General features: G+C 47.7%; 2 protein-coding genes across 2 annotated transcripts; one reads left to right on the top strand and one right to left on the bottom strand.

Moving 5' to 3' along the window:
- The first annotated feature begins 41533 nt into the window (after window positions 1-41533).
- On the top strand, window positions 41534-63318 carry LOC120698288 (eukaryotic translation initiation factor 2-alpha kinase 1-like). The gene is made up of 10 exons (XM_039981823.1): window positions 41534-41701; window positions 57701-57846; window positions 58304-58592; window positions 58677-58868; window positions 61134-61233; window positions 61350-61407; window positions 61502-61603; window positions 62263-62391; window positions 62496-62735; window positions 62901-63318. The coding sequence occupies exons 2-7, from the start codon at window positions 57830-57832 to the stop codon at window positions 61515-61517; spliced, it is 672 nt and encodes a 223-aa protein (XP_039837757.1). The 5' UTR covers window positions 41534-41701; window positions 57701-57829; the 3' UTR covers window positions 61518-61603; window positions 62263-62391; window positions 62496-62735; window positions 62901-63318.
- Window positions 63319-64257: 939 nt separating this feature from the next.
- Window positions 64258-66630, bottom strand: LOC120698287 (probable F-box protein At4g22165). The gene is made up of 2 exons (XM_039981822.1): window positions 66197-66630; window positions 64258-65661 (listed from the first exon to the last, which is right to left on the bottom strand). Exons 1-2 carry the CDS (start codon window positions 66276-66278, stop codon window positions 64454-64456), a joined length of 1290 nt encoding a protein of 429 aa, XP_039837756.1. The 5' UTR covers window positions 66279-66630; the 3' UTR covers window positions 64258-64453.
- Between the last annotated feature and the right edge of the window lie 5459 nt (window positions 66631-72089).

Here is a 72089-nt window from a genome sequence, read left to right as displayed (position 1 = left end):
TCATCAAACTCCACATCATACACTTCTTCAATAATACCATGAGTTTTATTATAAACCCGATAAGCCTTGCTACAAGATGAGTATCCAAGAAGAAATCCTTCATCACACTTGCTTTGGAACTTTGATAACCGAGTTCCTTTCCTTAGAATATAGCACTTGCAACCAAAGACTCGAAAATAAGAAATATTTGGCTTCCTTCCAACTAGCAGCTCATACGGTGTTTTGTCATGAACTCTATGACAATATAGCCTATTTGAAGCATGACAAGCGGTGTTAATTGGCTCAGCCCAAAAACTATCAGAAACATTGTACTCGGAGAGCATTGATCTTGCCATATCAAACAAGGTTCTATTCTTTCTCTCAACAAGACCATTTTGTTCTGGTGTGTACTTGGATGAGAACTCATGCTTGATCCCCTTGTCATCACACAACTCTTCAACTCTTGTGTTTCTAAATTCACTTCCATTATCACTTCTTACTTTCTTCACTTTGAGATCAAATTCATTTTCGGCCCTTGTCAAGAATTTCTTCAAAGTGTCATAAGTGTCGGCCTTATCATTTAGAAAGAATACCCAAGAGTATCTTGAGTAATCATCCACAATCACAAGACAATAACAATTTCCTCCAATGCTTCTATATGTAGTAGGAGCAAATAAATCCATATGCAATAATTCCAATGGTCTTGAGGTTGACATAGTACTTTTGGAGGGATGTGAATTTCCAACTTGCTTTTCGGCTTGACAAGCACTGCATAATTTATCCTTCTCAAACTTCACATTTTTCAACCCAACAACTAAATCATATTTCAAGAGCCGGTTGAGTTGTTTCATGCCAACATGCGCAAGTCTTTTATGCCATAACCAACCCATAGATGATATTGAGAATAGACATGTTGTCAACTTTGCATCATCGGAAGATAAATCCACAAGGTAAATAGTGTCATGTCTAAAGCCCTTGAAAATTTGATCTTTACCATCCAAACTAGTCACTTCTACACTATCACTAGTGAAAGAGCATTTGTACCCTTGATCACAAAGTTGAGTAACTGACAAAAGATAGAACTTAAGTGAATCAACTAGCAACACATTTGAGAGAGAGTGATCATTTGAGATAGCAATTTTAACAACTCCTTCAACTTTGCCTCGGCTATTATCTCCAAAGATTATGTCAGTATAGCCAACAACATTTTCTTCAAGAGAGGAGAACATACTTGGATCACCGGTCATATGTTGAGTGCATCCACAATCAAGCACCTAATGTCTTCCTCCGGCCTTGTAGTTCACCTTCACGAAAGTAGTTCTTGTTTGAACAAAGGTTGCCCTTTCCTTCTTGGGAATGTATCCAAAACTTTTTTTGTTCATTGAGAATTTTTGGTTTCCCCAACAATGATTGAATTTGGCCATTTGACCATAGCATTTTCTCAAATCATTGTTCAAGCAAGTGACCTCCTTCTTCTACAATTCATTCTTCACAATGAGTGACTCATCACAAGAGGGTCTATTACTTGAGCATGAAAAGTCACTTGAGCTACAAGATGGGTTAGTTGAACTAGAAGCATAACACTTATCATTGATTAAATCACAATTAACACCAATACTCAATGTTGCCTTATTTTCTTGAGCAAGCAAAGTGTTGTGAGCTTCCTCAAGCATCTCATGAGTTTATTTGAGATTCTCTTGAGAGGTATTTAGCTCTTCATAGGATGCTTGAAGTGAGGTGAATTTCAACTTCAAGTCCTTCAACTTTGCCTTTTCTCTGCTCATGAATTCATCAGCATCATTTAGCATTTCAACAAGATCATCATAAGTGAGTTCATCAAGTTCACCATCTTGTAATACCTTTTTACCACCTTTTGCCATAAGGCAATGTGATGTGGAGAAGAGTGAAGGAGCCTCCTTGATGGCGATTTTGGCAACACGTTTGGATGGCTTGTCATCATCATCATCATCATCGAAGCTTGCATCGGAATCCCACTCAACAAAATAGGCTTGACCATTTTTCTTCCGCTTGATGAATCTCTTCTTTTTCTAGTCATCATCTTTCTTGCCCTTCTTGTTCTTGTCATTTTTCTTGTTTGAACAATTGATAATGATGTGACCTTCTTCACCAAACTCAAAACACTTCTTGTTGACGAAGGCATTTTTCTTTGAATATTGACCGTTTTCTTCCATAGCTCTTCTTGCTCATGAATTTGTTGAATCTCTTTACAAAAAGAGCCATCTCTTCATCCGACTCATCCTCATTACAATCTTCATCATTTTCTCCTTTGGAGGATTGTGCCTTGAAAGCCACACTCTTCTTTTTCTCATCATTTGTCACTCTATGCACTTCATCTTGCGACTTCTTGAACATGTCATGAGTGAGCACTGCTCCCAAAACTTGTGTGGGAGTTGTGGTCTTCAAATTTGATCTCACTAGCAAAGTTACTATAGTATCATATCTCTCCGGAAGACCCTTGTGAGAGAAATCCTCATCCAGGACGTCAAACCCAAGACCCTTGAGATCATTCACAATGTCATTCAACTGGTTGAACATCTCGGGCACACTTTCTTCTTTCTTCATGGCAAATTCACTAAATTTTTCCTTGAACACATACAATTTTGCATCTTTCACACTTAAGGTATCCTCATGAATTTCCATAAGTTTCTTCAATATCTCATTAGCATTAGTGAGACCCTTGACTCGGTTGAACTCACTAGCATCAAGAGCACTAAACACCACATTCACGACTTGATCATTGAGTAAATCATTCTCTTCATCTAGAGGTGTCAATTTTTTCTCATTAAGAATGACATATATATCATTCACAATTCTCCATATTTTCCTACTCAAGGCCTTGAGATAAGATGTCATCCTAACTTTCCAATAATCATAATTGTTTCCATCAAAGTTAGGTAGCTTCCCAACATGAATTCCATTTTCACTAGTCATTATCCTTACTCCGGGATGATTAAATCCTTGTTAATGGAGTACTTAGCATTGATACCACTTGTAGGATCAAGGACACCGACTAGAGGGGGGTGAATAGTCGATTTTAAACTTCATACACAAACACTATAGAAATTTAATTAGTAAAACAAGTGAGCTTCTACTTCTAGCAAGACCTATCACTAGTTGGGTTTGCAACCTAGGATGACAAGAGATCATCCAAGCACTAGGAAAGTAAATTGCTCAAAATAAATTGCAAGAATTGAAATGAGCAAAGAAATAACAGAGCTTGAGACAAGAGTTTTTTCCGTGGTGTCGATGACTTGCCGGTCACCCCTAATCCACATTGAGGTGGATTCAAAGAATCAATAGTTCCTCTATCAAGACTTCCCTTGATCTTGAGCCGGCTTGAATCAATGAACCTCTCCAAACCTCGATTCTACTAGAGTTGCTCTTCGCCACTCCGACGAGGTGAGCACAACGACCTCTCACAACCAATTTCGGGGCTCCTCCACAATCTCCTTGAAGGGCTCCACGAAATCAACTCCTCCAAGCCGTCTAGGGAGCGGCAACTCCCAAGAGTAACAAGTCGATGATGCTTACTTGAAGATTCCCTAGTGTCACAAAGCTCAAACTCTTAATGCAATGCACTAGGATGCCCTCACACTCACAAGAATGCAATCCCTAAGCAAAGAGTGTGTGAGAGAGGGGGAAACTAGCTCTAGTATGTCAAGAAAGCTTTCCAAGAGGCCAAGAGAGCTCCCCCACGGCCGGATGTGTGATATATATAGAGTACCCCTCGGGATCTAGCCATTAGGTTCAAAACGCGTGAAAACAGGGATTTCGCGAACTGTCCGCCTTAGACAGACCGGACTGTCCGCCGGTCAAAGCTAATGGCTAGAAATGCAATCATTACATGTCAGAGTCAACCGTTACAGCTCATCGCAGACTGTCCGCGCCCTAGGGGCGGACCGTCCGCCGTTCAAAACTTCAGCCACTCAGAGAGACCATTGTTTCTGGAAAACTTTAAGAAGGGGGGGGGGACCGTCCGCTCTTTACTTCGTGTGGGCCACCAGAAACTCGAATTTCTATCCAGAAACCATATGTTAGGGGGTGGACCGTCCGCCCTTCATTTTGGAGCACAACACAGAAACTTGAAGTTTCTGTCCAGGAAAAAGATGTTAGTGGGCGGACCGTCCGCCCCTGAGGGCCAGACCGTCCGCCCTTATACATTTCAGCGCAACATAGAAACACCTGTTTCTGTCCAAGTACAGAGAAGGAGGGGTGGACTGTCCGCCCCACAGAAGTGGACTGTCTACCCCTAGCATTCAGCACACAAAAACAAGCCAAGTTACCATTTTCTCAAAGACGTTGTTAGCCCTCATGCATGCAACTAAAGTTTGAGCAAAATGGCACTAAAGAATAGTCAAGCAAGGGCACAACGACCCTTCTTTATAGTATGACTATTTATCCTATCAAACCGGTCATATATCATCCTTTAATCACCTTATGATCGGCAAAATATATAGAAAAGCCCTAACATATACCTTTGCCTTGAGTTTCTCCTTTGAATCGTTATCTCCAATTCTTTTCATGGCTCCCACTCATGTGCATATTCTCATGGACCAACCTTACATACAAATTCTCTCAAGAAATCATTACTCCATAAATGTTGTCATTAATTACCAAAACAAGACATGCCGCGTCATGGCGGGTCCAGCGTTGCGCGGAGCGGGCGTGCCGAGGCTCCATACCGTATCTTTGTCTAGTGGGCCTTGGGTGGGCTCCGACGCTCCATCGTGACTTTGGGCTCGGAGAGCTCGTCGCGCTCGATCTAGGCCTTGCACAAAACTAGTGGCCCAGAATGTGTGTGTCTTCGGCTTGGGCTCGTGATCCTCAAGCCCTCGCCAAAATTCAAATTTATCAACGGCGCGTCTTTCCCAACCGAGTGTGGATTTTATGAACACGGGTCAGATGCCCACGCAGCGATCCAACCGTTCGTCTGTGGTGTGCGTGGAGATGCGCGTGCGATGAAGTTTTCATTAACGCTAACCTTTCAAATATATTACCGCAAATGACATAGGGCGTACGGCGCGGCAGTGGGGCCTTATTTCAAAACTTCATTGTGCTTTTTCACCCACTACGGCTAGTGGCGGCACAGGATGGCATGCATGTGCATGCCCATCCACTTGGCGCTGGTAGTGGAATAATTCAAAAATGAATTTACGGATATTCCGCAAGCACATTGGACATATATGGAGTTTATTTTCAAACAAGGTACACATCTTGTTCTATTGACCAAAAATGAAGGTTGATGTCATTAGAAAAAAGGGGGCAAGGCATAAATTGCAAGAAGCTACAAACTGGCTTTAGAACATCAAGAGCAGTTGAGGCAACAGTGTGTGGTCCGCGTTTCTTATAGATGTTAGTCAGCATGGCAGCGTAAATCAACCAAGAGAAGCTGCATGAAGAGAACAAATATTCATAACTAAATGTTTATTGCTCAAAACATACAGGTATCAAGGTTTATTGCTCAAGTGCAAACTCATAACAAAATGTGAAATGAGCCAATAGGCAAATTACAGGCCCGTAGTACTGAGCACTTTTCGTTTACAAAGGGGGCAATGCGCTGGATGTGGAAGTCCTCTCATTTGTAGACGGTCAGCTATCCAGCAGCGATTGCGGACGGCTAGCCAAATGAAGGTTTTGCATTTCCCCGGTGCCCATGTTTTCCAAATCCGTTTCCAAGGCTCATAAGTGGTTGAACCAATGAAAAAAGCGCGATAGGCCGACCTGGTAGAAAAGTTGCCTGATGGTTCAAACCTCCATTGATGGACATCCATATTATCATTAAGAGCAAAGTTAGAGAGCATTTCCCACAGCTGTAGGTATTCAGCAAGACCATGCCAACCAAGAGCACCCCGAATGTCTGCTACCCAAGTCAACTCATGAAAGGCCTCGGCTATAGTTCTTTTGTTCCTCAATCTTGGAGGAACACTCTTGAAAACATTGGGTGCAAGATCCTGTAAGCGACAACCATGGATCCACCGGTCCGTCTAAAACAATGTGTTCTCACCATTACCAACTGAAGTTACCACTAAATTGCAAACATAGCAGAGGTGTTCATATGAATAGGGATCTTAAGACCAGCCCAAGAGCACTCTGGTTTAGTTTTTTCAATCCAAAGCCACCTCATTTGTAGGGCCCAACCCATAATTTCTAGATTGTGAATGCCCAGCCCTCCTAACTCAAGTGGTCGCATGACTTTCTCCCAGGCTACTAGACAACACCCACCATTTGCCTCATTCCTTCCTTGCCACAAGAATCCTCTTCTGATTTTATCAATTGCACGGATGAACCATTTCGGGACATTGAGGGCAACTAGTAAGTAAATTGGGATAGTAGTGAGGATGAACCGAACCAAAACTACTCGACCAGCAAGGCTCAAGAGAGGAGCTCTCCAACCTGGTAGTTTATTGGCAATTTTTTCAATCCAAGCTATAAGATGACCCCTACTTAGCTTCTTATCTGAGATAGGCAGTCCAAGATATGTAGCAGGGAAGGCTGATGTAGAGCACTGGTGAATTACTTACTATCTCCTCAATACTATCCTCACACTGGATAGGGATCACACAGCTTTTGTGCAGGTTGGTTTGCAGTCAAGATGCTTCACTAAAAAATTGAAGTAGAGATTTTGTCAACAGCAGATCCTCTTCCTCGGGGTGAATGAAAAGAGCCAGATCATCAGCATAGAGAGAAAGGCGTTGACCAGTGGTGTTGAGGGGCTGCAGCAGGCCATCCATCTCGGCCTGAGCAAATAAGCTATTTAAAACATCCATGACCAAAATGAATAGCATGGGGGATAGATGATCCCCTTGCCGGAGCCCCCGCTGATGGTAGATGAATTTACTCGGTTCACCATTCAAAATAACTTGAGTGGAAGCAGTCTTGAGTAGATTAGCGATAAGAGTACACCAAGAGATACCAAAGCCCAAATATGAGAGAACCTCCAGTAGAAAAGGACAAGCAACTGAGTCGAAAGCTTTGGATATGTCGAGTTTTAGGAAAAGACTTGAGATCTTGTGACGGTGTAATACCTTGATGGTTTACTGCACAAGCATGAAATTATCATGAATACATCTTCCTCTTATGAAAGCGCTTTGGTTGGTCGCGACCATGCTGTCAAGCAGAGGAGCCAGCCGATTAGCCATCAATTTTGTGACCAGTTTGGCGAAACTGTGTACTAAACTGATCGGCCGGTAGTCTTTGGCCTCCCAAGCTTCAGCTTTTTTAGGGATTAGAGTGAGGTACGCAGAATTCAGCAGCTCCAATTTCATTGCGTCACCTTGTTGGAGTGTAATCAAGGCGGCAATAAAATCTGTTTTGATGATCGGCCAACATGTCTTGTAGAATTTACCCGTGTAACCATCCGGTCCAGGAGCTCTGTCAGCAGAAAGGGATCTGATCGTTGCCCAGATTTCTTCTTCAGTGAATGGTGCATCAAGAGCTGAAAGATCAAGCCCCGCTCTATGGAAGGCTGACAGTTCTAAAGTTGCTGTTCTTGGGACAGCCGTGCCAAGTACAACATCAAAGTAATCAAAGAGGACCTGATGTTTTTATTCTTGTGATGTGACCACCCTTTCTCCATCCCTCAATTTCTAAATAAAATTCTTACATCTTCTAAAGCTAGCTTGCTTATGGAAGAAGGATGTGTTGGCATCTCCGTCCTTTAAATATCTCACTCGTGAACGAAGGCGGGCAATTGTTCGTTCCAGGGAGGCGAGGGAGAGGCAATGTTGTTTTAACTTCTTTCTTAGCCAATTCTCCTCAGAAGAGAGGTCCCTTATGTCCTGAGCCATTTCGAGGTGGTGTAGAATATGCCTAGCAAGTGCAAGCTTCTCTTTGACATTCCCTATTTGCTTTTGGCTCCAGGATTGCAGGGCTGTAGCAAGTCTTTTCAGCTTGATGGAGATGCGCTCGAGGGGGCAGCTGATAGGTACTGGTTCATCCCAAGAGAGCTATACAGTTCCATGAAGCCGGGGAGGCAAGGCCAGAAACTCTCGAAGTGGAACCTTTTTTGGCCCACAATCCCTTCTCTAAGTCCCAGGATCAAAGGGCAATGATCAGACATCTCAGTAGCAGTGCTTTGCAACAAGCTCTCCGGGTAAAGGTCCTCCCAATCATGGGTGCATAGGACCCTATCAAGCTTGACCAATTTCAAACTTCTTCTATGCTCTAATTTCAACCTTGCATTCAGCCTTGTGCTGCAACTAGTTCTTCTCCTCTTCTATTTTCTTAGAAACTTTAGAGGTAAGGATCATTCTACCAACTGCTTTCTCTGCTCCCTCTGCATCTCTGACCCTTCAAACAGATATGGTAACATCATTTCAAGATCTCCAAAATGGCACCACAAGAGGAAAGCGACACAAAGATAACACCGCCACCACCGCCTGAATCTACAAGTCGGTTCTTCGGTTTTCACCTGGAGAATTCCTAGAGGTCGCGGTCCTCACTGCAATGCCTTCAACAAGGAGCACGATGCAACATTGCAACGTTGTCGCCGGTACCAGTCGAAACTGGTTATGGCTTTCGCCTGAGAACCAGTGCAACCAGACAACCACCAGACGCTGCCATAACACGATGCGCTACCGAGCGCCGGTGCCAACATCAGCAAGGCGATGTGGAATGGTGAGAGCCACCGCGTCGTAGCCGCAGCATGCAGTATGGTAGGCCGCCTAGCAAACGGGAGAGGGGTGATCGACGTACCGTGCCGTGAGGCCTGGTGGTATCACCTCCACAGCACGCAGCCATGGAGCCCAGTTTCCAAATCCGGCAGAAAATCAGATCGAGCCGAGATCCAGCCACCCCCCAGCCAGATCGACGCGTCGCCGCCACCACTGCAACGGGGGAGGTAGGGTGGATCGGGTGAGGATGAGGGCCACCGCCCGCTAGGAGCCTGTTGGCACTCCTTAGCCTAAACGAATTACTCCACAAGCGTATTGAGACCGATGTAGCCTTCACCATTGAGTATACCTGGGATATCGAATTTAAAGAACGGTAAAGCTCCGACCAAATCTAGAACTACTCAACCGGACACACCAAAAGAGAAAAGGTAAGAGGGAAGAGGGCCTAACTCCAGATCATAGTCACAAAGATTCGGGGTCGATGGGGTTGAGGGACGGGTTTGAGGAACGACATACGGTCCTCGTGAGAGGTTTTTACAAGGCGGGAACGAAAATGACCCCGCGTTTCTGGGACGGGATCGGTGTTTCTGGGTCGAGAAACGGTACCCTCGACCCCGAATCCTATGACTATGCTCCAGATAACTTACTACTCTACCTAGCAACAAGCTAATTACTGACTCGATCTGTTTCAGCGGCCTCAGGGAAGGACTCAGACTGGGGTGAGAAGGGAGTCCAACGGCAGTCGGCACTACTACTATGAAAACACCCGAACGTGGCGGACTACGAGGGACGGACAGGGCTGTCACCACCTGCCGCCTGCCACAACGGTTCCGTGGGGTGGAACACAACCCGAGATAGCTAACCAAGCCTGGGCACTATGCCCACAACTATCGAGCTACTTGCTCCTACCGTGTACTTAGATAGAAAGCAACCTCAAATAAGTAGAACTAGCTACTTACGTAGATTCAGGATCCCGTAGATCAAAGAAAATAATTGAACAAGTAACTAAAGCAGAAAGTAAAGCTAGCGAGAAACTGAAGTTGAGGCGAGGAACTTACTCAAAGATATTTTCCTCCGAGGTGGATACAAAATATGGAGTAAGACCGAGAGAACTCGAGTCCGCTCCTTTAAGCTTGATTTGCACCAAAGCTCTCACCTCACTCTCTCCCTATTCTAATACAAAGAGAGCACAAGAGTGAACACTCTTCTCTAATGGATGGTGTGTGTTACAAGTGAGAGGTGGAGCTCTATTTATAGTGCTTCAAGGTCGGTTCATAGCTTGGCGTCAGTTGCAAGCAGGTAAGGCGGTTGTGCTTAACTTCCACACCAAAGGGGAGCACCAGAGACTAACAAGTGGGGCCGGCCGGCCTCCCCTAGGCCGGCCATCCTGGGAGTGGCTCCGATCCTGCACCGCCTTCTTGTGGACGCTCCTGATTCCCTCCTAAAGTCGGTGGCAGTTGCTTGGCTTCAACGCAGACAGTTAGGGGCCGGCCGGCCTCACCTAGGCCGGCCGGCCTGGCTCTGGCTCGTCTCGGCCGTCCATTGTTCTGTCTTGTTGGTCACGTGTTGTACATTCACTCTCAAGTCGGTTTGGGTCTTGGTTGAGTGGTTTGTCACCGAATGTGGACCCAAATGGACTTGGTATATGCCTTTCGGTCTTTACTCGTAGCACTTGTGTAGAGCACTTGATATTTGCTTGGTCTTGTGTTCAGGACCATCTCTGAGGAGTTGCACGATGAAATTGCATAGGGGCAGGCCGACCTGCCTGAGATTTCTCCCATTTTGGCTCAATTTCGTATGTTTCGTTCCTGAAATCACAAGTGCACCAACACTCGTGGAACTCATTAATGTTAGTGAAAATTGATATATTATGGTCCTGAGAGTATGAAATCTGAAGGAATATTGGCAGTAGAAATCACTGAAAACGACCGCCAATAGAGCCGCCTCGCTGTCATCACCGTAGACCCATCTCACCCGCTCGTATTCCAAGAAGACGCCATCGCCGCCACAGGTCACTGCGCCCACATGCAACATACACGGAACTTAGCCCCCGCCGCCGCCCCAGGAACCTTGATGTCTATGTCCGCTACAGCCACCGCTGTAGCAAGTGTCGCCGCAGCTTTGGGGTTCTTCTCCCTCACACAGCCGCAATGGAGCACTGCCGCCGCCGCATCCTTGGCCAACGCCGCCCATATCTAAGCGAATTCGAGGTCGCGAGGAAGATGAAAAGACTCCGCCGCTGCCATCCTAGCCTCGGTGTAGGCTTTTGGCCGTGAGCTCTCTGTTAGTGGCGAGGAGGACGCAGAGGAGGGGCGAAGTGCGTGTGGCGGTGACGTAGGCTCCGCCTGTGCCGCCCGAGAAGGGCAACACATGGGAGACGAAGCATCGCGGGTGTAGCAGGATCCTTTTCTGGCACGGTTAGAACACGACGGGTCGATGGGCCAGTCCAGCTGTGGGGAAGGAAGTGACGCGGATCGTCGGATTCAGATCGGATGGCTCTCAACTGTCGCCCGTGATTAGCGTGATTCTCAGGCAACTAATCATTGTCAATTTTTCATCTACCTTCTTTGTTCACATGTTTTTCTGGGTCACTTTGTTTGGTTCGAAATTAAGGTTAGTGTGCTAGCCGGTGCCTGTAGTGGCAAAGGCGCAGAGGGTTAGTTAAGGTGAACAGGATCACGGCCCACGGGGGTGGCGAAACCCCTGCAGCCTGCAGCCCACATTGTGGTGATGTCACTTTGTGTAGTTGTTGACGGAGGCGTCAGGCTGTGTAACCGGGAAGCCTACAGTTGGAGTACTAGGTTAGCCTTGACGGCGACTTACAAAACCACAAAGAGTAAGCTCTCCGTCTCCGATGCTAATGACGGACCAACCAACTACCCGCCCACACTGTGCGCGTACTGTAAACATAGCGCAAGGCACGTACAGTGGCTTGTCAGAGACTTCCTGCTTTTTAGACAGTGTGACCACCGAGCTCATCGTGATCTGTAGAGGCCAGAGGAGCCGCTAGTCGTATCAGATGGTCAGTCAGGGCTTCTCCAGCGGTGAATCGGTTCATGAGCTCCAGGCAAGTGCCATGTTTGGTTAGGTGTCACATCAAAATTTAACAAAAAGATTGAGCTCCCGGCAAGGGCCATGTAAGTCTACTTACAAAATCTTTTCAGAGATGAGTGTAATTTTTCGAGACGAATTTAATGAGCCAAGTTCCATCATAATTGGCTACAGTGATGCTACAGTGACCGCGCTCAATCATTCCCTAATCGTACGGTCAAATGACTCATTAGCTAGAGTAACTGCTATAGTACTATAGTTGTGGAGGTAATTTTATAATTAGACTTTATTTAATACCTCTAATTAGTGGTCAAAGCATGAATTTTTTTTCATGAAAACGTTTTCAAGCCAAACCAAACACAGCGAGCAGAAAATGAGCTGTATCTTCTCTCTCCAGTACAAGTCACTATCAGTGGCCCCACCATAAAAATAAAATATAGATTTCCTTTTTACATCCATCCATCAGTTCTCCTCACAAACAGACCACCATACTCCATACTGCAGGTTTCTTTTTCTATTCATCAGGATTCGACTCCCAAACATGAGTCGAATTCTTCTATCTCCTCCAAGAACCGGCTAGCTGCAGTGGTTATGAATCGATTCATCCCGTCCAGGTCGACTGAAGATTCGGTCACTGGAGAAGCCCTCAGTGCTGGGAGTTTGGATTTCGTTTGCCTCTCCGAAGAACCGAACGCTGGACGTCGGGCCCCAATACTATTTCTACAGGCAACCGGGAGCAGAGCATCTCTCGGTCGACCACTCGTCTGACGCGCGGCAGGCAGTGGGCCCGACGCCCACGTGATTACCTCCTCTCTCGCATTCCCTTCCGTGTTCCTCTCTCTTTCTTTTTCTGTCTGGATCTGAGCGTCTGTCTCTTTTTTCTTCTAGGGCCTCGTTCGGCTACGCGGATAAGCGCTGGCTGGTCTGCTCTGGCTGGCCCAGCGGTTTGGTGGTCAGGTCTAGCCGAACGGCTGGGGACAAGCCGCTCCGTCGGCCTTCGTTCCGATGGCTGGTATGAACGTACAAAAGTTCCAGCCGGCACAGTAGCTCCCAGCAGGAACAGTGCATCCAGCCAACACTCCAGCCCAGCCAGCGCTTTAAGTTCTAACTGAATGGGCTGTAGGACGCCAGCTTTGGCCGGCGAGCAGTGCGCAGGCGGAATGGTGGTGGCGGCTTGCAGTCCTAATGCTCGCCGGAGGCAGCTGTGCCAGGGTCCTCCCCCCTCCTCCGGCGCTCGCGGAGGATGGAGTCGGCGGCGGTATGGTGCTTCCCCATGTGCTCGCCGACGGCAGGGATGGGGGCTGCGGCGAGGAAGCTCGCGGGGCATGGGAGCGGCGGCGGCGAGGGCGAGGGCGCTCGCCAGGGCGCTCCGGCGGCGAGCTCCGCACAGGTAGTTTTTTTCTTTTTGTTTTTTGTTCAAAATTTTTTTACAATTTTTTCCCCCAAATTTCTTTAGTTTAGATTTGGATGGAAAAAAATTCTTCAAAATTTTCCAATTATTTTTCTCAAACTTTTCTGTTTCAAATGTTTTCTCATTATTTTTTCTCTCTTCATAATGTTTTTATTGAATATTTTTTCCAAACTTCTTTAGTTAGATTTGGAAGCAAAAGTTTTTCTTCAAATTTTTTCATCTATTCTGAAAATTTTCTGTTTCAAATTTCTCTCACCAAACTTTTTTCCTTTCTCTTTTGAAAATATTTTCTTCGAATGATTTCTATAAACACTTTTTTGTCACAAAACGACAAAAATTACCAAAAAGTGAAAAAAATATGCTGTCGGAAATCGACCATGAGGAACTCTCAGTACGGTCGCCCGTAAATTAGACTGCCCCACGTCGGGTGGTCGTTGGCTTCTCGGCGTGTTATGCTGGGGCCACGCGTGGTGAGAATTTCTATATAACATTGCGACGGAGTTTCGGAGCAGGCTAAGGTGTCCATGTCTCAAAAAATGTCGCCCCTTCGATGCTTATCGATCGGCGTTGGAGGCAGTCTGCTTGATCTGTGTGGCTGGCCTGCCGGTGCTTCTGCGCGTTTGACTTTCTGAGCATCGTTCACACCTTCCTTTCACGAGAGTACTGCTAGCCGCCCACTCCCAACGGTCATTTTCTCTCCCACACTCCCTTGGACCCTTTCTTGTCTCGGACTATGCCTTCCTGCCAGAGGAAAAAAAACACGCTTCGGCGTGCTGGTCTCCAGCTTGCTCTTCTCGTCGTCAAGGTACTCCAATCCTTCTTTTGCTCGCCCGGAGCTATGCCATGGTGCGGCCCGCCCGGACCTCGAGCGTGGTGGGGGTCCGCCCCGGGCGCTCGGCGCGCCGCCGACGCAAGGCCCTGCCAGGACCTCCGCCGCCCGCTATCGCCTCCACCGCGTCGCCACCCCGCCATGGCCCCCTACGCCGCAGCGCCCTGCCTATGGCACCCCGCCATGCCGCGCCGCCGTCGGTACGGTTCCTGGAGTCTATCCTCGCCGAGCGCGGCGAGATGCAGGCGCCGACGCTGCCCTTCCCCGGCTCCTCGCCGCGTCATCCCAGCCTCGCCGCGTCCGCCCCGCCGCATCCGCTCTGCCTCACCGCGTCGGGCCGCCGCGCCCGGCCACGCTGCGTTCGCGAGCAGGGAATAGGGTCGGAGAGAGCGGGGGAGCCCGATCCGCCGGCGTCTGCGCCCAATCCGAGCGGATCCACGCCGGAGAGGCCGGAGCTTGCCCGCGGAGGCGGTTGAGGCTGGAGCTTGCCAGCGGCGGCGCAGATCGGTCACCTAAGGCCGCCCCGGCGGCACGAGACAACGCAGAGCTCGGCCTCTCAAGGGCGGCCCGCCCCGGCTGTTGCTGCTAATGCAACCCCGCCCCGCACGTAGCCGCAGCTCAGAGGAGAGGGAGGCCGACTGGGCCTGTCGCGCCGCTGCCACGCCATAGAGAGGGTGGCCGCCGGACGTGCTGCCTCACCGCGCCGCAGATCCACACGAGCACCGCACCATGCTCCCGGCGCTGGAGCTCTGGCCGCCACGGACCCCCTGCTCCCCCACCGAGGCCCGCGTGCGCGGTGAGTTGGAGCTCCAGCGTCGCGGTCAGTGCGCGCGTGAGCTCCAGCTCCGCCCGGCAGCCGGCGCGAGCTGGATCGTGCGTTCCCTTCCGTAACACCCAGGAAAACCGCGGACGGTCCGCTAGGGAGTCGCGGACGGTCCGCCAGAGTAACACCCAGATATTTATCCTGGTTGTGGGACCTGCCTGTCATATCTTCTCTTCTCCTCCCCACGACAACCAGAGGCGAGCTCCGCTCGAGTGCTCGCGCCGCCGTCGCCCCCCTTCCGTCGATCTCCCTCCTCCGGCCACCATACTTTGATTCCTCGCGCGAGAACCTTCCCCGGCAACTCCTCCACATTCCCCAACCCCCAGCCCGGCTTCTCCCCGGCCGAAATCGCCCAACCACCGCCGGTCACCATTGGAGGCGCGTGAAGCTTAGCTCCACCATCGATCCGCTTCTCTGGTCGTCCTCCACCCGAACCGACCGCGGGAATGGATTCGTGGTGAGTCACTTGTGCCCCCTGGCCTCTTTCCCCCTCCCGTTGTGCGCCGCCGGCACCGGTGAACCGCCGTCGCCGCCGCCGCCGTGCTTACTGCCGTCTGTTGGGTGGTCTGCAAAAGTGAATCGCGGACGGTCCGCCTAGGAGGGCCGGACAGTCCGCCGGTCAGGTTAGAAGTTGTCCAGAGATGATGTTGTCTCTAGTGATTTCACAGAATTTTATTGCGGACGGTCCGCTAATTGGAGAGCGGACAGTCCGTCGTAGAGCTCGAATTTGTCCAGAGACGATGTTGTCTCTGGAGGGTTTCACAGGGTTGAACTGCGGACGGTCCAGAGACAACCTACTATTTTAACTTTATGACACCTATATATGTATCTATTACTTGTGCATTACGTTTAGGAATTGTTTGAAACCCTAGTTGCATGTTCCCTAGGTCATCCTGGACCTTATACTAGTATGGATAGGCCGGTAGTATTGCTATGCTTAATAGAGATCGATAGAAGTCGAGTGATTTTTCGGTCACTCGCGAGATATAGGATATTTAGAAGTCGAGTAATTTCCGGTTACTCGTGAGACTTCAGATGTATTTGTATTTCCGCATATGAGTATTGAATTTAATATGGAGTGAATGTAAATTTGAGACCGGGCGGGGAATGATGATGATATATAGGTATGGAAGCCGGACAGGGTTGCTGGGTGTCCTGGCCCCGTCCGTGTCGATTAAGGACCGATCGTTGTCGGCAGTGCTGATCGGGGATTGAACTGTACTAGCCGCATACCGGGAGTAGGAGGTAGTCGAAACCGGTAAGCCGAGTACTGTTTTGCTTCGAAAGTACAGGAACCTGCACCCAACTCCTAGGGTAGTCGAGTAGTCGCGTAGAATTGGGGATGCATATGTTTACTTTTGGTGGTCTCACGTTGAGCTTGGCTGACCATATGTCGTTGGGCTGGTTCCTGTAGTTCGAGGCGAGGAGGGGAAAGGTTGGTGCATGGGGTCTGACGGGGCTTTTGCGTGCCGTGTTGGTTAGGTCCACCATGCAAGGTTAAATCGAATCAATTCACCGTGTCTCGCGGATATGAGGGCCTCGATCTCTTTGTCGCCTCGTAGAAATGAATTAGAAATATTAGTGATAAATGATGGAATTAATTTGAATCATCATGGTAATTCTCCAACATGATTGTTTTAGATATGGCAACATTAGATAAGTGTTACTCTATAGAAAACATGTGGCTAAAACATTGAAATCAAGGATCCAACCATAGATTCTTTTTCTGCAAAACGACCTCACTAGCCAGAGAGCCGTGCATGTCTAGGTATGGGGCTATGTATACCCCTGGTCGAGTAAGCCTTGCTGAGTATTAGTATACTCAAGGTTTGTTGCCACAATTATTTCAGGACACTCGAACGTTGACTTCTGTTCCTGCTGCGTTAAGTTCATCCGTCAGGACGCAGAGGGATGGGAGGTTGTGGAGCCAGACGCTTAGATAGGGATCTCCTCGGGTACTCTTTTGGTAGTTGTAGGTCCTTTCCTCTACTCGAACCTTAAATTTCAGTTTTGTAAAGTTTATAAACTATGTATATATTCAATCTTAGGTTGTAAAACTTAGCTAGAGTTTTATGTATATGGTTGTATTTTCAAATGTACATCATGTTTGTACCATCTGCGCTCACCTTCGAGTGAGACTATCGGTGTTGTTTCGATCGGGACGTGGGTTGAGAAAGGATCGCCAAATTAAGCCATTAAGCTAATACGCCCGATGTGTTCAAATGACGGCCATTATGCTTAATTAGAGTTTTAATTTGGCGGTTCCGTCACAGCTGGTATCAGAGCTGAAACGCACCAAGGGTGGTACGGGCATGACTAATTTCAAAGTTTTTCAAAAGTATAAAAACTTTTATTAGAAAGAATTTAGGGCGGGCATGCATCTCATTTTATAGTATTGTTGAGATTTTTCCGTAGAAGTTGATGGGGGTGTGAGTTTAAGGTCTTAAGGACCTTTGTAGGTGACGTTCGGGGTGTAAGATGTTATAGGCGCGGCGCGAATGTGTTGTGAAAGCGTGTCGGTCGGACCGGAGAACACCGTCTGGCAGTTCAAATGTGTTGCGCGGACAGTCTGGTCATGACACGAGGACGGTTCGCTGGCCATTAAGGAAAAATTACACAGAACCATTTGAAACTGAGTTGGGTTGATATTTTGTGAAGCGGACGGTCCGCAGAAGTTCAGCGGACGGTCCTGTTAGCTGGATTTTTGTAAAGCGGACGGTCCACCCTTGTACCGCGGACGGTCCGCCATACATTTTTCGGCTGGGCCAGGACAGCCCGGTCAGACCGCTTGAGCTGAGCCGGGCGGACCGCCTGGCCCCGCCTGCAAGCGTCACATATAATTGTTTTGAAGCTGCATATTCTGCAATATGCTATGTATAGGAAGATTAGTTACTACCGAGATTGTTTTAATTAATTTGGATGATGGAACTAATCTTGTCATGGTTAAATGCAGAATGGCAGCACCCCCAAACCCTCTTGATTTGGTCCAGGCCATTGCAGCCATACTTACTGGGCGTGATGAGCAGACGGCGCTCCTCCGTCAGCTTGAGGAGCAGGGGGCAGCACCACGGCCAGGTCACTACCTGCCACTTGTTCCTGGGTACCAGGAGTTCCTTGGGACCCAGCCGCCGCTGTTTCACAAGGCAGACGAGCCGTTGGAGGCCGACAGCTGGCTTAAGACTATAGAGTCCAAGTTCACGTTGTACCCCTACAATGACAACGACAAGGCGTCATTTGCAGCACAGCAGCTCAGGGGTCCCGCACGCACGTGGTGGGACAACCACGTGTCCATGTTTCCTGCTGGCACTCGGTTTTCTTGGAATGAGTTCAAGGAAGCTTTTAAAGCACACCATATTCCTGCAGGGGTCATTCGCAGGAAGCTCACTGAGTTCCTGGCCCTAGAGCAGGGTAACAACAGTGTGATGCAATATGCCCAGATGTTCAACACCCTCTCTCAATATGCAGGGTATCATGTAGACACTGACGAGAAAAAACAGGCGTGCTTCAGGCAGGGGCTTAGCAGCAAGCTCCAGGATCGCCTAGCGATGTTTAAGTTCAATACTTCAGCGAGCTAGTCAATGGGGCGATCATGCAGGAGGATGCCCACCTGGCTCATAAGGCAGAGAAAAAGAGAAAAGCACCAGCAGCAGGATCTTCGAGCAGTGCCCCACAGCGGTTTCGCCTTGTCCAATCAGGCCCACAGAGAGCCCCCTTTCAGCACCAGCCACAGCAGCAGTGGGGTTATCGGCCACCCCAGTACACACAGCTCAGGGGACGGTCAGGCCTCCTGTACCTCAGCAGAGCGATCAGAAGGTCTGGGTGCAGCAGCCGGGGGTACGCCCCAATTTGTTTCCTTGTTACAACTGTGGGCAGCCGGGGTACTTTGCACGGAACTACCCGATGCTGCCAAAGCAGGGCCAGCGGTCCGGTCAGCAGAGCCAGAAGCAGAACGTGGCTCATTTCAAGCCGGGGCAAGTGCACTACACCACCCTGTTATCGCCATAAATTAACAGGGTTAATTTATGGGCCGAAATCAAGATGGGCCTAAAGCAAAAGATGAGGAAGGCTTGTAAATCGGCTTCTGCGTGAGCATCTGGGCCACATTGGCCGTGTATCTTTAAGATTAGAGATAGAGTCCAATCGGGACAAGATTAGTTTAGATTGTTTCCCAAGTCTCCGGACTATAAATATGTATCCTTTGTTATTCATGAAAAGAGCGTCATCACGACTCGCAAACAACAACTCTCGGCGCATCGCCACCCCTAATCCTAGGGTTCCATCCAAGTAAGTGCCATGCTGCCTTGATCGCTTCTTGCGATCAGGGCAGTATTGTTCTTGCTTTTACCTTGGTATTACTCGTACTGAAGCATTTTTGATGGCGAGTAGTACTAGTTATCATGATGTTCGTAGCATGGCTTTTAGCAGATCTGTTGTGCTTCGTTGCTTATCATCTGCGAATATCATGTTGTCTCTGTGCAGTCACGTTTCAATCTCTTGCTAGTTTTTATCGCATAGAATTAGTCGCATAGGGGCAACACCCTGCTTCTTTCATGTTTAGTAGATCTGATCTGTTATGGTTTGCTCTTATCTTAAGAGTTGGCATAATATCTGCTAGGTTAGGCCTTGCAAACGGATTGGATGATCCGGTGGCGTAGTAGATGCTTTATCTTAGCCTTGATAGGGATTGTTCCGGGAATCGGCTCTTGCTAGTTCTTAGGCCTCTGTTTTGGGTTGTGGTTTAGTTGTCTGTTATGTTCGCTAGGCCTAGTCACGTGTAGGATGTTCCGATCTAGCAGTGAAGCTGTTACTATCGTGGATTAGATCAATTAGATTTAACTGAAGCAGTTTTATAGTGATTTGCTCTATTTATCATATCTGGATACAATCAGATCCCATCTGACACCGGGACTCGATCGGCTCTTCAAAGCCGATGCAAGAGTCGTCCCGGGGAGCCGACCACGGCTCGGACTTATGTTTACACGTGTCTTTGTATGCAGGAAACTGTTCGGAGCACGTCTGCACCCTCCTGATCGGGAATAGGTCAGGTGGCACGCCCGGTTTTCATACATCCTCCGGGCGCGTGACGGAAATTGCGGGCCGTCGACGAGGGAGCAGTGCCTCTAGCGCCCTAGCAACCTCCCGGCTCTTCGTGTTGCCCGTCGTTGCTCGCCGGTGGGTTTCGGTCGACAACACATTCTGGCACGCCCAGTGGGACACTCGGCAACAACATCCACCGCAATGATGACTGGAGCTCAAGATCAAGAACCCGCTCCCAAGCCCGTCACATATGAAGAGCTTCCTCCTGAACACAAGAAGAAGTATGATGAGATCAAAGCTCTCCTGGAAGCCGATCTCATCGGCTGTTTTGAGAGGACTCGCAACCATGGCATCAAGTGGAAGGGGTTCTCACCAGAAGGCGCTCTGGACAATGTAGATCTGTCTGTACCATCTGAAGAATGCACCAGAGCCCTGCGTCAGGAGATGAACTACATTGTGGCCCATGCGCTTCATCGGCACTCTCAGAGCTTGATGAACGAACTCGAGCGCATGGCGCATCGCGTAATCCAGGAGATAATCAAGAACCAGTACTCTCCATCGGGGCCAATCCCGGGGTGTCACACAGAGGAAGCTGCACTGCATTCTAGGCCGCAACTGCCATTCTCATTTGCAGCTCCCAGACCACACAGCTCGCCGATCTACGTCATCCACAAGATCGGCGGTGATCCTGGAGAAGGCCAGTTCCTCACCGAGCCACCTAAGGAGATTCTGCACGGCTACACGTGCGCCTACATCCCTGACAGCGTCAGTCCAGCACGCTCGCTGCAGATGGTGAACCCAGGAGCTCCTGGAGCAGACGCAGAAAAACAAGCGTGGCTGGCAAAGTACGCTACTGGACCGAGTACTGAGCCATCGGCCCCAGGAGTTCTTAGTGTGGAGCAGGTCAGTGCAATACTCAGAGACCAGTTCGGCATCCTGCCCAAGAGGAAAGCGATCGGCTATTCCAAGCCGTATCCAAGCGACTATGACTTGATCCCACTGCCACCCAAGTATCGGTTTCCTGAGTTCACCAAGTTCAACGGATCAGAGGGAGCCAGCTCCATCGAGCATGTGAGCCGATACTTAACGCAGCTTGGGATGATCTCAGTGTCGGATCCATTGAGGGTCCGGTTCTTCGGCCAATCCCTTACAGGCCCAGCCTTTGGATGGTACGCGTCGCTAGCTCCGGATTCGATTCGGACTTGGAGGCAGCTTGAAGATCAATTCCATACCCAGTACCACTCGGAAGCTGCAGAAGCTGGAATTGCCGACCTCGCCCAAGTCAGGCAGAAGCGAGGAGAGACCGTGTCAGAGTACATACAGCGCTTCAGGGAGGTCAAGAACCGATGCTACTCGTCACACATCACAGAGAAAGAGGCAGTCGATCTGGCTGTCCTGGGACTTGCTAAGCCGATCAAGGATGCGGCTTTTCAGTTGGAGCTCACGTCTCTGGCGCACCTGGTGCAGAAGCTTACGGCATACGAGCATTATCATCCGGAGCTGTACCAGTACAAGTTCAAGCACCATGTAAACATGGCACAAGCTGAAGAATCTGACGACTCGGGTGAAGAGCAAGAAGTGGCTGTGGCAGAGTGGACTCGGGGGGCAAATCCTGTCCCATGCAAGTGGATCAAGCAGCAGGGGCTTGTGAAGGGCTTCGACTTCGACGTGACCAAAACAGAGTAGATATTCGACCTGCTCCTAAAAAAACAGCTAAAGCTCCCAGAAAATCACAAGCTGCCGACGGCACAAGAGTTGCAGGGAAGGCTATACTGCAAGTGGCACCACTCGTTTACTCATGCCACTGGTGAATGCAAGCAGCTGCGTCACCAGATCCAATCGGCTATCGAGCAAGGTCGATTAATCCTGGCTCAGCACACTATGAAGGTGGACACGAAGCCCTTCCCACAAGCTAACGTGGTGGAACTGTCAGACTTCAGGTCCAAGGGCCAGGACTTGGCATTCCAGATCAACATGGTGGGACCTATGCGCCGCTATGACAAACAGAGGAGAGAGGCCGCTTCTGGCAAGCGGCCGCAGAATGAACACGAGTTGGAACAGCAGCATGTGACTGAAGAGCGAGTACGTCACATCCGCAATCAGCTTCCAGCTTCTAATCGGCTTCTGGAGAAATACCAGTACCAGTACCAGCTACGCCGCCGATACGAATCGGAGGAAGACGAGTACGAGCACCGCTCAGGAAGGATATTGGGGAGGCGCCAGGCTATACGCGACCACTGGCATTGCCCGTTCTTCAGGTACTGTTGGAATTCCAGCATGAGCCGATTACCTACTATAGATGATTGCTTGGAGTGCAGGCCTCGAGGACACCAACAGGACAAAACATCGGTGTTCCGGCGTTTGGGGCCCAGAACACGTCAGGACGACCATGTGGGGCGCCCATCCGGAGGTGATTCAGAGCTAGAGGAAGAAGACAGGTACCATCGCCCATGGTGGTGTCCTGACGGGCTCAATCGGTCGCAGAAGCGCAGAGTACAGCGCTTGCGCAATTTGGAAGACGCAGAAGCAAAGTATCTTGACGTGCTGAGGAAAGCGCGTCCGGATCTCGCGGAGCAAGTTAGGCGACCGCAGAGGGAAGAGAGGCGCCCCCCGAGAATGGAGTGGCGCCCCAAGCAGACAAAAGCTGATGAGAAGCCATCGGCTGACGTGAACAAGGTGTTCGTGCTCCCGTCGGAGTTTCGAGCACCCCAACTGGAGGAATTGGCCATCGCGCAGCTGGATCTCGGCCCACGGCCAATCATTTTCAAGAAGCCCAAGGAGAAGAGCTACAAACACTTGAAGGGGTTATATCTCAAGGGCTTCATTGACGGCAAGCCTGTGAACAGGATGTTGGTCGACACTGGTGCTGCAGTTAACCTGATGCCATATTCTGTGCTGCGCCGATTGGGTCGTTCTTCTACCGATTTGATCAAGACCAATGTGATGCTTAACGACTTTAATGGACAGCCATCAGAGGCGATGGGGGTTCTTAATGTGGAACTGACAGTGGGCCGCAAGACTGTACCGACATCGTTCTTCATCGTTAACAGCAAGAGTACATACATGGTGCTGCTTGGAAGAGACTGGATTCATGCCAACTGTTGTATCCCTTCCACAATGCACCAGTACCTTGTCCAATGGGATGGTGATGAAGTAGAGGTGGTCCCTGCAGATGATTCCAGCGAGGTCTCGGTCGCAGATATGAACGCCTGGGATGCGGAAGGACAAGAGCCGATTTCCGGGATCGCCCTGGAAGACTGTGATCGGATTGAGGCGACAAAAAACGGACTGAGGCTGGTCTTATCCACTGGCCTCACAGAATAGATGCACCCTGGCTAGCCACGGGGTGTAATAAAAATAGAGAGGCCAATCCCGGCGATCGGCCCCGAAAAATAGAAAAATTCTATTTTTGGTCGGAATTGTTACATCATGTACACATGATGGCCTCCTCTAGCAGTTGGCTATCTATTGACTATTTGGCTCTGAGAAATAATAGAAGTATAGAAGTGGCCAGCCCGTGCAGTTGGCCAAATAATTTTTCTTGTCATCTCCCTGTGTTTGCTGCTGATATTGTGGATAGTGAAGACTCGCTTGCATTCGCGGCCGATTTTTTAGATGACGGCAAACTCGGATACGGATTCACATCAGCTGATGATTTGGAAGAGGTTGACATCGGTCCTGGGGATAAGCCACGGCCGACATTTATCAGCAGGAAGTTGGATCCGGCTTTGCGAGAGGAGATGATCACACTGCTAAAAGAATACCGGGATTGCTTTGCATGGGACTACACGGAGATGCCAGGACTGGATAGAAGCATAGTCGAGCATTGGCTCCCGCTCAAGAAAGGGTTTCGGCCGTTTCAGCAACGAGCACGTCAGATGAAGGCCGAAGTCCTAGAAGAAGTTAAGAAAGAGGTGGAGAAGATGCTGGATGCTGGGTTCATCAGGCCGTGCCGGTATGCAGAATGGATCTCCAGTGTGGTGCCGGTACAAAAGAAAGATGGCCGATGGCGTGTCTGCGTCGATTTTAGAGATCTCAACAGAGCAACTCCGAAGGATGAATACCCAGTGCCTGTTGCAGAGACGTTGATCAACGCTGCTGTTGGCCACAAAATGATGAGTTTTATGGATGGCTACGCCGGTTACAACCAGATCTTCATGGCCCCAGAGGACGTGAACAAGACTGCGTTCAGAGTACCAGGTGCAGTTGGCTTGTTCGAGTACTTGGTTATGACCTTCGGACTGAAAAATGCCGGCGCAACGTACCAACGTGCTATGAATTACATTTTTCATGATCTCATCGGCAAGCTGGTAGAGATTTATATTGATGACATTGTGGTCAAGTCCAAGTCAGCTGCGGGGCACTTAGAAGATCTGCGTCAAGTTATGGAGCGGACTCGAAGGTTTGAGCTCAAAATGAACTCAAAGAAGTGTGCCTTCGGTGTATCGGCCGGTCAATTTCTGGGATTCCTGGTGCATGAAAGGGGAATCGAGATCGGCCTAAAAAGTCAAGAAGCCGTGAAGATGATGAAGCCACCTACTACAAAGAAGGAGTTACAGAAACTCATCGGTAAAATTAACTTTGTTAGGCAATTTATTTCTAATCTGTCCGGACGCATTGAGCCGTTTATGGGTTTAGTAAAGATCAAATCCGATGATGAGTTTCGCTGGGGGGCAGAACAGCAGCAAGCTTTCGATGAAATCAAAGAATATTTGTCAAAGCCTCCAGTATTGGTTCCTCCTCAGCAAGATAGGCCGTTCTATGTGTACCTATCCGTCGGTGACACTTCCATTGCTTCGGTGCTAGTCCAGAAGCATGACGGCCAAAAGAGGGTGGTTTTCTATCTCAGCAGACGCATGTTAGACGCCGAGACCAGGTATCCTGAAATCGAGAAGCTTTGTCTTTGCTTATACTTTACATGGACAAAGCTTCGCCATATTTTGCTCTCGGCGGAAACAATTGTCATATGCAAATCGGATGTCATAAAACATATGCTGTCGGCCCCTGTCCTTAAAGGCCGGCTCGGAAAATGGATGTTTGCATTGTCAGAGTTTGATATCCGATACCAGCCTGCGAAAGCAGTCAAGGGACAAGCACTGGCAGATCTTGTTGCGGATAGGATCAGCATTGATATTGCTGCATTATTTATTCGTGCTTGGGCTATGTTCTTTGACGGATCGGCTTGTGATGATGGGTGCGGTGTGGGAATTCTGTTGGTGTCGCCTCGAGGGGCGACTTATTCCTTCTCCATCAGAATGACTGCCCCGTGCACCAATAATCTGGTGGAATATGAAGCCGTTCGCAAAGGGATGGAGTTGCTTCTCGAAGCCGGTGCAGAAGCGGTGGAAATTTTTGGAGATTCGAAGCTGGTGATTTCTCAGCTCACGGAGTAATATAGGTGTGAGAGCGAGGCTCTTTTCCCGATATGGATGCAGTGCCGTGAGTTGATGTCACGATTCAGGTACATCAATTTCCACTGGATACGCAGGACTCTGAATAATGAAGCCAATGATTTGGCACAGATGGCTTCTGGCTACAAGGAGACAGCCGATGGAGTCGAGGTGGAGGTTCAGTTTCTAGAACCCGGAGACTGGAGAGCCGATATCTTCAATTACTTGAAGGATTCGGCTTGGGGGGCACCCAGAAGGATAAGACTCAAGGCCATGAAGTATGTTCTGATAGGGGACGATATGTTCTACAGGACCTTGGAAGGACTATTACTTAAATGCCTGGGACCTTCAGAGTCAAATCGGCTCTTGCACGAGGTACATGAAGGAGCCTGCGGTACTCACCAATCGGCTCACAAGATGAAGTGGCTGATTAGGCGATCGGGTTATTACTGGCCCACTATGCTTGAAGATTGTTTCAAATATTACAAGGGATGTCAAGCGTGTCAGAGGTTTGGCAAAATTCAGATAGTGCCAGCATCAGTGATGAACCCTATCATCAAACCCTGGCCATTCAGAGGTTGGGGCATGGACATGATTGGACAGATCAACCCGTCGTCTAGCAAGGGTCACCAATGGGTCTTAGCTGCCACAGATTATTTCACAAAGTGGGTAGAGACAGTACCCATGAGGTCAGTGGCGTCAAGAGATGTGATCAGCTTTGTCAAAGAACACATCATTCACAGATTTGGGATCCCCCAGACCATTACGACCGATGGAGGATCGGTCTTTATATCGGAGGAGTTCAGAAAGTTTGCCGATGATATGGGGATTAAGCTGATCAGATCATCTCCATATTATGCCCAAGCTAATGGACAGGCTGAAGCATCCAACAAGAGTCTCATCAAGCTCATAAAAAGAAAGATCGATGAATATCCTAGGCGCTGGCATGAGGTGTTGTCAGAAGCTTTGTGGGCATATCGTATTTCGTGTCATGGGTCCACCAAGACGTCGCCGTACCATCTAGTCTACGGCCAGGATGCTGTGCTACCGTGGGAAATCACAGCCGGATCAAGGCGTGTTGAGTTTCAGAATGATCTATCTGCTGAACAGTATGCAGCCTTGATGAATGATAACGTGGAGGACCTAATGGAATTGAGACTTTGGTCGTTGGAAAAGATCAAAGAAAATAAGGCTAAAGTCGCCCGTGCATACAACAAGAAGGTCAAACCTAAGGATTTCCAGGTGGGAGACTTGGTTTGGGAGGCAGTATTGCCATTGGGAACTAAAGATAAAAAGTTTGGTAAATGGTCTCCAACTTGGCTTGGTCCGTACAAGGTTGATCAGGTTTTGCCTGGGAATGCGTACATGCTCGAGGAATTGGACGGCGTCAAGTTTCCTGTTGCTGTCAATGGACAGCATCTGAAGAAGTATTTCCCGAGCATGTGGAAAGACGAGTAAAAGAGGAGCCGATGAGATCCATCTGGCTGCAATGTAATAGGCCAACACGTTGAGTTGGCCGGTAAAAAAAATAATATAATAATAGGCCAACAAGTTGAGTTGGCCGATAAAGAAAGATAGCCGATGTATTACCATCGACTTGAGATGTTTTTAAACAAGTACAACTTTCAAGTTAACAGGCAGTACTAATTCTCTCTTGAGCCTATCTACTGGTTCAGGAATTCTTCTATGGCGTGGATGGCTTCAGTACGAACGGCATCTGCACGTGCTACAATCGCTTCGTCATCCTTGTCATTGCCTGAAACTATCTGCCGACTCAAGGTGCTGATCTCTGCAAACTCTGCTTGTATTTGCTTAGATATCTTCCGGGTTTCTTGTTTGGAGTTTGCAATGGAAGTTTCCTCGGCCTGGATGAGTTCCTTGGTAATGCGGACCTTTTCTTCGAGTTCCGCCAGTTCTTTTTTCAGGAGGTCGAGTCGATTCGTGTTGGCAGACACGTCAGCTTTGATATCTAGAGTTGCCTTCTTCTGGTTGAGAGCCTTGCATTTTTGGGTAATGTTGGCTTTCAGAGAAGCTTGAGAGCGACGTGCTTTCATCCTTTCTTGTGCTTTACTGACTTCTATCCGGAAGAATGGGAGGTTGCTGGCTGACCAGAGCTTGATTTGCAATGGCTCCGGGAGTTGGGATTCTATTTGCTCGAAGATGTTCTTTATTTTACTGGAATCATCAACCAGAGCAGTCATTGGGGCAGATAGAAGATCCTTGATAAGTTGAAGCTGATGTGTTAGGTTAGCCGATTGCTGTAGAGATGATGTTTCTGATCCAGGGACAGTTAGACCCATTGATGCAGGGTCAAAGGAAAGCAAACCTGAAATATCAAAACTCTATGGGCATATCTGGAATTAGTGCAAGATGCATTTATGGAGTTATCGGCTGGTTCAGAATTGGTTTTTTTGTAATGTTACCTGTTCTAAAGAAGAAGTGTTGGACGGTTCAGGAGCAATCGTCCTATCAAAGCTGGTGTTGACGTCAAGAGCATCTGCTGCATCAGCTTGTTCCTCGCTTGTATTCATCAGTGCATCAGGAGTTGCAGCTGTCTCGTGTTGATCCAGGGTTTTTACACTAGGGATTTCTTCAGCTGCATCCTGAACATAGAACTGCAGTCAACCAGAGTACACATGTATGAGATAAAGAAGAAGTTTCGGAGAAATAAGTTACCTGGTTGGTATTAGACTCTGATGGACTCGACGAAGCTGGTGCTAGTTTCTTGATCACTCGCCTCGTGATCGTCTTCCTTTTCTTGGTCAAGACTCGGGGGGCAACGCTTGCAGAAGTTTGTCTTCGCTTGGAAGCCGACTGAAGTAAGTCTGGCTGAACAGACATTATCACTTTCTTCATTGGTGGTGATCCTTTGCAGAAGAGTATATCAGGAGCAGTTGGAAGAAAGTGAAATGGCTCCCCAGTACTGGTCATGGGTTCTGGACCATCTTGTTGCTGCTGACAGGATGAGCAGGTTAAGCCAAGAGAAAGGAATAGAGGATTTAAAAGGATGAATGCATAAAATCAGTACCTCTTCCTCGGGGATTACGTATTCAGGATCAATTTGCTGTAGTTGAGGGCCTAGAGCTTTTCTGAAGACATGTGTTGTCCACATCTTCCACCAGGTATCAAAGCCGATTGATGAAGAAGTGAAGGACAGATCGGCTGGTATTGGAATGTGGAGGTCATCAAACATGTTGTAGCATCTCGAGCTAGTAAGACCGTCAGGCAGATCAGCTCTGCTCTCCACCATGTGGTGAATATGGAAGTGGGGAGGGACCTGTCCTAGGCCAAATTGCCGAGCTACTATGACTGGCTGGTAGGATTCATAGCCTGGCTTGATAATTCTGTTAGAAGTACTGATGCCAACGGGGAGAAAGCCAGGTCGAATCATCAAAGAATACAGATGCCGAGTGCTGTCGTCATCGGCAAAGTTATCTAGTCTGAAGGCAGTTGGGTTCTCAAAGGATTCAGATTCAGTAAACGGAAGGTAGAGAGGATTATCTAGTCCTTTGTAGAAGACTCTAAACCAGTTTGTTGCATCTGCTGAATTTAGTTTACTGCCAGGAAGACTGAATAAAGCTTGGCCATAGCTTGTACATCTAATTGGTTTGCCACTCTCATCAGGGAAAGAGTTCTTGATCAGGCCTTGGAAGTTGTGAATATGGTGCTGGAAGTACAGTTGTGCCCACAACTGAATAAACCACTAAGGGCCTCCAGTTCTCAGTTTCTTGTGGTTGAGCAAGTTAGATGTCATTAAATGGAGATATCTGTATGTTTCTCCGAGAAAAAGTTTGCCTAGGCCGGTGTGATTACCATGGGCCAGGTGATAGGCCAAGGGGAGATAGTTCTTAGTTGGAGCTAAGGAAGGGCCACAGAAGATGAAGTGTTCTAGCCAAAGATTTAAGAAGGCTGTGTGTTCCTTCTCAGTCACTGGACCTTTTGTCTTCATGTGCTGACTCATGTAAGTACCCCAATTTGTGCAGTTGACTTTGGAAGAAAGTTTAAAGGGGACTTCTGTCATTTTGTGAGCAGCAGGATTGGGGGAGCTAATGTCTAGTCTGGTGATCATGACAACATCTAGCAGAGTGGGAGTCATGGGTCCATGACCAAAAAGGAAACAATTCAGAGCATCAGACCAGAAATAGCCGATGGTTTTCAGAAGATTTTCATCTTTGTCAAGGGGTGACAGTGATAAGCTAAGTGCGTCGGCTATGTTCAAATCTTGCCACAAGGGCATGTGGGCTTTTGCTACTCTGTTATACCATGTTATCCAGCTTTCAGGTGGATTAGGCCAGGCTCTTAAGCAGTCGGCCCAGAGGTTCAAATCAATGTTTTGACTCACAAAAGGGATCCTATTTGCTTCACAAGAGATCAAATCTGTGGGGGTTTCATGGGTTTGTGGGCCAAGACAGAAAGATTTTGGATTGGAGGGATACGGCAGAAGGATGTCTGACACCTGAAGTTCAGAAATTCAGAAGTATGTGTATGGTGTCATATTTCAGAGTTTCAGTTTCAGAAGCTTAGTGAGCTGAAGAAAACTAAAAGATTAGGCCGAATATTACCTTCAGGCCGTGGATTGCCGCATCATTAGAGCTTGTTGTCTGAACTGCAGAATCCGCCATGGTCACAGATCTGTTGACTTAGGGTTTGATTGCTGGAGATTCTGGTTTGAATTCCGGCTGCCTGGAGAATTCTTTCTAGGATTTGTAGAGCTTGTTTTTCGAGTTACACTCGAATTTGAGAGTACGTCGAGTTCGGTTCAAGCTGGAAGCGATATTCTACTCTTGTGCGGGTTGCTTCTAGTTTGAATTTCGTCGGCTCTTGGATATTTATGGAAGCCTGATGCGTTGCCATCGGCTTTTTGAGAAATAAATGAAAACATGTGAAATTGGGGAAACTCGATTTCATTAAAAAGAGAAGTTTATTACAAGGAAAGCCGATTTTACAAAGGAATCAATCCTTCGGCTTTGAGGTCCTATTCCTACGATGCTACCTACATCTACCAGTCATAGGTGTCTGAGCACCTACGGCGCTTCAGGCTGCGCGACGGTGCGTCTCCACCATCGCCGTCGTCATCATCGCCGTCGTCGCCGCTGCTGCTGCCATCGTCCTCGGTGCTGTTGCTGCTTCTCCCGCCGCTGCTGCTGCTTCCTTCTTCGCTCCCCTCCAAGGGGGCCTTGAGGAATTGGTGGGCGTTTTCCCCTGCCGCCGTATCATCGCTGGAAGAAGAGCCGATCCCTTCGAAGGAGTCGGCTCCTTCCCAGGAGAAGGCGTCGTCTTCACTGCTCTCCAGTTTCTCTTGGAAAAGGGACTGGAGGTCTTCTTCTTCTTTGGTCATGGGCTCGTCCTCCTCGGAGGCGACCTCGAAGTCGAACTCCTCTGCATCCCAGTACAGAGGAGCCAGCGCCTCGTAGGCTGCTGTTGGGTCCCACTCGGGGGTCGGCTCTCGCCTCTTTGGGATAGAGTCGATAGAGGAGGCCGAGAGGGATGAAGAAGAAGGAGAAGATGAGGAGGAAGAAGAGGAGTCTCCAAAAGATTTGGAGCCGGAAGAAGAGGAGATGGCCATGGCTGGTGAAGGATTGGATTTTCTGCGTTATTGGCTTTGGGAGGAAGAAGGAGTTTGCTGTGGAGAAGAGCCGATTCGGGTGAGATTAAATAGTGAAAAGGTGGAAGACGGATCGGCAGTTTTCACGTTCTACGAGGAGCCAGTTGCAGAGACGTTGCGTCTTCCTTGGTGGTTGCAGTACGATTAATGAACATTAACAGGAAGATGAAGCGACGGATTGGTTTTGGAACTATCATTGCCAAAACCAGGGGGCATGTGTTATCGCCATAAATTAACAGGGTTAATTTATGGGCCGAAATCAAGATGGGCCTAAAGCAAAAGATGAGGAAGGCTTGTAAATCGGCTTCTGCGTGAGCGTCTGGGCCACATTGGCCGTGTATCTTTAAGATTAGAGATAGAGTCCAATCGGGACAAGATTAGTTTAGATTGTTTCCCAAGTCTCCGGACTATAAATATGTATCCTTTGTTATTCATGAAAAGAGCGTCATCACGACTCGCAAACAACAACTCTCGGCGCATCGCCACCCCTAATCCTAGGGTTCCATCCAAGTAAGTGCCATGCTGCCCTGATCGCTTCTTGCGATCAGGGCAGTATTGTTCTTACTTTTACCTTGGTATTACTCATACTGAAGCGTTTTTGATGGCGAGTAGTACTAGTTATCATGATGTTCGTAGCATGGCTTTTAGCAGATCTGTTGTGCTTCGTTGCTTATCATCTGCGAATATCATGTTGTCTCTATGCAGTCACGTTTCAATCTCTTGCTAGTTCTTATCGCATAGAATTAGTCGCATAGGGGCAACACCCTGCTTCTTTCATGTTTAGTAGATCTGATCTGTTATGGTTTGCTCTTATCTTAAGAGTTGGCATAATATCTGCTAGGTTAGGCCTTGCAAACGGATTGGATGATCCGGTGGCGTAGTAGATGCTTTATCTTAGCCTTGATAGGGATTGTTCCGGGAATCGGCTCTTGCTAGTTCTTAGGCCTCTGTTTTGGGTTGTGGTTTAGTTGTTTGTTATGTTCGCTAGGCCTAGTCACGTGTAGGATATTCCGATCTAGCAGTGAAGCTGTTACTATCGTGGATTAGATCAATTAGATTTAACTGAAGCAGTTTTATAGTGATTTGCTCTATTTATCATATCTGGATACAATCAGATCCCATCTGACACCGGGACTCGATCGGCTCTTCAAAGCCGATGCAAGAGTCGTCTCGGGGAGCCGACCACGGCTCGGACTTATGTTTACACGTGTCTTTGTATGCAGGAAACTGTTCGGAGCACGTCTGCACCCTCCTGATCGGGTATAGGTCAGGTGGCACGCCCGGTTTTCATACATCCTCCGGGCGCGTGACGGAAATTGCGGGCCGTCGACGAGGGAGCAGTGCCTCTAGCGCCCTAGCAACCTCCCGGCTCTTCGTGTTGCCCGTCGTTGCTCGCCGGTGGGTTTCGGTCGACAACACATTCTGGCACGCCCAGTGGGACACTCGGCAACAACATCCACCACAATGATGACTGGAGCTCAAGATCAAGAACCCGCTCCCAAGCCCGTCACATATGAAGAGCTTCCTCCTGAACACAAGAAGAAGTATGATGAGATCAAAGCTCTCCTGGAAGCCGATCTCATCGGCTGTTTTGAGAGAACTCGCAACCATGGCATCAAGTGGAAGGGGTTCTCACCAGAATGCGCTCTGGACAATGTAGATCTGTCTGTACCATCTGAAGAATGCACCAGAGCCCTGCGTCAGGAGATGAACTACATTGTGGCCCATGCGCTTCATCGGCACTCTCAGAGCTTGATGAACGAACTCGAGCGCATGGCGCATCGCGTAATCCAGGAGATAATCAAGAACCAGTACTCTCCATCAGGGCCAATCCTGGGGTGTCACACAGAGGAAGCTGCACTGCATTCTAGGCCGCAACTGCCATTCTCATTTGTAGCTCCCAGACCACACAGCTCGCCGATCTACGTCATCCACAAGATCGGCGGTGATCCTGGAGAAGGCCAGTTCCTCACCGAGCCACCTAAGGAGATTCCGCACGGCTACACGTGCGCCTACATCCCTGACAGCGTCAGTCCAGCACGCTCGGTGCAGATGGTGAACCCAGGAGCTCCTAGAGCAGACGCTGAAAAACAAGCGTGGCTGGCAAAGTACGCTACTAGACCGAGTACTGAGCCATCGGCCCCAGGAGTTCTTAGTGTGGAGCAGGTCAGTGCAATACTCAGAGACCAGTTCGGCATCCTGCCCAAGAGGAAAGCGATCGGCTATTCCAAGCCGTATCCAAGCGACTATGACTTGATCCCACTGCCACCCAAGTATCGGTTTCCTGAGTTCACCAAGTTCAACGGATCAGAGGGAGCCAGCTCCATCGAGCATGTGAGCCGATACTTAACGCAGCTTGGGATGATCTCAGTGTCGGATCCATTGAGGGTCCGGTTCTTCGGCCAATCCCTTACAGGCCCAGCCTTTGGATTGTACGCGTCGCTAGCTCCGGATTCGATTCGGACTTGGAGGCAGCTTGAAGATCAATTCCATACCCAGTACCACTCGGAAGCTGCAGAAGCTGGTATTGCCGACCTCGCCCAAGTCAGGCAGAAGCGAGGAGAGACCGTGTCAGAGTACATACAGCGCTTTAGGGAGGTCAAGAACCGATGCTACTCGTCACGCATCACAGAGAAAGAGGTAGTCGATCTGGCTGTCCTGGGACTTGCTAAGCCGATCAAGGATGCGGCTTTTCAGTTGGAGCTCACGTCTCTGGCGCACCTGGTGCAGAAGCTTATGGCATACGAGCATTATCATCCGGAGCTGTACCAGGACAAGTTCAAGCACCATGTAAACATGGCACAAGCTGAAGAATCTGACGACTCGGGTGAAGAGCAAGAAGTGGCTGTGGCAGAGTGGACTCGGGGGGCAAATCCTGTCCCATGCAAGTGGATCAAGCAGCAGGGGCTTGTGAAGGGCTTCGACTTCGACGTGACCAAAACAGAGTAGATATTCGACCTGCTCCTAAAAAAACAGCTGAAGCTCCCAGAAAATCACAAGCTGCCGACGGCACAAGAGTTGCAGGGAAGGCTATACTGCAAGTGGCACCACTCGTTTACTCATGCCACTGGTGAATGCAAGCAGCTGCGTCACCAGATCCAATCGGCTATCGAGCAAGGTCGATTAATCCTGGCTCAGCACACTATGAAGGTGGACACGAAGCCCTTCCCACAAGCTAACGTGGTGGAACTGTCAGACTTCAGGTCCAAGGGCCAGGACTTGGCATTCCAGATCAACATGGTGGGACCTATGCGCCGCTATGACAAACAGAGGAGAGAGGCCGCTTCTGGCAAGCGGCCGCAGAATGAACACGAGTTGGAACAGCAGCATGTGACTGAAGAGCGAGTACGTCACATCCGCAATCAGCTTCCAGCTTCTAATCGGCTTCTGGAGAAATACCAGTACCAGTACCAGCTACGCCGCCGATACGAATCGGAGGAAGACGAGTACGAGCACCGCTCAGGAAGGATATTGGGGAGGCGCCAGGCTATACGCGACCACTGGCATTGCCCATTCTTCAGGTACTGTTGGAATTCCGGCATGAGCCGATTACCTACTATAGATGATTGCTTGGAGTGCAGACCTCGAGGACACCAACAGGACAAAACATCGGTGTTCCGGCGTTTGGGGCCCAGAACACGTCAGGACGACCATGTGGGGCGCCCATCCGGAGGTGATTCAGAGCTAGAGGAAGAAGACAGGTACCATCGCCCATGGTGGTGTCCTGACGGGCTCAATCGGTCGCAGAAGCGCAGAGTACAGCGCTTGCGCAATCTGGAAGACGCAGAAGCAAAGTATCTTGACGTGCTGAGGAAAGCGCGTCCGGATCTCGCGGAGCAAGTTAGGCGACCGCAGAGGGAAGAGAGGCGCCCCCCCGAGAATGGAGTGGCGCCCCAAGCAGACAAAAGCCGATGAGAAGCCATCGGCTGACGTGAACAAGGTGTTCGTGCTCCCGTCGGAGTTTCGAGCACCCCAACTGGAGGAATTGGCCATCGCGCAGCTGGATCTCGGCCCACGGCCAATCATTTTCAAGAAGCCCAAGGAGAAGAGCTACAAACACTTGAAGGGGTTATATCTCAAGGGCTTCATTGACGGCAAGCCTGTGAACAGGATGTTGGTCGACACTGGTGCTGCAGTTAACCTGATGCCATATTCTGTGCTGCGCCGATTGGGTCGTTCTTCTACCGATTTGATCAAGACCAATGTGATGCTTAACGACTTTAATGGACAGCCATCAGAGGCGATGGGGGTTCTTAATGTGGAACTGACAGTGGGCCGCAAGACTGTACCGACATCGTTCTTCATCGTTAACAGCAAGAGTACATACATGGTGCTGCTTGGAAGAGACTGGATTCATGCCAACTGTTGTATTCCTTCCACAATGCACCAGTACCTCGTCCAATGGGATGGTGATGAAGTAGAGGTGGTCCCTGCAGATGATTCCAGCGAGGTCTCGGTCGCAGATATGAACGCCTGGGATGCGGAAGGACAAGAGCCGATTTCCGGGATCGCCCTGGAAGACTGTGATCGGATTGAGGCGACAAAAAATGGACTGAGGCTGGTCTTATCCACTGGCCTCACAGAATAGATGCACCCTGGCTAGCCACGGGGTGTAATAAAAATAGAGAGGCCAATCCCGGCGATCGGCCCCGAAAAATAGAAAAATTCTGTTTTTGGTCGGAATTGTTACATCATGTACACATGATGGCCTCCTCTAGCAGTTGGCTATCTATTGACTATTTGGCTCTGAGAAATAATAGAAGTATAGAAGCGGCCAGCCCGTGCAGTTGGCCAAATAATTTTTCTTGTCATCTCCCTGTGTTTGCTGCTGATATTGTGGATAGTGAAGACTCGCTTGCATTCGCGGCCGATTTTTTAGATGACGGCAAACTCGGATACGGATTCACATCAGCTGATGATTTGGAAGAGGTTGACATCGGTCCTGGGGATAAGCCACGGCCGACATTTATCAGCAGGAAGTTGGATCCGGCTTTGCGAGAGGAGATGATCACACTGCTAAAAGAATACCGGGATTGCTTTGCATGGGACTACACGGAGATGCCAGGACTGGATAGAAGCATAGTCGAGCATTGGCTCCCGCTCAAGAAAGGGTTTCGGCCGTTTCAGCAACGAGCATGTCAGATGAAGGCCGAAGTCCTAGAAGAAGTTAAGAAAGAGGTGGAGAAGATGCTGGATGCTGGGTTCATCAGGCCGTGCCGGTATGCAGAATGGATCTCCAGTGTGGTGCCGGTACAAAAGAAAGATGGCCGATGGCGTGTCTGCGTCGATTTTAGAGATCTCAACAGAGCAACTCCGAAGGATGAATACCCAGTGCCTGTTGCAGAGACGTTGATCAACGCTGCTGTTGGCCACAAAATGATGATCAGAGCATCTCCGTATCGTGCTCCAGCGCCTGCGGGAACACCAGATGTATGCCAAATTCAGCAAATGTGATTTCTGGCTCAAGGAAGTCCAGTTCTTGGGTCACATCATCTCAGATAAGGGGATTTCCGTTGATCCTAGCAAGATTCAAGATGTCTTGAATTGGAAGGCTCGTACCTTTGTTCCCGAGATACGGAGTTTCCTTGGGCTAGCATGTTACTACCGGCGGTTTGTACCGGACTTCTCCAAAATTGCTAGGCCCATGACGAAATTGCTTAAGAAAGCGGTGAAGTTTGTTTGGGACGACAAATGTGAACAAGCTTTCCAGACTTTGAGAAAGTTATTGACATCTGCCCCTATCCTCACTCAGCTAGATATTACCCGGCCTTTTGTTGTGTATTGTGATGCATCAGGTACGGGTCTTGGCTACATTCTCATCATTGTTTGTCTTCGCTGGGTATTATTCGGCCATTAATACTTGTCGTGATGCATCAGGTACGGGCCTAGGATGCGTCTTTATGCAGGATCAGCGAGTGATTGCTTATGCCTCCAGAGCACTCAGGCGACACAAAGAGAACTATGCCACTCACGATTTGGAGTTGGCAGCAATAGTGCATGCATTGAAGATCTGGCGCCATTATCTTCTAGGCAATTCTGTTCATATATACTCGGACCATAAGAGTTTGAAGTATATTTTTTCCCAGAGTGAGTTGAATTTATGCCAGAGACGGTGGTTAGAGTTGATCAAAGATTATGATCTGGAGATTCACTATCACCCGGGCAAGGCTAATTTTGTAGCCGATGCATTGAGTCGCAAAGCCAGTTGCAGTTGCATCTCAACCACGGCGGTGCATGAAACTTTGTGCCAAGAAATGGAAAAGATGAACTTGGCCATGGTGTTTGAGGGTACTCTTGCTAACCTTACCCTCACTCCAACGCTACGGGACTAAATTATTGCTGCTCAGAGAAATAATATTGGCATGGAAAAGATTAGGCAGAGGCTCAGAGAAAGTGACCTTCGTGTGGCATGTTTTCAGCTTGATGGCGAGGGTGTGTTATGGTTTAAGAACCAGCTAGTAGTACCTAAGGATTTGGAACTTCGGAAGCAGATTTTTGATGAGGCTCATCTCTCTAGGTACTCGATCCACCCGGGCAGTAATAAAATGTACCAAGACCTGAGGCAGCGTTTCTGGTGGACGAGAATGAAGCGGGAAGTGGCCAAATATGTGTCCGAGTGTGACACCTACAGGAGGGTTAAGGCAAGCCACTTGAGATCAGCCGGCCCTCTGCAGCCCTTGAGTATTCCATCCTGGAAGTGGGAGGACATTAGTATGGATTTCATTGTCAGTCTACCCAAAACTTCCAAGGGGTATGACTCGATATGGGTTATTGTGGATCGTCTCACCAAGTCGGCCCATTTTCTACCGGTAAAAACCACACATACGGCGAAGCAATACGCTCAGCTGTATATGGACCGTATTGTGAGTCTTCATGGGATTCCCAAAACAATTATTTCGGGCCGGGGTACTCAGTATATGGACCGTATTGTGAGCATTTTCATGCCGCCCTCGGCACTCAACTCCTTCGCAGTTCGGCTTATCATCCCCAGACTGATGGTCAGACAGAAAGGATAAATCAGATATTAGAGGACATGCTTAGAGCCTGTGTGCTCACGTAGAGCCTGTCTGCCGTTGGCCGAGTTTGCATATAACAATAGTTATCAAGAGAGCATCAGAATGGCTCCTTTCAAAGCCTTATATGGACGGAAATGCAGAACGCCATTGAATTGGTCAGAAGCTGGGGAGAGAACTTTCTTTGGGCCCGATATGGTAAATGAAGCAGAAGAGGAGGTTCGGGTTATTCAGGAAAATTTGAAGATTACCCAATCCCGACAAAAGATTTACGCAGACAAGAAACGTCAATCTGTCTTGTTCCAAGTGGGGGATCATGTCTACTTGCGGGTGTCTCCAATGAAAAGGGTTCAACAATTCGGGGTGAAGGGAAAGCTCGCACCTCGCTATGTTGGGCCATTCCTTATTATTGAGCAATGTGGGCCAGTGGCATACCGTCTGGAACTCTCTACCCATTTATCCGCGGTTCATAATATTTTCCATGTCTCCCAGCTCCGGAAATGACTTCGTGTTCCCACTAAGATTGTTGATATAGAAGATTTACAATTGGAGCCCGATCTGGTATATCCAGAGCACCCAGTAAAAATTGTTGATTGCAAGACCCGGGTCACTCAACATCAAACCAGCAACTTCTACAAGGTGCAATGGAGTAATCATTCCAAGCGAGAAGCCACTTGGGAAACGGAAGAATTTGTTCAATCCAAGTGTCCTGAGTTGCTACAAACTTATCGAGGTAACTAACCTTTCGCTCCCGTTTCAATTAGTAACTTCACTCTAAATTTCGGGACGAGATTTCTTTAAGGGGGTAGGGTTGTAACACCCAGGAAAACCGTGGACGGTCCGCTAGGGAGTCGCGGACGGTCCGCCAGAGTAACGCCCAGATATTTATCCTAGTTGTGGGACCCGCCTGTCATATCTTTTATTCTCCTCCCCACGACGACCAGAGGCGAGCTCCGCTCGAGCGCTCGCGCCGCCGTCGCCCCCCTTCCGTCGATCTCCCTCCTCCGGCCACCATACTTCGATTCCTCACGCGAGAACCTTCCCCGACAACTCCTCCACATTCCCCAACCCCCAGCCCGGCTTCTCCCCGCCCGGAATCGCCCAACCACCTCCGGTCACCATTGGAGGCATGTGAAGCTTTGCTCCACCGTCGATCCGCTTCTCCGGTCGTCCTCCGCACGAACCGACCGTGGGAATGGATTCGTGGTGAGTCACTTGTGCCCCCTGGCCTCTTTCCCCCTCCTGTTGTGCTCCGCCGGCGCCGGTGAACCGCCGTCGCCGCCGCCGCCGTGCTTACTGCCGCCTGTTGGGTGGTCTGCAAAAGTGAATCGCGGACGGTCCGCCTAGGAGGGCTGGACAGTCTACTGGTCAGGTTAGAAGTTGTCCAGAGACGATGTTGTCTCTAGTGTTTTCGTAGAATTTTATTGCGGACGGTCCACTACTTGGAGAGCGGACAGTCCGTCGTAGAGCTCGAATTTGTCCAGAGACGATGTTGTCTCTGGAGGGTTTCACAGGGTTGAACTGCGGATGGCCCGCTATTGGAGGGCGGACAGTCCGCCGTAGGGTCTAGGGTTTTGTCCATAGACGTTGCCGTCTCTGGTGGATTGGATGAGGGAACCGCGGACGGTCCGCCAAGGGGGGCCGGACGGTCCGCCAGTAGGATTAGAAACTTGTCCAGAGGCGTCGTTGCCTCTGGTGGTTTTGCGGAGTTGAAGTGCGGACAGTCCGCTATTTTGGAGTGGACAGTCCGCTATTTTGGAGTGGACAGTCCGCCGTATAGATTTGAAATTGTCCAGAGAGGCAGTTGGTTCTGGTGGGTCTGCGAAGCAAAACTGCGGACGGTCCGCCCTTTGGTTGCGGACAGTCCGCAGGACCTTTCAATTTGGGTATAGTGATTATATAGTTTGAGTTGCACTCAATCATTTCATATGCGTACGTGTAGCATCCGCAGCTGAGGACGCCGTATTTGAGGTGATTGCGGCACTGCAGGAGCAGCAGGAGCAAGCCCAGGAAGAAAGGCGTGAGAACCCGGCCCAAGGCCCGTCTGACCCTAGCACTGAGCAGCAGACGCAAGGCAAGCCCCGGTGCACAACCTACTATTTTAACTTTATGACACCTATATATGTATCTATTACTTGTGCATTACATTTAGGAATTGTTTGAAACCCTAGTTGCATGATCCCTAGGTCATCCTGGGCCTTATACTAGTATGGATAGGCCACCGGTAGCATTGCTATGCTTAATAGAGATCGATAGAAGTCTAGTGATTTTTCGGTCACACGCGAGATATAGGATATTTAGAAGTCGAGTAGTTTCCGGTTACACGCGAGACTTAAGATGTATTTGTATTTCCGCATATGAGTATTGAATTTGATATGGAGTGAATATAAATTTGAGACCGGGTGGGGAATGATGATGATATATAGGTATGGCAGCAGGACAGGGTTCCTGGGTTTTCTAGCCCCGTCCGTGTCGATTAAGGACCGGTCGTTGTCGGTAGTGCTGATTGGGGATTGAACTGTACTAGCCGCATACTAGGAGTAGGAGGTAGTCGAAACCGGTAAGCCGAGTACAGTTTTGCTTCGAAAGTACAGGAACCCGCACCCAACTCCTGGGTAGTCGAGTAGTCGCGGAGAATTGGTGATGCATATATTTACTTTTGGTAGTCTCACGTTGAGCTCGGCGGACCATATGTCGTTGGGCTGGTTTCTGTAGTTTGAGGCGAGGAGGGGAAATGTTGGTGCGTGGGGTCCGATGGGGCTTTTGCGTGCCGTGTTGGTTAGGTCCACCTTGCAAGGTTAAATCGAATCGATTCGCCGTGTCTCGCGGAGATGAGGGCCTCGATCTCTTTGTCGCCTCGTAGAAATGAATTAGAAATATTGGTGATAAATGATGGAATTACTTTGAATCATCATGGTAATGCTCCAACATGATTGTTTTAGATATGTCAACATTAGATAAGTGTTTCTCTATAGAAAACATGTGGCTAAAATATTGAAAGCAAGGATCCAACCATAGATTCTTTTTCTGCAAAACGACCTCACTAGCCAGAGAGCCGTGCATGTCTAGGTATGGGGCTATGTATACCCCTGGTCGAGTAAGCCTTGGTGAGTATTAGTATACTCAGGGTTTGTTGCAACAATTATTTCAGGACACTCGGACGTTGACTTATGTCCCTGCTGCATTAAGTTCATCCGTCGGGACGCAGAGGGATGGGAGGTTGTGGAGCCAGACGCTTAATTAGGGATCTCCTCGGGTACTCTTTTGGTAGTTGTAGGTCCTTTCCTCTACTTGAACCTTAAATTTCAGTTTTGTAAAGTTTATAAACTATGTATATATTCAATCTTAGGTTGTAAAACTTAGGTAGAGTTTTATGTATATGGTTGTATTTTCAAATGTACGTCATGTTTGTATCTTCTGCGCTCACCTTCAAATGAGACTATCGGTGTTTTTCGATCGGGATGTGTGTTGAGAAAGAATTGCTAAATTAAATCGTTAAGCTAATGCGACTGATATGTTCAAATGATGACGGTTAATTAGATTTTAAAATTGGCGGCACGTTCGCTCGCCGACTGCGCCGCCGACTCCGCCCGCTGACTTCCCTATCGGCGCCCTGCGCACCTTATCTGCCGCCCTCGTCCAGTCGCCATCCTCCGCGAGCACCGTGGGGCGCGTCACAGCGCCCCGGCGCTCGGGCCGGCGGCCTCCAGGCCATGCTTCCCCGGCACTCTAGGGAGAGCTGCACCTCCCCCCACATGCTAAGCGCAAGGAGATCGACCGGCGCAGGAGGACAAGGAGATCCTGCAGACCAAGGCCGACCGCGCCAAGCTCGATGGCGCATGTACGAGTGCATCCTCTCGCCTGCTGCTCAACCTCGTGTCCATTTTACTGGGAGTACCTTGGTCCAGTAGTGCTGCTCCACGCCAACAGGTATATCGATCACTAATCCCTTGATACTGTGGTTTTAGATAAATCTATTCTCTGATAAAATTTGTGGGCATACGTAATATTCTAAGCCTACACCTTTTTTTTTCTAAACATTCCCACCTATCTGTTGCATAGCGAATGGAAGAGCAGCCAATCCAAGCCTTTACTAGATCTATCTATGCAATTCTGAAGAAGCTGCATATCATGAAACATACTCTGAAGAAGCTGCATATCATGTGTTCGGTGGAATGCCTATGAGAGATGTTCAGGCCCTGCAATTGTTTTACAAACCTGCATTTCGTCGGCAAATGCAGCTGCAAGCTTTGCAGGAAACATGTATATTTTTTATTTCGGTTTGCAAATCTATACTTGGATTTCCGGGGAATTATTACTTGCTTAAATGTTCGTCTCTATCAGTAGATGATACCGGAGATGTATATTCTGTTGTTTAATTTCACTGACAGGAAAAACCATCTAAGTGGATGTTTGATCAGAACAGCAATGGAAAAGCTGTAAAAGCCATCAAAGTGGGGTATTTTAACATTCTACATCTTTGTATTCTACTCAAGCACTTCGGCAAATAAAGTCCTTTGTTGAGTTCGGTAACTTCCTATATCCAGACACGGCAGACACATCAGAGTCTAGATAGACCTTAATTGTGAAAAATAACATGTGCTCAGGTGCAAACCTCAATATTCCCCACTACCCACATGTACAATTATTGATTTCCAGTTTAAGATCATGATGCATGCACGACCTATTCGTCCTCACAAAACAAACAACTGCCAAATAGCTTTGGACTTACGGGGTTAGCGCCGGTAGCATAGCACAAAATTACGTATCTCCCTATATATGTCTAGCCGAATTCTAACCGTTCTTAACTTAACGTAATCGCGGTTAGTGTACCTGTAGAAGATGCATATATATATATATGAATATTCACGACTGGACACTTCGTGCCAGCATTCACGAACGGCCCCCATGTGTCCTACGCCACATGGGTAACGCATATGCAGTTGCCCACATATTCACCCATACATTGCCATTCACTATAGAAACGGCAGCCATACAATTTTCCGCCGTATGGCCAACGTTAACATACGCCACTGAGATAGTGTATTCACGAGTTCCTTTACTCCCAATATAATCGACTGATGGTCGATATATTGGCAGCAGCTCAAGTAGGCCACTGCTTGAGCACAGCGTTCGGTTCGCATCACCGACGGGAAGGTCAGTCTCCCTCAGCTGACTGAGTATACTTTACTCCCAATATAGGCAACTGATAGTTGGTATATTGGCAGCACCTCAAGTATGCCATTGCTTTAGGGCAACGTTCGGCTCGCATCACCGACGGGAAGGTCAGACTCCCTCAGCTGACTGAGGATCCTTACCTTCTTACCATAGCGTAGGTGCGTCGTTACAGAATTTAAGGGTTGATTGTGCACAAAAATAAGGTCTGACGGAAAGTAAAGTGCTGGAAGTCAGGTATATAATGACATAAGTTAGATAGCCACCTAGTAAATTCTCATAAATTCCCCTAGGGATTTACGAACTAGGCACCATCCTTAACGAACCAACGTATTTTGCAAATGCAATTTTTGTGGTCAAATTTTAATAAAATTCTTCGAAAACTCGTCACTTTCTCTAGTGCACGCTTTGTTCGGCTCTGATACCAGCTGTGGCAGAACCGCGCGACATAAACCGGCTTAAGTGCGCTAACCATCGTTGCAAAGGCAATTAGGTTTAACTCGCACAGCAGACGGAGTACATCGGAGGACTGTCGGGTAAATTCCCGATAAAACCACTTAAACCTGGATCGAACAAAGCAGCATAACTCACGCGAAGGCGAGTCCAGAGATTACAACACCTCACAATATATTACACCACAGAGTTTAACATAAAAGTAGAATTACAAACCAAGTTCCAAATTTAACAAAGTACTTTTCGTAGTGCCAAACATAAACGGAAAGACACTAGAGTTCTTTATTGCAGCGAAAATACTACACGATATCTAACGACGGTATGAGTGTCACGATGAAGCCCGATTCGTGACATCACTCGTTCTTATCATCGCTGGCCGGGGACGTATCCCACTCCACGGACCAACCAGGCGGGAGAGTGCAAGGCCAGGTCAGACTGGCAAACATGTCCTCCAAAGTATCTCCTGAAACAAAATTGAGCCACAAACAAGGCTGAGTATACTAATACCCAGCAAGGCTTACCCGACTAGGATATACTTAATCCTTTAACTATACATGCAAGGCTTTTGGCTTGGGGGGGTTTATTTTTGCTGAAAAGCCACAAAGAGTAAGTTGTTATTTCAGATTTTTGATTGCAAGTTCTAGTTTAATTAATCATTCTACATTAGCATCTATCCAATAGTATACATGGTGGAAAAACAATTATCTTTCATCATCCAACAATATTCATCATCATACATATTCCACTTATTACTCTATGTGACAGAAGAGTTAAGCAGTCTCAATAACCGGTGAGAAACGGACGATTCGAATCGAATTTGTTAAACTGGCCAGGCAGACCTAAACACACGTCACGTGGTCACTCCCAGAGTCACACGTGCAACTTTTCCCTTCAATTCCCGCTTCACGGAACAGGCCCACCGCCCTCGACTACAGAGCCCGGCCCTGCACCCGTCATTAGCTAGATGAGAACGACGTCAAGACGGTGGGGAGTATATTCCGGCTGCGGTTCAATCCAGTACTTAAGCTTACCGATTACCATATTCTCGGCATGTGATTAGTACGTTCAAACGCTTAACCACCACTACCACACACTGCGGCCTTATCACTTTTCACTAAACAGACGGGGCATCCCGAGTATCACGACCCCGCCCGTTAGACCTTATAGTTGTAGCAAGTAGTAAACAACCAACTCCTATAATTTCTCGCGAGTGACAGGAAATCACTCGACTTCTACCGAACCATTATTATAGCTAACTAATGACCTACACATACTAGTGTTCAATCATCGGTACCTAGGATCATGCAACTAAGGTTCCAGTCAACTCCTGTAACTTAAATGCACAAGTAGATAGGAACAATAATAAGTTGCATAATTTAAAATAGAGGGACATGCTCCGGGGCATGCCTTCTTGAACTGAGTTAGTTTCCGAGGCTTCTGGAGTCGGGTTCGGTTTCTCGACGGCGTCGGCGAAGTTCACTTGAGCTTCTCCGGGGCCTTCTTCCACTTCAGGCACCAGCTTGTACGTACCGTCGGCGAGAGTAGTCGTATCTATATGAGATGCACGTGGGTGAGTTGTTGTGATGAAAACAACTTATGCTTGCTTCACTAAAAAGTTGTAATTCAAACAAAACCCGAAGTTAATGAGTGAAACACTTCCATTCATATTTTACTGGGCAATCATTTATAGAGTAGTAACTCAACATATCTAACTACACAAGGCATCATGATCAACAGCACAAGAAAGCTATACTAACTTCCTAAACAAGTGGGAGTAGTTTCCTATAGCAACTAAATCATGGTTTGTTAATAAATCAACAACTCATCACACATACAATAGTAAATTCAACAAAAATTACATCAAACATAAGGTAATCAAAACTAGCTATCCTGCAAAATTCATACCAAAACTTGTAGCCAATTATCCAGAATAATTCATGTAATCAGACAACTCCTAGATCAATATTGAATTATACAGGTTTGACCAGAGTATAAAAGAAGCTCAAACTTTAACAGTAGGTCTACACAGGGATGAGTTATCTACTGTAATTTTTTAGGATTTATTATGCATAGAATTAATTAGAAGAAAATAAACAAAACAGACATCAGCTTAACAAGATTCATTTTTAGCTCCTGCTCTATTCATGAATTGGGGCTCAAACTTCATGGACAAGCTAAACTACTCAAAAAGAACACTCAGAAATATTTTCATGATTTATCATGAATATAATCTATTTACCATAATTAAAGTCTACTAAACAAGGATTAACTAAAAGAAATAGCTACCCATGAGAACTGACCACAAAATTTTTATAGAAACACTAGTGTCACATGAAAAAACCACCATAAAAATTTCAGAGCATAACAAGGCTTCGAAAAATAATTAAGAAAAAGAATAAACAACTAGCCTTTATGCACCTAGTAACATAAATCTAATTTTCCAGCAAAAAGTTTCAACCAACAACCAGCATATTATGATTCTACTGCATAGAGCTTTACACAAGGATTCCAGAACATCTGGATTTGCTAATTTACGAATTTTCTACGAATTTCTATTGAATTTCAAAGTTTACAGCTAGAAATTACAAAGAAGTCCTTAAAGCACTATTCATCTGAGTCACTGTCTATTCAAACAACCCCCTGGATTTTCTTGAATTTCAACCCGAGGTCCCTGGCTGGGGTTTGAAACAGGGTAGGCGGCGGCGGCCGGATTCCGGCGCTCGGGGTCGTCGGCGGCGAGGGTCCGGTGGAGGAAAAGCAAGAGGAGGACGAGCTCTACCTTGGGGTGGCTTTGGCTGGGGCTGGGATGGCCGGAGCAGGCGGTGCCGCGGAGAGGGGTGGCCGGTGGCGGACTGGGCCTGTGGCGGCGGCGTTCCGGCAGGCTTGGGCGTCGACGAGCGGGTCGGGGAGCACCAGTGGAGGGTGAGAGAGCTAGCTGCGGGGTCGGATGGGCACGAGGAAAGGCGGAGGAGTGAGCTCCGCGGGAGCCTAGGGGCGGTGGCGCTAATGGTGGTGGCGGCGGCTCTGGACGCCGCGGGGAGCTCGGTTCGGCGTTGGGAACAGGGAGGGGAGTAGAGGGGGAGGTAGAGGGCTCGTTTGCGAAGCAAAAGGAAGGGAGGAGAGCCAGCAGAGGGCGCAGGCGAGCGGAGAGTTGGCGCACGGCACGGCTCGGCGTGTTCGTCGCCGTGGCGCGTCGACGGCCGTCCTCGGCATGCGTGCAGGGAGATGACGCCGCGTGGAAAGGCCAAGAAGCTACGGGAGAGGCTAGGGACGGGGCACTGCGAGAGAGCGGCGCGTGGCCGGCGACCTTGACTCGGACGGCGACCACTGCGCGGCCAGCACAGAACAAAGGAGGGAGAGAGAGAGAATTGAGAGAGTAGAGAGAGAAAAAGAGATTAACTGATTCAAAATCAAATTTTTCTCAAAAATTCCTTTTGAAACATGAAAAACTCTGAATACGAAAGTTGTAGAGAATTTAAAAACCTACAACTTTTATTTCAGGAAAAAATTTAATCGAGCAATGGTTTAAAAGTTATTTTAAATTTTCGAAAACTACAAAACAAAACACTTATCATTTCATGTAATTTTTGTCCCTTTTATCCCTAGAGTTCAACTAGACTTTTACTAATCTTTTCATGGTGAACATGTCTATTCATTTTTCTTATGCCTAATTGCATTGGTGTGAAAGTTATTTGAAGTTTCTGACCTATGCACATATACACACATACATATATATACACATATGTTATTTTCCAAAAAGAAATGCATAATTTGACTTCCTCTTGTTTATTAATCAAGAAACCACATTTAATATTTCTTGCTTAGCATTTTAAAATTCTGAGATGTCACAGCCTACCCCCCTTAAAAAGAATCTCGTCCCAAGATTCGAGTAATTAGGCTAAGTGTGGAAGGTGTGTGTACCTTGGAGAGAAGCGAGAAAACCACGGTAATGTTCATTTAGATAGGTTTCAGTTTCCCAAGTGGCTTCATCTTCAGTGTGATGACTCCACTGGATTTTGTACATTTTAACTACTTTTCTTCTTGTTACCCTTTCTTTCCGATCCAGAACTTTGATAGGATATTCCACATAGGAAAGGTCCGGCTCAACCCGTATATCCTCTTGTTCGACAATCTCCGTGGGAACTCGGACACATTTCTTAAGCTGGGAAACATGGAAGATATCGTGTATGGTGGATAGTTGTGGAGGAAGTCTCATTCTATAGGCCACGGGTCCACAAGTTTCAAGGATTTCATAGGGACCAACATACCTAGGAGCTAATTTTCCTTTCACTCCAAATCTTTGTACACCCCTGGTTGGGGAAACCCGAAGGTATACATGATCTCCAACTTCGAATTGCAAGGGATCTCTTCTTTTGTCGAAATAGCTCTTTTGCCTAGATTGTGCCGCTTTAAGATTTGCTTGGATTACCCTCACTTTTTCTTCTGCCACAGTTACAAGATCAGGTCCGAATACAACTCGTTCTCCGACTTGCGACCAGCTCAAAGGAGTACGACACCTTCGACCATACAAGGCCTCAAATGGTGCCATTTTCAGACTCTCTTGATAACTATTGTTGTACGGGAATTTTGCTAGAGATAAACACTTATCCCAACTCTTGTCAAAGTGAATGACACAAGCCCTCAACATGTCTTCTAGGATTTGGTTTATTCTCTCTGTTTGTCCATCAGTTTGAGGATGATAAGCTGAGCTTCGAATCAGTTTGGTACCAAGAGAAGCTTGCAATTGTTCCCAAAAACATGTTGTGAATTGGGTACCACGATCAGAAATGATCGTTTTAGGTACGCCATGTAGGCAAACAATGCGATCGAGATAAATCTCGCCATATTTCTTGGCATTATAGGTGGTGTGCACTGGAATGAAGTGGGCCGTCTTTGTAAGTCTATCCACGATAACCCAAATGGAGTCGTGCTTCTGGGATGTGCTTGGCAATCCAACAATGAAATCCATACTTATGTCTTCCCATTTCCATGATGGGATAGACAAAGGTTGAAGAGGGCCGGCTACCTTCAAGTGGCTGGCTTTCACTCTCCAACAGGTATCACATTCAGAAACATATTTAGCAATTTCCCTTTTCATCCTAGTCCACCAGAAGTTTTGTCTAAGATCTTGATACATTTTGTTACTGCCTGGATGAATGGAGAACTTGGAAAGGTGTGCCTCATCGAGGATTTGCTTTCGGAGCTCATGATTCTTTGGAACGACTATGCGGCTTTCGAACCATAGAATTCCATTGTGGTCTTGGCGGAAACATTTATATTTTTCTTCCCCTTGGGAGAGCTTCTGCTTGATGATCTTAACACCTTCATCATGTAGTTGCGCCATGATAATTTGATCGTGAAGGGTTGGTTCAATGGAAATGTGGTTTAAAGTGCCTTGGGGAATCATTTCCAAATTTAGTCTTCTCATTTCAGAACTATGTGTCTGGTCATAAGATTCCACAGCTAGGCAATTACAATGACTTTTGCGGCTTAATGCATCTGCGACTACATTGGCCTTGCCCGGATGGTAGTGCACCTCGAGATCGTAGTCTTTGATTAATTCCAACCATCTTCTTTGTCTCATATTTAGATCGGCTTGGGTGAAGATATATTTGAGACTCTTATGGTCTGTGTAGATATTGCAATGAGTGCCCATAAGATAGTGTCTCCAAATCTTTAGAGCATGAATGACTGCTGCTAACTCGAGGTCATGAGTAGGATAGTTTTGCTCATGGGGCCGAAGAGATCGTGAAGCATAGGCAATGACTCTATTGTCTTGCATGAGCACACAACCAAGACCCGTACCCGACGCGTCACAATACACGTCAAAGGGTTTGGCATTATCAGGTTGAGCTAAGACTGGGGCCTTAGTCAGCAACTCCCTTAGAGTGTGGAAAGCTTTATCACATTTTTCATCCCAGACAAATTTTATTCCTTTCTTCAACAGTTCGGTCATAGGCTTAGCAATTTTTGAGAAGTCCGGAATGAATCGACGATAATATCCAGCTAGACCAAGAAAACTGCGAATTTGATGAACGGAATTAGGAGGTTTCCAGTCCATCACTTCTTGCACTTTACTAGGATCAACAGCTATGCCTTCACTAGATATAGTGTGACCCAAAAATTTCACCCTGTCTAACCAAAATTCACACTTGGAAAACTTAGCATATAACTGATGATCTCTAAGACGTTGAAGAACGATGCGCAAGTGTTTGGCATGGTCCTCCTCATTCTTGGAATAAACAAGGATGTCGTCAATGAAAACCACGACAAACTTGTCAAGCTCCGGCATGAACACCGAATTCATGAGGTACATGAAATATGCAGGTGCGTTTGTGAGGCCAAAGGACATAACCAAATATTCATATAGTCCATATCTTGTAGAGAAGGCGGTTTTAGGAATATCACAGGGTCGGATTTTGATCTGATGATATCCAGAGCAAAGATCCAACTTTGAAAACACCCTAGCTCCAGCCAATTGATCAAATAAAACATCAATGCGGGGAAGGGGATATTTATTTTTGATTGTCACCGCATTGAGAGGCCGGTAGTCCACACACAATCTCAAACTATCATCCTTTTTCTTCACAAATAAGGTCGGACAACCCCAAGGTGATGCACTAGGGCGAATGAAACCTTTGTCAAGAAGTTCTTGAAGTTGAATTTTTAATTCAGCCAATTCCTTAGGTGGCATTCTATAGGACCTCTTTGAAATAGGTGCAGTACCAGGCTGCAACTCAATAACAAACTCTATGTCCCTATCCGGTGGCATTCCCGGCAAGTCATCCGGAAAAACATCGGCAAACTCGCATAGCACTGGGATTTCTTCTAATCTGGATTCGCTCGTGGCATGTGCACAAGAATTGGAGCACTCTTGGGAGGGTAAATAAAGAGTAGTGGCTCCTTGGGTTGGAGAGTTTATTTCAACGGCTCGGGAAGGAATGTCTAGGATTACTCCATGTCGAGTCATCCAATCCATTCCCAAAATAACATCCAGGCCTTCCAGTCCTAAGATGACAAGATCGCTGTTGATGATTTTACTACCCAGCTTGATTGGCACAAGCCGTATCATTTGATTAGATGCAACTTTACCACCGGGTGTTGATATCATGTATGACCCCTTCGTATGACAGAAATCAAATCCCATTTTTGCACCAAATTTTGCACTAATGAAACTATGTGATGCACCGGAATCAAATAATATCACTACAGGCTTGTGATGGATAGAAAATATACCCGTCATTACTGGCGCTCCCTCAGGTAGTTCTGCAAGAGTGGTGAAGTTGACTCGCCCTTGCCTGACCTGAATAGTCTGCCTTCTTCCCTTGTTCTGGTTGTTCTGAGTAGAACCTTGACCCTGGTTTTGTTTCTTAGGCTACGGACACTCTCGGGCGAAATGAGTTGAACTCCCACAGTTGAAACAACGATTTTTATCGCCTGGACGGGCTGGTGGTGAGGCAAATGGCCTGGGACCAGTTAGCTGAGGAACAGGGGGTCGCATTACACCCTGCTGCTGTGGCGGCCTAAAACCCAACGCCCTAGTAGAGGGGCCTTCTGAGGGATGGTAGAAGAAACATTCTGCACAAAATGATACCTCGGTGACTGAGCACTCGAGGGTCCAGGTGGAGCCTTCCGCTTCTTCTCAGCACGATGAGCCACAATGCAATCCTCTTGGGTAATTGCCAGATTAACCAACTCATTGTATGTATCGATTTTAATGGGGTTCAGACGTTCCTTGAGTTTGGTATTAAGTCCTCTGCGAAAGCGGTCACGCTTCTTAACATCTGTGTCAGCATGATAGCCCGCGTACTGACAGAGACCATTAAAAGCTTGGGCATATTGAATAACCGTACGAGTCCCTTGAGTGAGAGCCAGGAACTCATTCAGTTTCCTTTCCATAAGACCCTCTGGAATATGGTGGTCCCTAAATGCATTTTTGAATTCGTTCCAAGTAACAACGTGATCGACCGGAAGCATGCCATGATAGTTGTCCCACCAAAGACGAGCAGAACCGCGAAGCTGTTGTGCGGCAAAAAGAGTCTTATTTTCCTCCGAACATGGCACCGGAAGTAGTGCAAACTTGGACTCGATTGTGCGAATCCAAGCATCCGCATCCAGTGGTTCTTTTGTCTTATTGAACAGAGGAGGCTGGGTTGCAAAGAAATCCTGATAACCAGTAGCTTGAGGTTGATGGGCGTGGTGTCCACCTCGCTGCTGCCCTTGGACAAGTTGGCGAAGCAACTCAGTCTGGACGGACAGGATTTCCGCAAAGCCTGGTGGTGGGGGTGGCGGCTGCTGCGATCCGCTACCACTCGCGTTCACGAAACCCTCCGGATTGCCACGCGTCGATCCCACCATCTGGAACATGCAAAAACTCTTTTGTGAGCAAGTGATATACAATGCCCCAAAGTACAAAAGAGTAAGTGCAGATAAATGAAACTTGCATGAATTATATAACAACATGGACAAAAGGTTGTTCGTTTCAAGAACAACTTTTGACAGCAAAGGGGTATTTTAACATTCTACATCTTTGTATTCTACTCAAGCACTTCGGCAAATAAAGTCCTTTGCTGAGTTCGGTAACTTCCTATATCCAGACACGGCAGACACATCAGAGTCTAGATAGACCTTAATTGTGAAAAATAACATGTGCTCAGGTGCAAACCTCAATATTCCCCACTACCCACATGTACAATTATTGATTTCCAGTTTAAGATCATGATGCATGCACGACCTATTCGTCCTCACAAAACAAACAACTGCCAAATAGCTTTGGACTTACGGGGTTAGCGCCGGTAGCATAGCACAAAATTACGTATCTCCCTATATATGTCTAGCCGAATTCTAACCGTTCTTAACTTAACGTAATCGCGGTTAGTGTACCTGTAGAAGATGCATATATATATATATGAATATTCACGACTGGACACTTCGTGCCAGCATTCACGAACGGCCCCCATGTGTCCTACGCCACATGGGTAACGCATATGCAGTTGCCCACATATTCACCCATACATTGCCATTCACTATAGAAACGGCAGCCATACAATTTTCCGCCGTATGGCCAACATTAACATACGCCACTGAGATAGTGTATTCACGAGTTCCTTTACTCCCAATATAATCGACTGATGGTCGATATATTGGCAGCAGCTCAAGTAGGCCACTGCTTGAGCACAGCGTTCGGTTCGCATCACCGACGGGAAGGTCAGTCTCCCTCAGCTGACTGAGTATACTTTACTCCCAATATAGGCAACTGATAGTTGGTATATTGGCAGCACCTCAAGTATGCCATTGCTTTAGGGCAACGTTCGGCTCGCATCACCGACGGGAAGGTCAGACTCCCTCAGCTGACTGAGGATCCTTACCTTCTTACCATAGCGTAGGTGCGTCGTTACAGAATTTAAGGGTTGATTGTGCACAAAAATAAGGTCTGACGGAAAGTAAAGTGCTGGAAGTCAGGTATATAATGACATAAGTTAGATAGCCACCTAGTAAATTCTCATAAATTCCCCTAGGGCTTTACGAACTAGGCATCATCCTTAACGAACCAACGTATTTTGCAAATGCAATTTTTGTGGTCAAATTTTAATAAAATTCTTCGAAAACTCGTCACTTTCTCTAGTGCACGCTTTGTTCGGCTTTGATACAAGCTGTGGCAGAACAGCGCGACATAAACCGGCTTAAGTGCGCTAACCATCGTTGCAAAGGCAATTAGGTTTAACTTGCACAGCAGACGGAGTACATCGGAGGACTGTCGGGTAAATTCCCGATAAAACCACTTAAACCTGGATCGAACAAAGTAGCATAACTCACGTGAAGGCGAGTCCAGAGATTACAACACCTCACAATATATTACACCACAGAGTTTAACATAAAAGTAGAATTACAAACCAAGTTCCAAATTTAACAAAGTACTTTTCGTAGTGCCAAACATAAAGGGAAAGACACCAGAGTTCTTTATTGCAGCGAAAATACTACACGATATCTAACGACGGTATGAGTGTCACGATGAAGCCCGATTCGTGACATCACTCGTTCTTATCATCGCTGGCCGGGGACGTATCCCATTCCACGGACGAACCAGGCGGGAGAGTGCAAGGCCAGGTCAGACTGGCAAACATGTCCTCCAAAGTATCTCCTGAAACAAAATTGAGCCACAAGCAAGGCTGAGTATACTAATACTCAGCAAGGCTTACCCGACTAGGATATACTTAATGCTTTAACTATACATGCAAGGCTTTTGGCTTGAGGGGGTTTATTTTTATTGAAAAGCAACAAAGAGTAAGTCCTTATTTCAGATTTTCGCTTGTAAGTTCTAGTTTAATTAACCATTCTACATTAGCATCTATCCAATAGCATACATGGTGGAAAAACAATTATCTTTCATCATCCAATAATATTCATCATCATACATATTCCACTTATTACTCTATGTGACAGAAGGGTTAAGCAGTCTCAATAACCGGTGAGAAACGGACGATTCGAATCGAATTTGTTAACCTGGCCAGGCAGACCTAAACACACGTCACGTGGTTACTCCCAGAGTCACACGTGCAACTTTTCCCTTCAATTCCCGCTTCACGGAACAGGCCCACCGCCCTCGACTACAGAGCCCGGCCCTGCACCCGTCATTAGCTAGATGAGAACGACGTCAAGACGGTGGGGAGTATATTCCGGCTGCGGTTCAATCCAGTACTTAAGCTTACTGATTACCATATTCTCGGCATGTGATTAGTACGTTCAAACGCTTAACCACCACTACCACACACTGCGGCCTTATCACTTTTCACTAAACAGATGGGGCATCCCGAGTATCACGACCCCGCCCGTTAGACCTTATAGTTGTAGCAAGTAGTAAACAACCAACTCCTATAATTTCTCGCGAGTGACAGGAAATCACTCGACTTCTACCGAACCATTAGCATAGCTAACTAACGACCTACACATACTAGTGTTCAATCATCGGTACCTAGGATCATGCAACTAAGGTTCCAGTCAACTCCTGTAACTTAAATGCACAAGTAGATAGGAACAATAATAATTTGCATAATTTAAAATAGAGGGACATGCTCCGGGGCTTGCCTTCTTGAACCGAGTTAGTTTCCGAGGCTTCTGGAGTCGGGTTCGGTTTCTCGACGGCGTCGGCGAAGTTCACTTGAGCTTCTCCAGGACCTTCTTCCGCTTCAGGCACCAGCTCGTACGTACCGTCGGCGAGAGTAGTCGTATCTATATGAGATGCACATGGGTGAGTTGTTGTGATGAAAACAATTTATGCTTGCTTCACTAAAAAGTTGTAATTCAAACAAAACCCGAAGTTAATGAGTGAAACACTTCCATTCATATTTTACTGGGCAATCGTTTATAGAGTAGTAACTCAACATATCTAACTACACAAGGCATCATGATCAACAGCACAAGAAAGTTATACTAACTTCCTATACAAGTGGGAGTAGTTTTCTATAGCAATTAAATCATGGTTTGTTAATAAATCAACAACTCATCACACATAAAATATTAAATTCAACAAAAATTACATCAAACAGAAGGTAAACAAAACTAGCTATCCTGCAAAATTCATCCCAAAACTTGTAGCCAATTATCCAGAACAGTTCATGTAATCAGACAACTCCTAGAACAAGAATGAATTATACAGGTTAGACCAGAGTATAAAAGAAGCTCAAACTTTAACAGTAGGTCTACACAGGGATGAGTTATCTAATTTAATTTTTTTTTGGATTTATTATGCACATAATTAATTAGAAGAAAATAAACAAAACAGACATCAGCTTAACAAGATTCATTTTTAGCTCCTGCTCTAATCATGAATTGGGGCTCAAACTTCATGGATAGGCTAAACTATTCATAAAGAACACGCAGAAATATTTTCATGATTTATCATGAATAGAAACTATTTACCATAATTAAAGTCTACTAAACAAGGATTAAATAAAAGAAATAGCTACCCATGAGAACTGACCACGAAATTTTTATAGAAACACTAGTGTCACATGAAAAAACCACCATAAAAATTTCAGAGCATAACAAGGCTTCAAGAAATAATTAAGAAAAAGAATAAACAACTAGCCTTTATGCACCTAGTAACATAAATCTAATTTTCCAGCAAAAAGTTTCAACCAACAACCAGCATATTATGATTCTACTGCATAGAGCTTTACACAAGGATTCCAGAACATCTAGATTTGCTAATTTACGAATTTTCTACGAATTTCTATTGAATTTCAATGTTTACAGCTAGAAATTACAAAGAAGTCCTTAAAGCACTATTCATCTGAGTCACAGTCTATTCAAACAATCCCCTGGATTTTCTTGAATTTCAACCCGAGGTCCTTGGCTGGGGTTTGAAACAGGGGAGGCGCGCGGCGGCCGGATTCCGGCGCTCGGGGTCGTCCGCGGTGAGGGCCCGGTGGGGGAAAAGCAAGAGGAGGACGAGCTCTACCTCGGGGTGGCTTTGGCTAGGGCTGGGATGGCCGGAGCGGGCGGCGCCGCGGAGAGGGGCGGCCGGCGGCGGACTGGGCCTGCGGCGGCGGCGTTCCGGCGGGCTTGGGTGTCGGCGAGCGGGTCGGGGAGCACCAGTGAAGGGTGAGGGAGCTAGCTGCGGGGTCGAATGGGCGCGAGGAAAGGCGGAGGAGTGAGCTCCGCGGGAGCCTAGGGGGCGGCGGCGCTAATGGCGGCGGCGGCGGCTCTGGACGCCGCGGGGAGCTCGGTTCGGCGCTGGGAACAGGGAGGGGAGTAGAGGGGGAGGTAGAGGGCTCGTTTGCGAAGCAAAAGGAAGGGAGGAGAGCCAGCAGAGGGCGCAGGCGAGCGGAGAGTTGGCGCACGGCATGGCTCGGCGTGTTCGTCGCCGTGGCGCGTCGACGGCCGTCCTCGGCGTGCGTGCAGGGAGATGACGCCGCGTGGAGAGGCCAAGAAGCTACGGGAGAGGCTAGGGACGGGGCGCGGCGAGAGAGCGGCGCGTGGCCGGCGACCTTGACTCGGACGGCGACCACTGCGCGGCCAGCACAGAACAGAGGAGGGAGAGAGAGAAGAGAGAGAAAAAGAGATTAACTGATTCAAAATCAAATTTTTCTCAAAAATTCCTTTTGAAACATGAAAAACACTGAATACGAAAGTTGTAGAGAATTTAAAAACCTACAACTTTTATTTCAGGAAAAAGTTTAATCGAGCAATGGTTTAAAAGTTATTTTAAATTTTCGAAAACTACAAAACAAAACACTTATCATTTCATGTAATTTTTGTCACTTTTATCCCTAGAGTTCAACTAGACTTTTACTAATCTTTTCATGGTGAACATGTCTATTCATTTTTCTTATGCCTAATTGCATTGGTGTGAAAGTTATTTGAAGTTTCTGACCTATGCACATATACACACATACATATATATACACATATGTTATTTTCCAAAAAGAAATGCATAATTTGACTTTCTCTTGTTTATTAATCAAGAAACCACATTTAATATTTCTTGTTTAGCATTTTAAAATTATGAGATGTCACAGGTACCAGAGGCGAAGCCGTGCAAGTGGCTGAGGGGCGTAAGGTGGACGAGGCCACGTGCTGGAACGCGTCGCGGCGCGACACGGGCGCCGCGCCCACGGCGTCAGTTGTAGCGACGCGGAGTTATCGGTTGCTTAGATTCGGTTTGTTAGGATTCAATTAAAAGGTTGTTACGATTCTTGTATAAAACTATACTATCATGGATTGAGAAGGCAGCCAGAGTTGAGATCTATCTCTCTCGCTCCTAGCGAGCGTGCGCTCCCTCCCTCTTCCGTTCGATGCCGGCCGCTAGGACGGCGTCGCGTCCTCGCCAGCGGCGCGAGCCCAAGCCACATCCACCCACCAGCCATAGCTACAACCTCCGATCCATCGGCAGCCACAACATGGGGAGGGCACTGTCCCCGGCAGAGCTCATGGGAAACCTCCCCGGTGGCGCGGTAGAGCGTCGTGAAGGTGGCGTGCTCGAGGGGCGCCGTGGGGAACAGCTTCGCGGTGGCGCAGAGGAGGGGCGCCAGCGGCGCAAGGGTTTGAGCAGCGGAAAAGTAGGGTTTGAGGCCTAGGGTTAGAACCCAAACTCGTATATATTGGGTAATGGAATGATTGTATTGTATTGAGGCCTAGGCCGGTATATATTGGGGTACATGACTTGGAGGGCAAGCCTCCTACGGTATGGTAGAGTCCAGATATAATCCTAACCTATCTATTATAGAGATATCCCAAATATACTCTAATAGTGTTAACTGTTAAAGATTGCTAAAGTATTATGTTGACACATTTATTTAGGCGTGGACTGCTAAGGACTATTATGTAAGTGAACTGGATGAAGATGGAGACAAATATCAAGAAGCAAGCTGGGAACAGTCAGATGATTCTGAATCTGATCTACAGGAACCATTACATGTGATTATCCAAATGGAAAACTGCATAAGGTAGAGTGGTTTACATACGCATCTATTTGTCTAAGGGTCAGGAGTTATATTGATTTTCTTAAGAATTTAAATAGTTTACTCTACATCATTTGTTTAATGTTTGTCCAAATTAGTTATTCACAAGCGGATGCACTTGGCTGTATACTCATACCTACATGAAGATTGTTGTTTTCATACAAGTAGTGCTGCTAAGACCTTTTGCAAAAATAGCTACACAGTTCTCCAATTGGTGCAGTGCTCTACAACCTTTACTAACGAGAATATCAGATACTACTACCTCCATTTGTTAACTAGTCAACATCAAATAAAATGACATGGAGGTAGTATAACATTTTCATATTCCCTATGTGTTTTTTAATTCATCTTGATCTTAGATTCTTGAAAATACCATTGGCTATGTAGAACATGTATTTTTCTTCCTGAATGAATGACATAGCATATTAAACTTTATTTGCAGGACTGTTGAGGATATTTCATCTATCGGTAAATGTGAAATAAATATGGAAAAAGCATGGACACTCTTTGAGAAAATAACTGAAGCTGTTGAATGTATACACCAAAAGGGTGTTATACATCGGGACTTGAAGCTTGGCAACATATTTATTGGAAAAGGTGAAGTAAAGATTGGTGATTTTGGACATAGTTGTTGGGCAGATAGTTACACTGATGGCAAAGAAGGGACACCAGACCGTGGTACCCATATATATGCTGCGCCAGAACTTTATTTGGGACAGGTTACATACAAGGTATATTCATTTTGACTTACAGGCAATCTGTTGAAACTACGACAATGTTTTCTCACATGCAACTAATAGCTGTCATTAATTTAGGTGGATGTTTATAGCCTTGGTATCATATATCTGGAAATATTTCATCCTTTTGGAAGTGGTTCGGAGAGAGCTAAGGTTTTGTGCAACGTGAAACTGGGTACATATCCAGACAATTGGATGGGTGAAACAGCGCTACTTGAAAAAATGACTGACTTATGCCACTCAAATCGTGCATCGGCGAATGATGTATTGGTAACTACTCTAATCTGAACCTTATTTCAGTATTTAGTTGCTTTCGCAGCATTGCAGCCAAATGCGACATAAATCAAATCATTTTTTTAGTTGAAGCTAGAGAAGTGCATTAAATATTACCTTTTTATCAACAAATAAAAGAAACTACTCCCCCTATTCCAAAATGTAGATCACTGTTGACTTTTTTTTTTACAACTTTGAATGTTTGTTTTATTCAAAAAAATTTATGTTAGTATTATTTATTTTGTTGTGACTTTTTTGTCATCAGAGGTATTTAAGGATAACTCATATTTGTATTTATTTGCACTAATTTTTTCAATAGGAAGGATGGTCAAAGTTAAATTCAATAAGTTAACAGTGTTACAGGTGGAGTACAAGAATTAACCAGAAACCTACTGAAGCAAAAAATAATAAATAATAAAGCTCTCTCTCTCTCTCTCTCCAAATATTGGGCGGCCAATATCAGTTGCAAATTCTGTTCTCACATTTGGTTATTATCCACAATCCCTGCTCAAACCTTTCCCTATTTGGCATCAGCCATAAGATCCGGTTATCATTATGATAGAAAACAACAAAAGATGTAAGCATCCATTACGTGATGGTGCGCCAATAATCAACCAGGATTTGGCAGCACATGCCCCCTGCTTTTGAAGCATTCGTGTTTAGCTGCTCTTTACATCAGAATTTTGAGAAACCGATTTTGGGTTTGCCATTTTCTTTTTTTGTTTACTATCTATAGTTACCTGATCCAAATTTTCCCTCTTTGATCTTAGACATAGCATCCGTTCGTAGAAAAAATATAACCAGGACTTATAAGGGAATAAAAATTGTAAAACTTGATGGCTCCTGTCGTGAGTCTTTGTTGTAGAACACAAACACATTGAGCTGTAGGCCTCATGATTGATTTTCTGTAATTCATTGAATGTATAAGCAGCCTATCAAATTACGCAGGGGGTTTAGAATTTTTTTTTTCAGGAGTACATCGGCGAAAGACGGAACTTCTGATGGTCTGCACAGGAATCATCCAGCTAATGCAAGCATCCTGAGCAATGGCAATTCTTATTCCTTGGAAGGTGTAAAAATAAAAAGCTTAAACAAGTGGTTGACTGGCCAAATAATGATGCTCTTGTTATTTATGTGATGTGTCGGCTAAGAATGCCCCCCCCCCCCCCCCCCCCCCCGGAAAATGGATCATTATGTTTTTCTAACGCAGAAGGACGAGTTGCTCAGCTTCCTCTCAAGGAGTTTTTGTGTTGCCCCCCCCCCCCCCCCCCCCCCCCCTCATTTTGGCCATGATCCTGTTGGTGTCGTCTTTTCATTTTGGCTGTTAAATCGTGCCCTCCGAATATAACAATATTGAGCTTTGAGTTATTAAACAAAAGGAAATGGATGCCCTACCGCAAATCTATACTATAAAGATCGAAAATAATTGAAATTTTTTTCACCCAAATTGGGTCCACAGTACCCCTCACACCGGACCCGCCTGTAAGGATCGAGAGAGGTGAGAGGGGGTGGAGACCTATAGAAACAGCATGTTGTGGGATGTTTTTGCCAAAAACTAAATTATTTTGTCACCGGACGGCTCGCTTACCTGCCTCGCATACCGCCTGCATACCCGTTCGTTTCGTCAGCCGGTCAACGCGCGCTTCTCCTTTTCAGATTCCTCTGCTCCATGTTTTTGCCTTCTCCCCTCACGCTCGCCGTGCGCACGCCACTGATGCCGTGCGCGCGACACCGCCTCCTCGGTCGCCGCGCACTACCGCCACCTCCCCTCCTCCCGCTCAGACAGGAGGATTCCTCAATGTTCTACGAGCGCCGCACGACGCTGCTTGGAGGGTGGAGGCCGGCGCTGACGACCTCCTCGCCGGTGACCCCAATATCTCCACGTTGCGCCGGCTCCTCTACCGGCTTAGAGCCCTCTCGTGCTCCGTTGACCTGTGTAGGACCGGGGAGGAGGGGAGCGGGGTGATTGGGTCCTGCGCGCGCGGTGCCGCACCGCAGGTGCGGATCGCGGTGGGGGTTCACGCGGGTGGCCGTCGCCGTCGCCGGGGAGATCCATTCGTGGAAATCTCGTGGCGTGGGAGGAGATCGAGGCTGAAGAGGAGAGAATGTGAACCACCGCCCGATGGCGGCAGCGCACTACCGCTCCCACCCTCGCCGTTTATCTGATCTCTTGCTTATGCTTTATTGTTTTGACATTTCATATGAAGCATCTTGCTTGTTATATTTGAATGTCCAGTGACCTTTATGCCCCCTTACCTGCAGACTAAACCATTGTGCCAGAACCTGTACCGGAATTCATTCACTTATCACTGCCTTCAAGAGGACAAAACTCTGCAGTTTGATGATGAAATCCAGTTTCTAGGTATACATGCTACTCTCTCGCTGTCCCTCACTACCTCTTGAGATCATAGGACATAGGTTAATCTGTTTCTCAGTAAGACAATTGACAACTAATTGGTACGTTCATTTGGATTTCAGAACAATGTGAGAGGGAGAATGCACGTGTCCTTGTGCATTACATGACAGGGGAAAATAGGTGTGTACATATAGATAGATTTTCATTGGAGCTATTAACTTCCATACCAGTGGCACTGATTTGACTAATTTTATCAAAACACTTTACTAGGTAGGCAGCATTTGTTATAGCCTTCTTGATGAAATCAAGGGGATGGAGACTGGCACAATCTTTTCAGTGGGTGAAAGAACGGAGACCAAAGTGCAACTATCTGATGGTAACTTCATAATTTATGCATGCCTTTTCTGATATGTTTGTTCTCCGAAACTTCTGAAAGGGAGAGAGAGAGAGAGATTGATATGCGAGTTGGGTCTGTACTTACTTACAGTTAGTTACATGTCTGCATCTTTGGTCTATAGCAGGGGCTAGAGGAGTTTCTTATCTCCTCGCCCTGGTGCCTAGTGACAGTTAGTGGTTGGTCCTGGTCTGGTCTTTCTTTTTCTTATTTGAGAGGTAGCTGGTTTATTTGTTCCTGGGGGGTTACAACCCCTTTATTTCTGTAACACCAGGGGTTCTAGCCCCATCACTTTTTCTTCTTAATATGATGATGCGCAGTTCTCCTGTGCATTCGAGAGAAAAAAAAGTTACATGTCTGCATGCATGTGTTTGTGAATTACAGAGTAAGATCAGGCCACCTCTCACATGCACACCCGTGGGCATATCAATGCAATAGAGGACATAACCATTTTTTGGAACATAGAGTTTATCTTATGAGTTTGATCTGACGTTATTGCTATTATTGCACTGGATGACACAGTGGGGTTTCTAGCCTGACTGGAAATATCAATTTATGGTGGCATAAAACATTTTTATGGTAAATTATAAATGTGGTGAAGTTATTGTTCTTATCTGGTATCCTTTTCTGGTGTCTGCTAGATAATTAACCATTATCAGCCCAATCTTCTCTACATGATCCAAATTAATTAGAAAGGCAAGTTGGCTAAGCCAGAGTTGGAGGCATGGTTCCAAACTGTCAATTTGAGCAAAGAAAATGGCAAAGTGATTGTAAGTAATAGTATTTTACTTTCAGTTTTTTTTACATGAGTTCTGCCTTGTGCAGGGTGGTGTTCTACTGTTCTTACAAAATTTTTTATATTCCATCACTATAGGGGAACTGATACATTCAATACCATCTGGAACAGCTTGAGGGGATCAATCAATAATGTGAAGCTGGTAGCAGTAAGTTGCTCTCTTGATTTTCTGATGCACAATCATTCAAAATTAAAGCATTGGAGCAGCAGTCAGATCATGGAGGAGGAGGAGCCAAATCAGGGAAAGGGGTTCTAAAGTCAGCTGCTAGAGCAATAACCCTTGTCGGCCCAATGCTCTATTCATGTCCCAAATTAGATGTAAGCAATCAACACATCTATAGTCTTCAAAAATACATGTTGAGTGGCAAAGCATTTTTAAAAAAAAAACAGCATATCATTCCTTTGTTTAGTTATGTAACTCCACTTGTGCAAAATAAAAGTTTTGAGATGATATATAAGAATTCACAATCGGTCCCTTTTCAGGAGTAGGAGCCAACAAAAGTATTTCAAAGCTGAGCTGTGAAGTGCTGAAGTAATCAGAAGAGGAAGCAAGAAGCAACAATGGGAGGACAAGCACCAGTCCAGGCGTCAGCCGCAACCGAGCACGACAGCGCGGTCGATCCAAGTTGTTGTTCATAATCCTCCTCCTCCTGCTGCCCCAGAGTGCCGAGGAAGGCAAGGTTGCTGATGATGCAGCTACCTGTAAACAAAAACATTATCTTCTGATTCTTTCTTTTGTTTTTTTATTTGTGAGGTACACTTTAATGGCGTGGTGAGATTAATAGCTTGTGCTGGCAAGCTGATAGCTTGCCAGCAGGTTGTGCATCGCTGGATTATGTTAAACAGAATTTTCTTGGAATATCAAGCTGTCATTATAAATGATGCAAACAACTTGCATTTGCAATGAAAGCAAGTATACACAAAAATTGGAGAACTCACGAATTTTATTTCAATGATACGCAATAGAGATGTGTATCCTTTTTTTCATTAACAAGAATAATTGTTAATTACATGAATCTATAAAGCTCTAGACTCTAGCTAGGAAACTTAGAACAACCAGAATGCTAATTACAGGGCCGTGGTTTACTGACGAACTGCAGCAAAGCTGAGCATGCGCCGAAACAATAAAATCTGCAAGGAGCTCCTGTCCGAAAATGCATCTTGTTCTCTTTCGACATGAAAGAAAAAATTATCTATATATTGGACCCAATGCATACACCTGACTGGGATCCAAAAGATGATCCATCGAAATACTATCTTGATAGAATACAAAAAATTGGCATAACACTTGGTAGTGCAATGGAAGCAATACAACCTGAATGGAATGATGATGTTTATGACTGGTGATGTACAATTCCAGATCATATACCAAAAACATTCGATAGGTAAATTCCTTGTATGATACAAATACATACAAATATTATATCCAAATAATTATATGTAACAATTTTGTTTCGTGCAGTAATTTGACAGGGTATCTAATTATCAACTTAATGCACATGTGGGATGGATACTACCTTGCATTAAGGATACGCATGGTTGGTATTACATATTCATTTAGCCCATCTTCTTAAAAAAATAATCAAATACTATAGTAACGATGGTGCACCTACTTATACACAGGAATCTTTTATACTCAGAAAGTAGTTCTTGATTGAGATGATGAAATACAGAGGAAATGAATCAACAGGGAACATCTCAAAGGATTTGCAAGAAACTCTTAGGAGACTACGGGACATGTATTGCGAGAAATATTATTAGACGTCTAAAAATGTATTGCGAGAAATATTATTAGACGTCTAAAAAATTGGTGTATTATGTGCCATACGTGCACTACATGAAAAAAAATTATTACTATAGTAATAGATTTCAGTCATTCAGGTTGTCCCGCACGCAACCAACCTCGTTGCACGGCGGACACGAGCGCGCTACTAAAGTAAAATCCACACGTGCGTGCCGCATGTGCACTTTACTAGTAATCAGTAAAAGCTTAAAGGCAACTGGCGAGCCTCTCAGTGTCTTGCAGTTTTTCGTAATTACAAATTTGGAGTGATCCACACCTCCGTAGGATGAAGGTTGATCCCCCCCTTACTATCACAACAAAAGGGAAGAGCATGACCAAACTTTCTTCGTTTCAAGTCGTACATCCTCACGCCTCCCCAACCACAACGCAATCGATTAAGATATTGACACGTTTGCGTCATCCAAGGAGCACAGAAATAAATACACTGATCCATTAGGCCAGGAAAATTCTTGATGGGTAAACATGACGAGTGATTCAGTCCAAGGAACAGAGCATGATCCACCAAATCCTTCCTTGATACCTTCTTGCATCCATTGGGATCAACCTTGCAAATTTGGAACCTAATACCATCCGAGTAGCCACTTGCGAGAATAGCTGAGACCCCCAGGAGATCGCCCCATGGTGTAGGCACCAAATGCCTAGTAAAGATAGGTCCTAAATGGTGTCTTGCGGCAACCACTACCTCCTTTGTTGGCCCATTCAATTTGTCAACATCCCATTTCTCCACCAATCCAAATACTGTAATTGTGTAGAACTTCCCACCATGGTATGCGCAGTCTGCATATCTGTCTCTGCTGCTTAACTCTATAGTAGAAGCCACTTGCCACTTCCTCTGTCCTGCCTTAACAAAAGAGAGCCAATTGCTATCACAATGGATGATCATCACGGTGTAGTCACCACCTTTGGATGGACTGTCAGACAGCACTGCCTTCTGATAGAACCATGTTCCCAGTGAACTTGCATGACATGTTATACCTGCTGCAAGGTAATGTTCCGAGCTCCCTCCACTACGGTAGACTACCTCCACGCACGAGAAGTCCGTGACTGGCGGCAGAGGGATCATGCTTGTGGTGAAGGGATTGTAAAGCACAAGACCGGAGAGTTCGTTTACCAAAACAAGCCATCCATGAGAGGCCCCACAGCATGCGACGAAGCAGCCATGTGGGAAACTGACATCATAGGCCTTGTCAACATTAAGGAGGTGGCGCCAGTTACAGGTCAGAGCTGTGCACTCGTCCTGTGGGAAACTTGTTTTCTTGAGATGATTGGCCCAGGACAAGATCAATGGGCCGCAACATGGAACACCGGCAGCTGTGGCGGCAGCCCTCCATGTTGTGCAGACTGATGCAAATGCAAGTGCTTGAGGGAGCTCAAGGCGTTGCAGGATGGTGAGGATGATGTCAATTGGGAGGTCAGACCAGCCGGGGCTTGTACAAGGTCCTGCCATACCATATATTGTGAGTAATATTCAGCACACATACATGTAAAGTATATATATATATATATATATATATATATATATATTTGTTTATAAAGAACAAACCAATCCATCTATAGTTCGGACAAAGGAGTCCCTTCAATCAGGTATAGTTATCTCTCCAAAGAAGTTTTTTTTTAAGTTTTCTCAAAGAAATCGGGAGTCGAATCCACTAGGACACGCACCTTGCCAACGAAGAAACCAATGGTTGGGGGCAAGATCGAGAGTGTCAGAATTAGAGATCTTTTGGAACCGAGCACAGGTCAAAACAGGATTTCAACCAATTGAAACAAAGTAAATATGTTTTTTATGCTACATACAACGAGAACGTCTACAGAATAACATTTTTTAGAAGCTGACATGTGAGATTCTACGAAAGAAATGCATCTTTACCGCGAAAGGAGACACTAATAAACACTCAGTTTTGCAAGGGACGAAAAATCCGATTATAATCGCTACATCTTTCTGCAATTGATTGCAAGGTCAAGGCAGACTTACCCAGGGCAACCTTGGAGAACTCGTCACTTAGGGAGGAATCGGATCCAGGAGGCGAATCTGGAAGGGCTCCTCTCATACTCATCGGTTAGGAACGGAGTAAAGAGCCCAATATGGTTGGTTCTCCTCTATCTACAGACACAGTCACGAATCCTCTCTGGTCCGTGGTGGCTGCGAGCAAGAGCAATCGGCGACAACTCGAGCGGGCACCGCCGGGGAGGGGAGGAGAAATTACTAGGGCGAGATCTGACAAACCAATCAGTCGGGGCTGGGCGGAGGGAGAAGGTTTCCCCTCTTGTTGGCCGAGAACCCAGGCCGGCACCGAGAGGCAGGCGGATTGAGATTCGGTGACTGACTCGGACTCGGGTGGGTTGAGAACGAGAGGCAGGCGGATTGAGAACGAGAGGCAGGGGGCTTGGGCGGGCGGCCGGCGGGATCCAGATTCGGTGACTTGCGGTAAGCAAGTCACCAGGTAACTGGCGGGCCAATCTCAGACGCTCATGATGAATCAAACGGCTCACAAAAAAGAAAGGCAAAGCTCCTCCCCTGCTCCAGGCGGAGCGCGCATCCCCCCGATCCCCACTCCCGGACGAGCGCGCGGCCATGGCGGTGGAGGTCGCGTGGGGCCATGGCGGAGCAAAGATGCCGGCGAGCCGTGTGGGGCCCGGGCGGTCGAGGCCACGGCGGCGTGGCGAGCGCAGGGACGGCCCGGCGCCCATCCGTCCCCTCCCCTGCTCCGAGCTCGCCATGGCCGGGCTCCATTTCCGGGCGAGCGGGGCGGAGGCGGCCATGGCAAGTCGCCGTCACCATCGGGGCGGAGCGCGGCCGCGGCCGCGGGCGGAGCGCGGCCATGGGCGCGCGGGCGGAGCGTCGCGGGGGCGTGGGCGGCCCTGCGCTCCTCCTCCGGCCTTTTCCGGCGCCCCTCCTCCGGAGCTGCCCGGCGACCTGCCCCTGCCTCCCGGCGGTGTCCATGGCGGGCGTGCTGGCGTCCACGGCTCGCGCGGGCTGGCGCCTGCCCCTGCCTCCTGCGGCGGAGCCTCCCCGTTAGAGCTCGCAGAGCCCGCCCTTGCGCCCGCGGTATACGGTGCTGGCCAGGGCGCGGCGAGGCGGCCTCCACCCGCGGCCTGTGGAGCCCAGGCCCGTGGTGCGCCCAGGCCATGGCGCGGTGGCATGCGGGGCGGGAGCCGCGGCGGCGCGGGGTGGCCGGGCTGGCGTGCTGCTCCTCCCTCGCCGGCCGAGGGCCTCCATGGCCTCCATGGCGTGGCCGGCCTCCCTCGCGGCGCGGCGGCGGCTGCGTGCGACGCGGCGGTACGAAGCCTGGGATCGATGTTCAGCGGTGAAAAAACAGGGGAGCTTTGCCTTTCTCTTTTGTGAGCCGTTCGATTCATCATGAGCGTCTGAGATTGGCCCGCTAGTTACCTGGTGACACCGCAAGTCACCGAATCTGGATCCGAGGCCGCGAGGGGGCGCCGGGGGATTGGGGAGTGGGGTGGGGTGGGGACGTGGGCTAGGTTTAGGGACTGTTTGGCACTGCGTATGCGACGCGTTTCAGTGAAACAATCAGAAAATTCTCGCCAAACGCTCTGCGGCGGACGCGCGTTCGGCAACCGCGCTCAACGTGATAAGCGAGCAAATGAACTACGAGCGGCCAAAACGCGAGAAGCGAGGAGTGGGCCGCGTTTCGCTTATTTGCAACCTGCTTCTACATACCACAGTCCCAAACAGGCCCTTAGGAGGTTAGATTCAATGCTAGATGGGCCGTCGACTTGGGCCAGTTGGGCCTTATGGGGACAATTTGCTTATGGGCTCGGTTCCTCGGTTAACCGAGCTCAAAAACCGACCGAATCGAGATTTTCGGTTTCTGAAATTGGGAACCGAACAGAGAACTGAAATTCTCGATTTCGGTTCTTTTGGTTCCGATTCTCGATTACTTCAGTTCGGTCTCGGTTCTCGGTTAAATTTGCCCAGCCCGACTTGTCTATTTTTTTTTCTAAATATAAGTATCTGATCTGAAGAAGAAATTTCTATAAATATAGACTCGTATCTATCTCTAAAAGATCGCTTGATTTTAGCTATGATCACACACAGAAACTACCCCCGCTGAGGAGCCACAGGTTCATGCACTCGCAAATTTGTACCTAGCAATTTATGTTTGTGAAGATCTACGGCACACAGCGACCCCTACCAGCCCTCGATGTGATCTGACGGTCAGCACATCAACGCTTCAACGCGTTGAAGCCTACCTCGCGTTGAGGCCCGCCAGCGCCGGATGCAGGTCACGCAGCGCCATTCCGCCAGGGTTCGAATCCCACCCGGCGCGGTTAAAGGAAAAATCAATCGAGAGAAAAAAAACAAACCTCCCTCCAACCGTGCCCCGTCCGCCGCACGCGTCACGCCGCGGAGCCGACCGCCGTTGCCGCACACATCGCGCCGCAGATCCGGTCGCCACCGCCGCGCCTCCATCCGTCGCCGGACCTCCACGCGCCAGAGGGACGCGCAGCCCTGCTGGGACCGTTTCGCCGCCGGGGGGGGCTCCGGCACCCCGACATCCGAGGGCCACTGCCGTCCTCGCCTCGGATGCTCCGCCGCCACTGCCTCGGCTCTGCCACGGCGCAAATCTGTTCTTTCCTCGAGCGGATCGGGGTCGGACGGCGGCGGATCGAGCTCCGAGCTCCGGTGGCGCAGGCCCTCCCCTGCGTCGTTGAAGCGTCCCCTCATAAGAGAAGACTTAAATGTGATACAAAGCACCAGTCCCAGGAGGCTGATGTCACATTTATTACATCAGATGGTTCAAAACCGTACAAACCTTGGAGGACACTCGATACAGATGATAATAATAATTAACCAAGCTACGACGTAACACCAGACCGCAAACCACATAGGGTCTATCACGGGCTCAGAGTACTGCGACAGCGGAGGCATCTCGACAGGGCCGGTTCCACAGGCAAGGTTGGGTGTAGAACGATAACCCTACTCGGCGTCGTCTGGTACGAAGTCTGGGTCTTCTTCTGTAAAAAGTAAGAGTGGGGTGAGTACAAACGTACTCAGCAAGTCCAACCACACCCACGGAGGGGTTATAACAGAATAATATGCATAGGTAAATCAAGGATAAGGTTACGGTTTAATTTGCAGAAAAATGATATTTTATGCAGGGGTTTATTTTACGGAAAACCTTTTAGAAAACAGTTTTTGTAGTAACACAGAGTTCAAGTTTTAAACTGCTACCGGACTCCCCGTCCGTCGTAGCACACGGCACAATTGCCGAACACAATTCCAAAACAACTCACACCAGCCCATCCCAAAGAAACAATAGTTATGTGACCACACCGTAACTTGCCCAATACCGTGGGCACGGCTATTCGAATAGATTCTTAACTCTGCAGAGGTGTGCAACTTTACCCACAAGTAGGATACCACAACTCGAACACCGTCGTGTCGGTGTAGATCCCAACATAGCCATTACCCACCATAGCTAAGCCTGACTAGCCATCACGGGATGCACCAAGGGGTCATTGACCGTTCACTTAGGTATAACCGGGCATAAGTCACTCGGGGCTTATCCCTTTTCCTTAGTCACCCGTTGCTCTCAGCTCTCCTGATGGCTATCACACCAACTAGTGGGATTTATGCTACGCCGTTGCCCATTCAACGGTCGAGTGGTTTGCACGATAGTGGAGTTAGGTGAGATGACACACCAACTCGGTCCTTAGTTGTGACAAGATGGATATCTCCCTTTCTTGCCCTGCCACACAGGCACGAGCACTCCAAACGGCAAATCACGCAGAAATGCCATCCATCCCGTCAAAACACACTTTTCAAAAACACCATATTTATCCCTTCCCACACACACACCTTTTCTTCATAAAACAAGTTATATCGTATGTAAGATCCTAAGCATTCTAACAGCGATTAACGTCCAAACAAAATCAGACATTAATCTAGGTGGTCAAGGAATGATCATAACAAATCAAGGGGTGGCTATCCAACCGTGTTTTCATGCAAGCAAAACATATGCAATTTTGTAAAACAGGCCAATGGGTTGTGTTTATAAAAACTAGGACAAAAACATGCATCAAAGGATGGAATTGAACTTGCCTTCGCTCAACAAACGGGTATTTCAACTCGCGGTATGCGTTTCGATTTCCAGCTCGCAGTACTAGTCCTCGTGCTCGCGGTACGTACTCCGGGCTTCTGCTTGCGGTACAAACTTCCTATCCCGCGGCACCGGACTCCAGGCTTCTTCTCGTCGTTGTTCGTGAACTCTCGGCGACTATTACGCGTCACAAATCAAACAAACAAAGCATACATAAATATAAACTGAACTCTATAAATTATAAAACTAACAAAGACAGTTAGAGTAAGATTTTAGATAAATTTAGGAAGATGAATTAGGCCAAATAGCATGCAGTGCTTACCAAGAGCACGACAAGCTCGGGAGATTTTCCCCTAAAGGGTGGTCGGAGAGAGAGCAACGAGCAAAACCTTGCTCTAGTGGAACTGAGAGGGTGAGTGAGCCAGGTTTGGGAAGGTGGCCGAGTTGGTTGGAAATGAGTTGGGAGTGATGGAGGAGCTACGCGAGTGCGCCCTTTTATAGACCAAGAGGAGGCAGTGGTCGACAGCGGCGTGACGGGGTACTGGTGCAAGAACAGAGCCAACGCTGTAGCGAGGAGCGGCGTTGTCACCACACGCGCGACGAGACGGCAAAGCCGGCACGGGCAGCAAAGCATCATGGTGCCACAGTGCAGAGCGGCGCCGAAAGCTACCGGACATTGATGTGCAGTCTCATCGTGGGGCCAGAGTGTCGCGACATGCATGAGTGCGGTTCGTGCGTGTCACGGGCTCAGCGAAAGGTGATGGCACCGCGAGGGGAGCCTTGAGCAGGATGTTGGCACGTGGTGACGAAAGGCTCGGTCTTTTGGCCCAGGATGAAGCGGGCGCGCGTGCTCGCATTGTCATGGCACTCCAGGTCCGCGGCGCACGGTGGCAAGGCAGCGGCTAGGCGGGGCGGCGGTGAGGTGGCGCACGTTCAGGAGCAGGAAGAGATCAGCTTGTTAATGTGGGTGCATGCATCATCAGTGGACTGAAGCTTGTTGTTCAACGTGTATGAGTTGTTAGCACAAGTTATTTAGTGGTGATCTGCATGCAGGTAAGTGTGGCTTGCATGCAGGGAGGCATGGACGCATGGTCAGACCACGAGTGCTCGGCCATGTGGTGGGACCGGACGTGGTGTGGAGTGTGTTTATTTAAACTGTGTAATCAGCTTGTACTGCGTGTGTGTGGAGGTGAATACAAGTGCAGTGCTGGTGTGCAGCACAGAAGAGTTTCTGTGTGAGTTAGTGATCCTCTCAGAGTTTGTGTTCCTGTATTTCTTTTCCTCAAGTGTGTGTGTGCGTGTTTCCATCCACTGAAAGAAACTAGCAAGGTGCTCTTACTTGCCTTCGTGTAAACATCAGAGTGCACGAGGGGAGCCGGTCATTTTGATCAGTCCCGACACATGCGAGCTCCGGTATCCCAGTTCGCGGCGGCCAGCGACTGCGGTGGTGGACGTGGGCGATGGCGAGGCAAAGGTAGGGCCTTTTGGTCCCGGCTCAGGTGGTGTTCCGAGCTTGGTCGTGGCGGACCTGCATCTGTGGCTGCGGTGCGTTAGTGTGCTGCAAGGACAGGCTCGGCTTCCTCGTGCTCGTGGTTGCTCCCGGCAACGGCTTCAGCAGGACGGCAAGGCGGTGCTGTGCGGCGGCGGCGAGCGGGTCGAGCATGGTGCTCCTCAGCTCGTCAGCGTGCGGTCGCAGCGTGGCTCCGGTGGGGCTGAGCGAATGTGACTTGGGCGGCCTGCAGCTAGGTGGCAGCATCCCGGCCTTGATGCCGAGGCGAACCAGCGTGGGCACGGCAGCAGCGT

Source organism: Panicum virgatum, chromosome 3K (assembly GCF_016808335.1).
Source record: "Panicum virgatum strain AP13 chromosome 3K, P.virgatum_v5, whole genome shotgun sequence".
NCBI classification, from domain to species: domain Eukaryota; kingdom Viridiplantae; phylum Streptophyta; class Magnoliopsida; order Poales; family Poaceae; genus Panicum; species Panicum virgatum.
The sequence above is the reverse complement of the archived record's forward strand: the minus strand, read 5'-3'. Positions and strand labels throughout refer to the sequence as shown.

What these genes read in the sequence shown, in the direction of transcription:
- LOC120698288 (XM_039981823.1), top strand. An exon ending in CATCGGCGAATGATGTATTG is followed by an intron (nt 58,869 to 61,133) that starts GTAACTACTCTA and finishes CCTTACCTGCAG; the next exon opens with ACTAAACCATTGTGCCAGAA. An exon ending in TGATGAAATCCAGTTTCTAG is followed by an intron (nt 61,234 to 61,349) that starts GTATACATGCTA and finishes TTTGGATTTCAG; the next exon opens with AACAATGTGAGAGGGAGAAT.
- LOC120698287 (XM_039981822.1), bottom strand. Translation starts at nt 66,278, where the DNA reads ATGAGTATGAGAGGAGCCCTTCCAGATTCGCCTCCTGGATCCGATTCC. An exon ending in GTTCTCCAAGGTTGCCCTGG is followed by an intron (nt 65,662 to 66,196) that starts GTAAGTCTGCCT and finishes ATGGTATGGCAG; the next exon opens with GACCTTGTACAAGCCCCGGC.